The sequence below is a fragment of the Siphateles boraxobius genome, unplaced genomic scaffold (genome assembly GCF_051911475.1).
Source record: "Siphateles boraxobius isolate OS27281-9 unplaced genomic scaffold, OSU_SipBor_1 20, whole genome shotgun sequence".
In the NCBI taxonomy this organism is placed as follows: Eukaryota; Metazoa; Chordata; class Actinopteri; order Cypriniformes; family Leuciscidae; genus Siphateles; species Siphateles boraxobius.
Genome location: NW_027508811.1, coordinates 4,196,453 through 4,268,541, shown reverse-complemented (window position 1 = coordinate 4,268,541; position 72,089 = coordinate 4,196,453). Strand labels below are relative to the sequence as shown.

The window sequence follows — 72,089 nt, the reverse complement described above, 5'->3', positions numbered from 1 at the left end:
TCTTGGAAAGAGATCATGGCATGTATGAACTGAGACCTCAAATTCACAATTTGCGTAGAGAGAGTTGAGTGTATGTTATCACAGAGAGTGGTTGGGGTACTGGACTTCCAAACCTCTGAAAGTTGAGAAGCAAAATAAAAAGAAAAGAGAACAACATATCAATCATACATAATTTTTAGCAGTACCTAGAGCAGGGGTCATCAACTATATTTGTCAGAGGGCCAGAATTTTACCAGACAGTCTCCTTGGGGGGCCGGACCCTTAAATAAAAATTAAATAAAAAATCAAATTTTGGTATAACATTATGATTGATGTTTATTGTTAATACTTTTTCCATTTCATTACAAAACTGAAGGCCTTTATGAGTCAGGTTCCTATCACCTATACCACAGACAACCACCAGGGGTGATAGATATTTTGCCTCAACTCAATTAAGTTAATTTTACTTATAGAGCACTTGAAAAACAAACACAGGGGAAGTGACTGGAAAGGGTCTCTTAACAGAGGTAAAATGGCACTCTCAAAGGCTATGAAACGCAAAGTTGATATTGAAAACAGGTCCTTCAATGATGACTGGACTGAAAAGTACGCATTTATCATGCCAACCTTACGGAATGCCTCACCAGTATGCCTAATTTGCAACGAAACTGTTGCCGCTGCAAAAGAATAAAATCTGCGCCGTCACCACCACACTAAACATTCAAATTTTAAGATTTCATATCCTGAGCAGTCAGAGGCGCGTCAGAGAAAAATCGACGCACTGAAATCTGCCTACTCCCACGCAAGTGGCATTATTACTCGAACTTTAACTGATCAAGAGAGAGTAACGTATGCATCCCTGCAGGCTGCTTGGGTGCTTTGCAGACATAACCGGCCTTTCACTGAAAGTGAGGTTTTAAAGGAGTGCCTGATCACCGTTCTGGAGGAACTTTCCCCCGACAAATCAATGGACAGAGTTATTGAATCTGTCAAACATGTACCTCTATCTGCCTCAACTAATGCACGTCGTGTACACGTTTTGGTGGAGCAAGTTCAGCGAGCTGTCATTGACGGGGTCAAGGAAGCCAAATATATTTCGCTGGCTATTGATGAGTCCACTGACAACACGGATATCTCACAGTTGTGCGTTTTTGTCAGATACTATGATGGCAAAGATTTCCGAGAAGAGCTGCTGGCATTGCTTCCACTCGAGGACAACACCACTGCTGACATCATCTTTGGAAAACTGGAGGATTTTTTAAAAAGCCATGGATTGTCCCTGGATAAAATAAACCGAACAGTGACAGATGGTGCACCTGCCATGATTGGAAAAAATAAGGGTCTGGTGAGCAGAATTAAGACTGTCGCTCCTAAAACTAACGCACTCCATTGTATCAACCATCAAAGTGTGCTGTGCGCAAAGCTAAGTGGGGAGCTCAAAGAGGTGATGGAAAAAACAATGAAAATTATTAAACACATCAGAGGTACTTCAAGCACGCAGCACCGCCTGTTCCGCAAATTTGTGCTGGAATCCCAGGCTTCTCATGATGACCTGTTACTCCACAATGACGTGCGCTGGCTGAGTAAGGGCAAAGCACTGGAGCGCTTCGTTGAACTCCGTGCCCAATTAGTGGATTTTTTAAAACAAAGTAAGTCCAAAGCGGCAGCTGACCATCTCCGCATCTTGCAAGACATGGGATACATGTGCAACGTTGCATTTTTAACAGACATTTTCTCCCATTTAAATACACTTAATCTACAGCTGCAAGGAAAAGAAAAATCAGTGGTGGATTTGGTGGAAAAACTTGAAGCCTTTGGGAACAAACTTGATCTGTTCCACGCAGATTTGTTGTCAGGGAGGCTGCTGCACTTCAACACACTGAAGACGGTGGGAGAAGGCAATGTAACAGACAAGATGAAGATATTTATCACACAATTAAAAGACAACTTCTCTGCTAGATTTGATGACTTTTTTATTTGCAGGGATGTCATTGGATTTGTGCGTGACCCATTCACCATCACCCCAAGCGGAGAATTCTCCACAAACGCGGTGAAAATGCTGCAGTTGGACGAGGCAGCCATTCAGAGCGAGCTGGGCGCGTTTGGATATCTTGTCCCGAGGTCTATGGTACATTGAAGACGCTGGCTATGTATGTGCTCACCATGTTCAGTTCAACCTACACCTGTGAGGCTGCGTTCTCCAAGATGAACTCGATTAAAATGCACAAGAGGAACCGTCTGTCAACCCAGTCTTTGGAGGACTGTTTGCGCATAAGTCTGACAGCGGCCAAGCCTGATGTGAAAAAGTTAGTGTCAGAGGGGAAATGTAACTTCAGCCGTTGATTAATTAGTGTTATAGTAGTCCATTTCAGCCTTGTGATTTGATTTCGCTATAGCCCACTTAACGTTTTATTTGCTGTGCGAACAATATTTGTGACCTGTTTTGTTCTGGTTCCAGGCTATTTATTTACCATGCTATTTTAAATTGTGCCAGATCGTTTTTTCCTTCTTTTTTAGTCCTGAGGAGTTTGCTAGTTCCAAGCATGTTGTTGAGACTTTGAAATAAAAAACAAATGTTAAGTAAGGGCAAGAGGAAAAGTTATGTTTTAAAAAAAACTGTGTGAAACAATAAATACAAAACAGTGTAACGAGTCTGTCCTCATTTTGGGGTGTAGCCTAAATAGAGTCATAAATGGTGGTGATTACTGAAAAGAGACTCAGTTGTTGCTGCTTTTAGTTGCTTTAATAGTGTAGAATAGGCCTACATATTTTCTCTTTGATCCTCACAATTTTGGAATCCATTCGCGGGCCGGATCGAACGGCTTGGTGGGCCGCATTCGGCCCGCGGGCCGCCAGTTGATGATCACTGACCTAGAGCAAGGCGCCGAGCAGGTGGAGTCTTTATACCTAAAGAAAAAGATGCTACAAGCATCAGTCAGTTTCGTCTTATTTCACTATTAAACGTCGAAGGTAAGATTTCTTCAGCATTATTGCTCAGAGATTGTCAACCTATCTATTAAAGAATGGCTTCATTGATACTTCAGTTCAAAAAGCAGGCATTCCAGGGTTCTCAGGATGCTTAGAACACATCAATGTTATCTGGCAACGAATTCAATCAGCTAAAAAGGAAAGGAAGGAGCTCCATGTGACATTTCTGGATTTGGCTAATGCATATGGTCAGTGCCACATGAGCTTCTTTGGGCAGCATTTGATTTTTTCAGGGTACCGATGTCGATAACAAATTTAGTGAAAGCCTATTTTGGAGATTTGCAATTTAGTTTCTCAACTCCAGAATTCAGCACTACATGGCAATTAGGGGTGTGCAAAGCAGCCGGTATTTGTATCTGTATTTGTATTTGTTGAGGGGGAAAAAGTATTTGTATTTGTATTCGAGTAAAATCCAAAATAGGCGTAAAAATCTAGCTTTTTTGCGTTACACTTCTAATTTACGTTATAGTGTAAGTATTCTTTAATTATATAAATCCAGCAATGAACATGTACCAAGGAACGTCATTGAAAAGAAAATAACATAACAGCCATTACCTCATCCATGGTTAAACCAACAACTAATAAAATACCATTGTGAACATTATGAATCCCACCACCACCCGTCCTTGTTGGAGGACGCTGAACAGACAGGGATAATGTATAGCGAGGCGGTTGATTATGAGCCTGACGCGAAGCGGAGGGGTCTTGAATCAGCTTGAAGGGTTTGTATTCGCTATAACAACCACCTCGCTATACATTATCCCTCTTACTACATGGCTACCTACCAAATAAATCAATAATTTGTCTCAAAATATTGATTTAAAAAGGAGTTTATTGATTTAAAAACTATTGTATTGCTTCCGCTAAAAAAAATAGTCCGTTCCGTCTCTACGTTTAGAATCCATGGCAACGCTCTGTTTTTCGTGGCAACGGTGTGTTATACTTAGCAGCGGTCTGTTATTAAGAAATAACCATGGAAATAACAGACCGCATTCTACATTAGAATTCAACCAAGCCATGTAATAAAAACAAATAATTACGGAGCTAACAGAGCTACGTAAACAGAGCGAACATGAGAGCAACCGGCTGCAGACGTCAATAATGCAGCGTAATGAAATAATCTCCCGATCAAACTCCACTTCCCGAAAGTTATAAACTGCCTCCGGAACCCAGTTAAGGAACAAAAATCTATTCAACAAAAATAGTAATGCAGTTAAGTGTTTTTTCGCTCAGCCGAGCCCTCTCTGTTGCTGTGTGGAGCAGCCTGTGTCAGTCACCTCTTCCTGAACGTCACTCACTCACTCGCGAACTGCGGTCTTGTGAGGAAACGCAGCTTTTTGATATAAAGTTTTTCTTGTTCCCGAATACAAATATTTTCTAAAGTATTTGTTCGAAATAAGTATTCGTAAAAACACGTTATTTGTGCCTTTCCGAATACCGTATTCGGGTTCGGCTCCACCCCTAATGGCAATGCTTAGAGGTTGGAATAATGGCAGGATGCACAATTTCTCCACTGGCTTTTACCATGGCAATGGAAGTAATCATTAGGGCATCAAAATGGGTAGTAGGAGGAGAGCACTTGGCTTCTGGGATGCGACTACCACCAATCAGAGCATACATGGATGACATGACAACCATGACTACAACAGTAGCCTGCACTAATTGGTTATTGGGTAAGTTAACCGATAACATTGAATGGGCACGAATGCAATTTAAGCCCTCTAATCCAGGAGCATCTCGATAATTAAAGGCAAGGTGGAAGATCAAAAATTCTTCATTAATGGTGAGGCAATACCAACAGTTTCTGAGAAGCCAGTGAAGAGTCTTGGCAGATGGTACGATGGGGATCTAAAGGACACAGTTCAAGTGGGAGAAGTTAGACGACAAGCAGTGGAAGGGTTGAAGAGCATAAACAGCTGTGCTCTACCAGGGAAACTAGAACTCTGGTGCTTTCAGTTTGGTCTACTGCCGAGGTTGCTGTGGCCACTGACTGTGTACGAGGTTTCTTTGACAACAGTGGATAAGCTGGAAGCGTTAATAAGTTCATATATCAGGAAATGGTTGGGAGTTCCACGCTGCCTCAGCAGAGTGGGACTTTATAGTAAAGGAATATTGCAGCTGCCAGTCTCTGCTTTAACAGAGGAGTTTAAGTGCGCCAAGGTCAGACTGGAAATGACCTTAGTAGAGTCACGCAACAAATGTGTAAGGGAGGCAGCACCTGTGTTAAAAACTGGTATAAAGTGGTCAGCAAAGAAATCTGTGGAAGAGGCAAAGGCTGCCCTTCAAATTGGTGATATCGTGGGGCAGGTACAGCATAGAAGAGGGGGTTTTGCCTCAGTTTAGCTCCTCCTAAATGGCACAAGGCAGCCCCAGCTCAAAGGAGGAAGCTCATAGTCAACAAGGTGCAAATGCAGGAGCAGAGGATGAGGTGTATAAAGGCCATTTCCCAGGCCAAGCAGGGAGAGTGGATGAGATGGGAGAGTGTGGAACAATGCAAGATGGGCTGGCAAGACCTTTGGTCAATGGAAGAGAGTAGGATCAGTTTTCTTATCAGGTCACTATATGATGTTCTCCCATCACCACAGAAACTAAACCTCTGGATAGGAGAGGATCTCTCTTGTCCTTTGTGTTCATCACTTGCCACATTAACCCTCTGGGGTCTAAGGGTTTTTTAGGGTCCTTGAGATGTTCTGACATGCCCTGACATTTGTGCTTTTTTCAGTTGCTTATAAACATATTAATGGCAGAGGTGTAATTACACTCTATTTAGCACAAACAGGGCTACCATAATATGTGAGCAACATGTATGTACCTGTTTGTATTTTTGAGGTAATATTGTTTATGCATGCTTATTGAAAAAAATAAAAAATAAAGTTTCTGAAATAAGGCCACAAAACACATACTAAATATGTGTCCACAAGACATTTGACTAATGGATGTCGTTGCCCAGAGTTTTTTCTTCAAAATGATGTGAAAATCATCCTGCCTAATCATTCACATAAATTTCTTAAGTGTGTATGACCAAAAATGACAGAGTATTTTATGTCTATTTTCCTGCTATGTGAAAAAAATCGAGCAAAACGCGCCGGCGCGTTTGTCGACCCCAGAGGGTTAAGGCACATTTTGACAGGATGTAAGGTGGCTCTTAGCTAAGGTCGGTTTACTTGGCGTCATGACCAAGTACTCCGATGTTTGGTTTTAGCATTGGAAGACAAGCGTAACATGACCAATAAATTGCCACCTGTTCTAGCAAAACATTACACACAGAAGTTTTCCTCCGCCCAGGCGAGCAACCACCAAGAAAAGGTGTTAAAACCAATTCTCGCTCAGGACAACTGGAAGCTGCTAGGGACTGGAAAATGCTGGCTGATCTTGATCAACGGCTTATTTTTTCACCTGAGATTGCCACCAATAACCTCCGACCAGATATTGTTTTTTGGTCTGGATCAGCACGCACTGTACAACTGATAGAGGATGCTGTAGATGAGGCATATGAGAGGAAGAAACTGCAGTATGCTCAGCTGGCCACTGAAGTAGAACAGCGAGGATGGAGAATCCGTGTTTATCCAGTGGAAGTGGGTTGTCGAGGATTTGTGGCAAACTCCACAACCCGGTTCCTCAAAGACGTCGGATTCAGTGGCCAAGAGTTGCGTCGCACAGTAAATAACTTATCTGAAGCAGCAGAGAGGAGCAGCAACTGGCTGTGGTTGAGACGGAAAGAGTCTGGCTGGCTGTGTACAGGCCGCCATGCTACGGTTTCGAAAAATTCTTGAAAATTTGATGAGTCTGTTGGTTTATTTGTATAGTTTGCATAGTAATTACAGTTATTACGTTCCTGTGTATTTTGCGTGAATGAGGATTGGTGTTTGGACAGATATTGTGTTTTGCGGTAGTATGCCATACGGAACCGTTGCCACTGACCGCTTTAACGTCCGCAGTGGGGCTCGACAGCCTTAGTCAAACGGGTTGGCGCGTATGGTCGGGTTGTGGAGAGGTTGTGAGATATTGTGGTTAGGTCAAAGAAGCAGCCTCAGCAGCAGGAGGGACGTTAAGGTCAGTAAGCTGGGCTGAGTTGAGTGGGGGACGGAGGAGGGTGACTCTGGGACGCCAGAGTCACTGTCGAGCCCTCTTGAGGTGTCGTGGGCTAGTCGACGAAACACTGAGGATGGAAGGTGCCCACTTGAAGACCCTAGAGATGTCCCCTACTCTGCTCAATCCAGACGGTTGTCATGAGGGGACCGCACTGTGGTTGCAGCCATTGTGTGTGCAAATACACTATTAACACCAGACAGAAGGAGATTCACATCACCATTTGGAAAGAAGCGTAAATGGATGGAGAAGCACAGGTTACTGTAAAGCTACGTCTAAGTTGGTGCTTATCTTGGCGAAAGCCGAGTACAAATCAGCATGAAGTTTTAACATCTACTCTCGTGTAATGGAAATCAGTCTGTGACTTGGGTCTTTGTATACTTGTTCAAAGCCACTGAATTAGATAAGACCACAACAGTAGCCTACAAGCCAACTGGTTTCCAAATCCATCTTTCTCTCAAACAGTTCTAAAACAAAGAATTTTAAGGGACAATGCTGTAACGATGTGGTGGTAGTTGAAGGCACAAGATGAAGATCTGGCTTAAACACAAACTTAACTTGATGAATTCAGGCAGAACATACACAACCACATCTAACATTAATGAGAACCGACAAGGGACTGAACAGAACAGGGAGTATAAATACACACTGGCTGCGTCCGAAACCGCATACTTCCCTACTATATAGTAGGGAAAAAGCAGTAGGCGAGCGAATAAGTATGTCCGAATCCTTAGTATCCATAAAAGAGTAGGCGAGAATTTCCAGAGTGACGTACTAATTATCGCGAGATTCGGGCTCACGTATACTTATAGTGCGTCCGAATATTCCTACTTTCCTACTATATAGTAGGCGAAAACAGTATTTGAAAGGAGTAGTATGTCCGAAACCTCAGTACTCATAAAAGAGTAGGCGAGAAGTTCCCAGATGGCTTACTGCTTCAGCCCATAATTCTGAAGCAACCATCGACGTATACGTTTCTATCCCAGGAGGCCACGGGAGAGGATACGTCATTATCCAACATTACGATCAGCGACGCGGATGTTTTCAAATGTGAGTAAACACGGTTCCTTGTGTTAAAATGTGTTGAAATACAGTAGACTAGAGTAAACTGTCGAATTGTTGAAGGTGTAAAGATGTAAGACAGTATAGTATAGTTGTGATTTTGCTGTAAAAACACGTTATTATTTATTGCCATCAAGAGAGCTCCAGAAAGCACACATCTCCAAAGTAGATGTACATAAACCATATACCTCTTAAAGATGCTTATTTTAAATGTCTATTTACATCTGACAAGAAAATCTTCTATAAGTATTGCAGATGAGCACACCACAACATAAAATAGACATCTGATGTATGTGTGCTATTTTAGAATTTACTGTTGTGGGAACACTGTTTAAATGTGCTGTAAGTAAGGTAAATACACAAATCTATAAAGTAACTAAACATGTTATCTATTTTATTTGTCCATTAGTACTGTTGATAAATTGAGGAACATTTGGGGGAGTGGAGAGTGGCTCATGAAGCTGAATGCTGCATCAAAGGCTTTGAATGAGTATACTACAGAAATGAACAACTAAATCTATTTAAATCTTAACTTGTAGTTTATTTTAATTATTGTAATTTAAAACACAGTTATTACAGCTCTTTTCTCATTCGGATCTGAAATGTCTGCAGACTGGTGTGAGCACTGAGGATGGAGAGCCCGGAGCTGTATCCTGGAAATGGTGCCATGGATGAGACGCTCCATCACTCCACCGGCCCTTATCGCCTCAGAACAACCTCCGGCACGGAGGCACGGTCACCTGGTGGTCAGCTGATTCATCAGAATAAAGCCACAGAATGAGAACCGCTGTGTGGAGATGGCAGTAGGATGTGGGGTTCAGCGCCTGTAAATACATGCTTGTAGTTTGAATAAAGCTTTGTTTCATGTGTTGTTGACTTGTATATGCATTTGTTTATTCTGATGGTTACTTTTATTCATTATTTTACTTATCCATGTTTCTTATTGTTGTTGTCAGTAAATAAAATACAATTATTTAATATATTTATGCTTTAATTCATTGCTTTACTATAACGTTATTTACTGCATTTATCTAGTGTGTATCCTTGCATATGTCATATGACAAAACAAATTACATTTTGCTTGTTTTACTAAAATATACAATTTTCAGTAAAAAAAGATTTGGTCAGCATTTATCATTATTATTGTGTAAGTTTTGGGGTGGGCTAGCGATGCAATTCATTCTGGGGTAATCTTGTTTTTTAAGGAGTGATACTTACATTTTTCTAGGATAAATATCAACAGTCTTCTCCAAAGGTGAGATCTTCGAGCAGTCATGCTGTGAGCAATGTGCAGACATTACAAACGCTGAGGAAAACTGTTCTAGGTATGGCTGTCGAGTTACTGATGTTATGAGGTGTTAGTGCACCTGTCGCTCATATCATTTTTTATTGCAGAATTTATAGTTACATACAAGATCAGGATGAATAATCATAATGACAGAAAACATAAATATGGGTTTGCATCCATCATAATATGATATTATATACACAGGAAAAAAAGAACAATGACAAGTTTAAATATCTTTGAATAATAGCGGTACAAACAAACTGATGTTGTTGTTGTTGTTATTTATAATCCAGAGGGATGAAACATTCAACAAGAAAAAGAGAGGAAAACATAAAGGACTGCCCTTAGGGGACCAAAAGGGCTTTTTGCTTGTGGGTGAACATTTTGGATTTAAAATAAAGAAATTAAAAACATATTCAAGAGATGACGATTTAGGTTTTTTGTAATGAAAAATTATATATTTAAGGTGTTATATATAAGTATTAATATATATATATATATATATATATATATATATATATATATATATATATATATATATATATATATAGCATATTTAAACTGTGGGTCACATTAGAAGCGTTAAAAATAAGAACTTAAATCAACCTAAATTTATTGGTTATACTACAATCACAAAATAATCAGGTTTAATCAATATCAAGATATTACAGAGATTAATTAAACGTGTCGTTCATATCTTTTAAGTTGTTGCACTTGTGATAACGCGTCGTTGGTCACATGATAACGTCAACATGGCAGATGTCCGGTTCGCATTCATACTCAACGAGATATGGCTATAAAGTACCTACTCTTTTAGCGGCCGTTAAGTAAGTACTTATTGAAATTAAGTACCTACTCATTGAGTATGCGGTTTCGGAAGCAGCCAGGGTGAAATCTGGAAACTAACTAGACACAGATGAAGGAAGATTAACTAATCAGGGATTAACAAGAACAGGTGCAGACAAGACAGAACATAATTGTGACAAGTACTCAGTACTTTGCTACACTACAAGCTGTTCAAACATATACTATTTAAAATGATTAAACTCATATTATAATCATTCAATTTCATCACAACAATACAACAAATAAAAAACTAAAATGCACTATAATTCTGTCAGGACCACTATCATCAAATACGATTGACAATTAGCATACAGTTAGCATACAATGTATTGCAGATATCATTAATTCAAGATTATAAAGTCCAACAAAATTAGAGAATTTATTCTGATTCAAAGGGCAATCAGAATGCCAAATCCTGACTGACAAGAGGAGGAGCTGGGGGTGGATGAGGGGAATTGGCTCCTGAGAAACACGATAGCTGCTGATATGTATACAGTGATTGGTGTCGTATTCCTATAGGTAGACGGTTTTCAGTTTTTTAACTGAGTACAAAAACGCAATGATCTAAATTTAAGGCTATACGAAAACATTTAAAATGTCATGTAGAGACTTGAATAAGTGAATTTTGTTTTTAAATTGGGCTTTACAATTCTACATATCATAGAGTATAATTTAGAATGAATCTACATTTCCATATAATTAGATATCAAGTGTAGCGTTAGTTAAGCTCAAGCTCGCATCAACTGACTCTCAGATGATCCATGTCTACCTATAGGAATATGATGCCTATCACAGGATCCCTATATATTAGGGGTGTAACAGTACATATATTCATCCCGAACTGTCACGGTACGGACATCACGGTTCGGTGCATACAGTCAGACGATGAATACAGTCAGTCACAGGCGATCCACACTCCAATCCAGAAGGGGGAGCGTGCGGTAATGTAACGCTGTTTGCTAACCGCCACAACAGGATAAAGAGCAGAAGAAGAAGAGACGATCTGTGCACCAACCCATAACAAGTGTTCAGATTGCAAGAATCTGCTAGTAGCCTATAAGCTGAATGTTTGCCTCTGCCAGCGAGGGGCCGTGCACCAATGCCCAGGAGGAGGCAATACTACGAGTGGAATGATCCCTCACCCTCAGGTGGCATCTAGTATCCAGTGGGCCAACATCTGCTTCGAGACAGCCTTTCCTTTCTGCTGGCCTCCATAACAGACTAGAGCTGATTTGTGGTCTAGAAACTCTGTGTGCGGTCTACATAGAGGCGTAGAGGCGCACCGGGCACAGAGACGCTAGGGCTAGGTCTGCCTTCTCCGGGGGCAGTGCTTGCAAGTTCACCAACCTGGTCCTTGAAAATAGTGGTGGGAACTTTGAGCACATATCCAGGCCGGAGTCTCAGGATCAACGTGAGAATAGCCCAGCCCGGATTTCACGCACACTTCGTTGACCAAAAAATACACTTTAGGAAATCAGATCACCAATTTTTGTTGAAATGTAGGTGTCCCCAACCAAGCAAGGCGACAGTGGCAAGGAAAAAAACTCCATCTAATGGACAGAAAAAACCTTGGTAGAACCCAGGCTCAGTCAGGGAGCCAGTTCTCCTGTGGCCAACGAACAACATGGTGTTCGTCATGAATCAGGCTGACTCTGATCGGGCATTTACGGGGGTCTTCTCAGTGATAAGAACCTTTAAGGAACAGGCTCCACTTCAAAGCATAAGCGCGCCCCGAGAGGGGGCTCTTGCTGAAGTGATTGTGTCAACTACCATTGGAGGTAGGGCACTGAGGTCCTCGGCGTCCCATCCAGAGACCACACGTGGAGGTTCCAGATCTGGACGTTGGTGCCATGGGGTGCCCCATGTACCGAGAAGCATACATTCCGGGAATATAAATATATATATATATATAACCAGGTCCGGGTGGGCCAGTACTGCGCAACCAGCAAGACCTGCTCCTCATCCTCCCTGACCTTGCACAGGGTTTGTGCGAGTAAGCTCACTGGGGGAACACATACTTGTGTAGGCCCCGGGGCCAGCTATGTTTCAGTGCATCAGTGCCAAGGGTCCTCTCTGTCAGAGAATTGAACAACTGGCATTGGGACGTGTTCGGAGTGGCAAACAAGTCTACCTGAGCGACTCCGAAGCACCTCCAAATCAGCTGGACCGACTGGGGGTTGAGTCTCCACTCTCCTGGGAGAGGGAGCTATCATGAGAGCACGTCGGCTGCATGATCGAGCTGGTGGGGGAGGCATCTGTTGAGACAACAACATGCCTAGACTTCCATTCCATAGAAATGCAAGGTCTAACCACAGGCTGAAAGCTTGGCGGCAGCTCAGAATGATGTTCACTCGGAGCGTGCCATGCCCATCTCAGGATGGGATGCTGTACTGTAGTGTACTGAAGTACACAGGGGAAGAATGCCTTCACAGTGTGCAGAGAATTGCTCTTTCTGTGTAGAGTTTCTCACAAAGGTGATCACTGCTGAAGCAACATCACACCAACACAGGAAACTCTTCCGGGTTCTGGAGACCACACTCGTAGATGAAAGCAGAGCTGAAACACAGAAGAAACGCTCGGGGCGAGGGTCTCTGGGCTCACTTCGTATTGACGTTACTGACGTAAATCATAGTGACTTACTAAATGGGAACCGTGATTCCCTTAAGAGGAAACGAGACGCTGCATCGATTTAAGCTATGGGAACGCGCTGTGTTATTGCGTCGTGAAGTATGTGTGAAACCAGTCCAATGGTATAGCGGGACATCAGAGGCAGGTGATGTCACAGACGAGGAAACTATAAAGCCTGCCCAAACAATGCAATGCTAGCTTCTAATAGGCTGAAGTAAGTCGCTGACATGCACGTAGGAGGTACGGCAGGGCGACACAGCAGCTCTTTCCCTTAACCAAGGTGTTCCCTTTCAAGGGAAGTTGCGCTGTGTCGATTGACACAATGAGAACATTTATACCAACGCCACCATAAAGAAAAGTGTCTGTCCAGTATGAAAATATGAAGAGCAGCACTAGGACAAGAGCACATGGAAACCTGGTGTAGAGTCCAGGTTCAAAGATTAAAACCTCATTAAAGTGTGCGGAAAGGACCAGCCTCCCGCATCACAAATGTCTTGGAGTGAAACTCCTGACACCTGAGCCTTAGAGGCCTCATCCTCTGCTTTGATGCTAAAAACCCTTTGTTAGGGGGTCTGTGGCAAGGGGGGCGTGCTCTAGCGAAGTCTGTGACGAGAGAGACAGGTACGGTGTGGGGGGTCAAATGCAAATGACAAACACCTGTGTCTTGTTTCAGTGATTAGCGTGGAGAGACCGCATAAAAGCAATGGGGGAACCTCATTGAGGAGGAGAGACATGCGGAGATCTGTGGGTGAGTGCGCTGAAACCTGAAAGAAAAGAGTTTGGTCGAATGCCAAGTGCGGGAAGCGCGAGGATGTGCTCGCCCGTCATATTGGACTTTGGACTTTGTTGCTGCATCGCCGTGTGCGCGACTTTTTGTTCTTTTTGTTAATTAAAAACAATTAAGTCCTCTTTCTTCCTGGAACTTGAATTCTATTACAGGGTCCAAAACAAATTAACAGTTTTTCAGATTTATACGACAGGGCAGCTCTGTGGACATAAGCATCTAGTGCCCTATCTGGACACAGCAGATATTTATTTTCCTGGTCCGAATCAAGGAAAGGAGGAGGACATAAGGCCTGCAGCACTATAGATCTAGTTACATTGGTGGGGACCTTGGGATCATAGTCTGGCCTAGGGTGAAGGAATGCTTTGACCATGCCAGGTGCAAATTCCAGGCACGAAGGTGAAACCAACAAATCTCGGAATCTTTTAAGAGAAGTAATAGCGAGAAGGAACAAAGCTTTTAAGGTCAAAAACTTGACCGGGACCTCCTCAATAGGCTCAAAGGGAGCCAGGGATGGGCCTTGAAGCACAATGGCCAAATCCCAGGTCGGCACCCAGGTGCGGGTTGCTGGCCTCAGCCTCAGCCTCAACGTACCACAGAGGAAACACATTACCAAAGGGTCTCTCCCTAAAGACATTCCACCCAAAGGAATGTGGTAAGCAGCTATGGCTGCCACATAAACCTTTAAAATGGGCAGAGATAGACCTACAGTGAACCACTCTTGCAGGATCTCCAGCACTGTACCAACAGGGTCCAGCTGATGATCACTGCACCAATAAGTGTCCACTTCAGGGCATACAGTTTCCTCATGGAAGGAGCTCTGGAGTGAGATATGGTCTCAACAACCCCAGTTGAGAGACCAGAGTCTATGAGCTGGGCCCCCTCAGAGGCCAAGCCCACAGATTCCACAATTCTGGACGGGGGTGAAGAATTGAGCCCCCTGCCTGGGAAAGAAGGTCCCTCCTGACAGGTAACTCCCAAAGAGGACCGTCAAAAAGAGAAACCATATCTGAAAACCATACTCGGCCTGGCCACCGCGGTGCTATCAAAAGCAGGCAAACTTGGTCCTGGCGAACTTGGTCCTTGGAGCGATGTACCATGGTATCCAGTCTAAGAGTAGCTGGATGTGGGAGGGAGAACCAGAGTGTACAGTGAGACATCTCTCGAGACTCAAACAGATCCACTTGTGCATGGCAGAACTCTCCATTTCTGCTCCTTTTCTGTGATTTCTGTGTTTTTTCTGTGTTTGTAAGGCTGCTTCACAGAGTGCTATTTTGCTTTGTTGCCATGTCCACGTTTTATAACCTGCTTTGGGCTGGTTTGGCCTAAGCAGCAACCTTCATGTCTCTCTCTTGAAACCAACACAGAAGTGACTTAAACTGCAATTCATCGACTAGCCGCTACAGACAGGCTGCAAAAGAGAGTCAATCCCATAGACCCCCCATGTTAAATTGCCCAACTTTACAGGAGACAAAATGTGTTTACAGGCTGGTGCAAAAAGTGGGTTTGGTCTATATAGCTAATTTCAAGGGGGTGAATTTTTTTATAACTCATCCGTTTAAATTATATTAAGCCTTACAGTTCTGCATAATTAAGGCCGTGGCCACCTGAGTGACAGGAGGATTCCCACTACTAGCCGTTTGTCTGCTGTCTGTTAGCCGTCACTTCACCTGAGCTGATCCCGCCTTTTTGCCCATTTTCATTTATTCGGGAGTGACGAGTGGTGACAATGCTACCAAGATGGCGATGGCCGGCTCCACCCACTTTGGGCTTCAAAAATTATCTTCAGAAACCTACGGGTGACGTAACAGACACTACGTCCATATTTTTTTACAGTCTATGGTTTGGCCTTGGCTCAGAAGGCCTAGAAATTGGACGACACTTAATGCAGGTGTAAACGGGGTCTAAAACGTTTTGAGCTTGTCCACTTTCGACCACTTACAGAGGTAGTAGAAAAAGCATTCGACCGGATTGCTGAGCTCTCTTTGTTTTTTGTCTCTGGGCACATTCATATGTAAATTGCTCAAGCTAATGTTGTACATTAGATCAAAAGATCTGAAAAAAAAAATACATTTACAAGGCATAGACCCTTCCTTCGAAGAAATCCAGACAGATGTGGTTGAAAATTGAAAAAGAGACAGATTAAAACACCAGGTGTAAATGGGTATGAGTCTATGTGATCCGATCGACCAAAATGCATATTAAGGTGTATTAAAGGGGCAGGTGCGGGCGCAGTATTTCAGTCTTATTTTCAATTGAAAGCATTTGGATTTATTTCAGTTTACTATGGGCTTGTTTCTGTTCGCTTGTTTATATTATTTTCTTGCAAGATCTGGCAACACGAGTAAGTAAACACTCATACCTCTTTCCATGTGATTTTTTGCACCACAAAAAGAGAGACATGTCCCTGATTTACATTAAAATATGTCATTAACAACTAGTTGAACAGGATTAAGTACTAAAGGTAAGCTGACAAACGAATGTAGCTGCTGTGTGTACATGTCCATAGTGTATTTGCCTCAATGAAAAGTTCTTTAAAGCGCTTTTATTGTTTGTCAACCTGTTTCCTGTGAGCATGGGCAACCTGAGCTCTGTGCTACAGATGGAGTCCAGGGAAACACCCACAGTATGTGAAGTGTGGAATGACAGCATTATGGCTGTTCTGTTAGTTATGTTCAGCTCTGCACTTGAATGCACGCATTGAGGAGTGTTTTTGGGTCAGAGCCAGGTGGATTTGCGTTCCTCTCTCTAGGGTGAGAGGACATATCCATGCTGGTCCCACAGAACCAGGTGCTCAGAGAGAATCTCATGGAAATCCTTTAATCCTTTAATACATTAGACAATTGTTGGCATATGGTAAGAGTATAGAGCTATAAAATTAAAGTCACGCTGTTCGCAAGTGATTTTACTTACGTAATCTGATGTATTTTTGAGTGAAACAGGATATTCAACGAAAAAAAAAAGTAGGCTGGGACTTTGGTCCATTGGCAATTGATTGGACTGTTAAACATGGTCGTTATATGCTGGAATAGAGGTAGGCGGTTTGAGGGATTGTGTTGAAAAAGTAAGAGACATTCATGCAATTATTTCTGTAATACAAAGAAAAATATATCAATTAGTGAGTGGTTGACCCAGATGTGTTTTTCAATGGCCAATTATTATTATTATTATTTTATTTTTTTAACTGCAATGGTTTTTTTTTTTCGGTAACACTTTATTTTGATGTTTCCTTTTGAACATTCTGTTGACAATAAGTAATAATACAAAATAAAACAACTTTTTTTGGTTGTATCTTCTATTTCCAGTTATGTAGATGGTGTCACTCACATGTTCATCGTAATTGTTCCAAATATTTAATGTGTTACAGCTTTGTGTCTGGCTAAAACTAGACCATCTGTTTGAATCATTGCCATCCTCGGTATGCTCCTTTTGATTTTCTTTGACATCGGATTCATGGTTCCGACAGTAGGCATAGATTACAGTGCCAGTGTTGGGCAAGCTACTCCAAAAGTGTAGCTAACTACACTAACAAATACATTACAGGAAGAAAAAAAGCAAGAAAGTATATAGTTACAATGTGAGACTGGTAAACTGGTAAGCTACATCATATTTTTGTAAAGAATCTTCACCTGAAGTGCTCAATCACAAGTGGTACATGCAGATGGTCATTTTCATAACAATCGCTGGCTAGAAAAAAGATATCCAAGGTTGGTTTGTAGGTACCAATCCATGCATCAACTTTTTATTCACTTTTTTTTTATTGTCATTTTAAATGTTGTTGTTTTTTCTTGCAGGGATCAACCTTATTCAGAAGTTTTACTTTTATTCAGCAATGACGTATTAAATTGATGCAAAATAAAAAAAATAAAAATGTGTATTATCTACTTTAAATAAACACAGTTATTTTTAACTCTCTATTTATCAATTAATCCTGAAAAAAGATGCACTGTATCACGATTTCCACAAATATATTCAGTTGCACAACTGTTTTCAACATTGATAACAATAAGAAATGTTTTTAAAGCAGCAAATTAGAATGATATTTGAAGGATCATGTGACACTGAAGACTGTAGTAGTGATATTGAAAATTCAGCTTAAAATTAAATTTTAAATTAAATTTTAAAAATGTGCAAACATAGAAACATTTTAATTTTTAATAATATTTCACATATTACTGTTTTACCTTGGTTTTGATCAAATAAATACAGCCTTAGTGAGACCTCAAATGTTTGAACAGTAGTGTATGTAGATTAAATAATTTGAAGGGACATTTGAAAGAAAGTTATTTTCAAAATGACTAATATATTTTTTACTCCTACATCTTTGGGGTCTTTGGGATCCCAAACATAATCAACTTCAAAAGAGCATGAGGGTTAAAAAATAGTGATGATAGCATTTTGACACTAAGAAACACAGTTAATCTAATCGCATTGGTATTTTGTAGTGATGCTACAGCGCAACATTGTTTCCAACATAGTGATTTAGTCCAATAGTCCATCATATACATGCTGTTCGACAGTTGTGAGTGACAGATTGATTGACAGGTCATCAGTGGCTGAGCTCCCCAGCAGCTTTTCACAAGACACTTATGCATATGAATGAGAGACCTCTGGAGGAAAGAGGGTGGGCTCGACTACAGCAATGAGGGAGGTAAAGGTTAGTGAGGGGGTGGCACAACCCTAATGACCCCAATTCTACCACCCTGATAGAAACCCGTATTTCTCCTGCTAAAGGGGCTTTGTGCTTTCCCTCCACTTGCCTCATGGGAACTTACTTTGAATGTGTGCTGTAAGGAGTGGGTCGCAAGAGCCAGACATGGCAGTTGGCCATTCCCAATGAACAATGCCAAAGAATAGCTTTATTTGTCGAGGTTTCTTCAAGCCGTATATAGAAGAGCTTTTGGAATGGCTGAATAGCTTCAGACCGCTGGCCCACTTTCACCCTCCACTGTCTCAGCTCTATTGATTAACCCACCCGCTCGACTGAGAAACGGGGGCAGATACTGGAGTTTACAGATTATGTCAATTAGCAAGAGATGGAGGTCCTCGTTTAACTCTTGCCTGTGCGGCCCTCCCAGGCTAGTGCTCTCAGGGCCCAGAGGTCAAAGTTTGTGACCCCTCTGCCAAAACACTGAGGTTTGTTGCTCCATATGACCTTTCCAACAACATTGACCCCTCAGGGGCCCCTGCGTTGGTTCCTCTCACAAAGCGGTGACAGAGGAGTCAATTCGCAGGGGAAATGGATTTATTTATCATATTCTGTTGTTTTTGCCATAGTGGCATAAATCTCTCCGGTGGACGTGTTTGTTCTGCGAGGCAGTTGGTGGGACTGCAGCGGCATGATGGACTTTACAGATGCTGTGCTCTTAAATTATGAGCTCCCGTGCTCGCAATTAATTTTTCGCTGCTGATGAGAGTCGGCCGATGGTCTGCCTCAAATTATTTTTCAAGTCAGAAGCCATGAGCGCTTACACAGCGGAGGGTCTCGCTGTATCCTGTGGAACAGAGCTCCCACTACCACCCATCTCTCAAAGCAGAGCTGTCTCACCGCACATCCCGTTTGTCCAGGAATGCAGACATGCTCATGTCTCTATAGTGTAGTAATGAAAGGTCCTGCCTTCTCAGTATGTATCAAGTATTCATAAATATATATAAAATGAAGCAACATAGTTTTTCATGTGATTTTTATTTTCCCAATAAGTTTCCTAAAACAGGAATAATTTGTTTGCAAAATCAAAAATTTTCACTGAAGTCTCCATGTGGCATTTTCCATATATTATTTTTTTTTGTATCTGCATGTATTCATCAGAAAACTGAGAAACATAACATAACATCACCCACACTGTGTAGTGCTTTAACCGTTAACCGTTTCCAGAGCGTCGGCGCACTGAAGCGTTTTTTTTTTTATTTAGTTCAAATTTACTATCAGATTTAATGTTATACCTTGACAAACTATACATCATTAAAAAGATATAATACTCAAGATTCAGTATTTGACCACTATTGTATTCTGAGAAACTTATAGTGACAGTTATGTCTTAATTTGTGTCAGGAGTTATCAAATGAAAAAATGAGTCGATACCTTTAATATGAATTATGAGCGTCAGCTGGTCCATTCATAAAAAACACTCCGTGCTGTCGTCATGACAGCGATTCACGAAACATCGTCCCTCAGGGCTTTAGCTCAAAAATGTGCAGACTTGGAGAAATATTGATATATTCTCATAGATTCACATCATATTTCTATAGACAGGAATAATATTTATTGAATTTATACCCAAATGCGTCGATGTAATCATTATGATCGCTTCTTACTGAGATGTGCTGTGTTTTCAATTCATACCAATAGCCTGAGGGCGCTATATGCACAATAACAGTCCATATATGGATCACGAAGAAGACCCATAGTCATGTGACATTCCAGGACGTCACTGATACAGAAAGTAGCTGACAGAGATCGCTGTAACATGCAGATAAAGATGTTTTGAAGACAATAAACATGATTGCAATGATATGAGTTACCTGTGTTCTTCAAGCCATGCCAGGTATTTCATAATAATAGATTATATTTATAATGTAATGCTAATCGATATAGATTTCATCATCGTGCAGAACACTATAAATAATACATTTTCTGTCGGATTTTTTTTTATCTGAAGCCAAATTAGATCACAGAAGATTATTTAAAACACTCGACTTGCGTTATAAAGTAAGTTTGGAGCACAAACATGGTTTTAATCTCATAAATGGTCGTGTATTGATGGTGTGCTAAGCTAACATGCTAGCTAGCCCAGGTGCACCTGCCACCAGCAGTTATTGTTTTATGATTTTTTTCTAAATAGGAATGCTAACTGAAATGTCTCAGTGCATTTGATACCAGTTTCAAATATTTAGTGAGAACTTTGATAAAAGAAATTAGGATTTGAAACCCTATGAATAGCCTGTGAATAGCCAGTCGTTAGTAGCTATAATGCAGACAAAAGAAATGCATATTTAGAGCCATAACCAGTCTGGAGAGGTGTAAATGTGTGCAGGGAGAGACTCACACTGAATGGGGCTCGTTTACACCACAAAATAATAGAGACAATAGACTGAATAGATGACTCAGAAGATGACTAAACATCAGTTTGCATTTTAGAGTCTAATCAAAATAAAGTAATTTGACATGATCTTGAAAAACATTTATCTAAATACAGAGTTTTAGACTTATCATTTTCAGATTTTAAATATAAAATGGTCACACATATGGCTTTAGCTGCAGTGCATTTCTAGATTGCTCCAGGGCCAACTTCAATTTTATTTTTATGAAGATGTTTCATAAAAATAAATTTCTAATAACTTTACAAAACTTTGAAGCTATTTAAAAATTTTTTTTCATTATGACAATAATTATTTCTACATTTACAATAAACTACTAGGTGTCAGCTTTCAAATGAGATCATACTTGTGCTTTTAGTGCAAAGGGTTCATGAACTGTATCTGTTTAAGTTTGGGTATGTCATTTCTGGGGATTTTTCAAAAGTGGCCTTGAAGGTTAACAGGTTAATCACACATATATATATATATATATATATATATATATATATATATATATATATATATAATATATATATATATATATATATATAAACACAGTGAAATCACCATACTTAATGTTTAATTTCAAATGGTCTATGTCATGATTTTATCAGGTGACCTCCAGTTAACTTCTTAGAAATAAAAATGTATTTTTAATTACATTTTGTGTAAATATGTATTACTGTAATGTGTAATAATGTAATAAGCAATATTGAAATTAAAAAAAATGTTAATATTAATTCTGGTTAATTCCTCACACTGTTACGTCAATTGCATTACATGCCATACAGTGTAAAAACCAGTACACTGCATTCATGCTGCTGGAAAAAGTTAGTAATATTGATTATTTATTTTTTTGGTCCCCAATACTGACCAAATATTGCTTTGAGGGATGCTTCTATCTTTATGCAATAGATTAACTTTCTTTAAACCTTCTCTGAAGACATTTTAACTTAGCCAGATGGTAAATTATGACTTTTTTTAGAGATAGACACACATGTTGTGTTGAAACAAAAGGTTTCATGGAAAGAACAGTCTGATCTCAGTGTTTCTTGAGCTTTTTTCAGCTTAAACCAGCTGCCAGAATTCATTCAAAAGCATCCTGTCTGCAATTCCTTGTCTTACATGTAATCATCAGGCCTCATTCATGAAACACGAGCAGAACAAATTTCTGTGCAAATCATCTAAAAACATTCTTACATAAATTGTTGCATTCAATTCAATAAAAAAAAAAATGTAAGAATGTATTTATGAACAATTTGCAAGGTAATTAGTTCTGCTTGTGTTTCATGAATGAGGCTCAGTGTGTGCTGCGTATTAAAGCATATTTAATTCATTACTAAAAGATGTCAATGCTTTGGATCCTGATGCTGACCTGTTTTTGTTTGTTTGTTTTTTCCAGAAGCAAGTCAGACGAATGGATGAATCTCATGGAACAACCGTCTGTATTGAGGGATACTTTATTTTGTCATCTGGCTCATAAATGTTTCATTCTAGTGTTATTTATTTTATTTTTTTTTGTCATTTTCTTAATAAGCACATGTGAGCTAAACAGGGGTGCGTTTCCCAAAGCCAGCCATGATCACAATTTCCGTCGTTATTAATAGAGTTCAGTGGAAATTACGATCATAGTTGGCCAGCGATGCGTTTGCGCATCAGCTCAACATAGACATAAACAGAAAAAGGTGCCTCTATCTAAATTTTGCAACTCCAAAAATGCACCTTTACATTCAATTCACTGCGTTTACCAAGAATGAACAATAAAATACAGTAAAACAATGTTTATCCCTGTTCAGTCTTTGACTCATTTGCTAGCGATCACATCATTGTCTCCTTGGCACGGCGGATTGTTTGCGGTTACATCAGCTTCCAATGAGCTGCTGTTCAACATTCAAACAAATACCGGGGTATTGCTGGTAGCAGTATGCAGCACGCTTGAAACCCTCCAGCTTACCCAGCTCCACCTGTATAGATCTGCTACGGAGGTGAAGTCATGTACTGTATGTTACATGTGCAGCAGCAGCAGCAGCAGCATGCTCTTATATGCTCACAGCAATGTCTGTGAATGTATTGGCAGTAGCAAGTCTTGGTACTTGCTCTGCTGCAGCAGTGCAGATCTATTCCCCCAATACCAAATACATAAACATTGCCATATCCTTTACCATACCAATCTCTATTACCATACCAATCTCCCGAGAGCTGTCATGCCAGAAATGTGGTACTATGTTATGACCTCAAAACAATTTTACCATAGCTCATGATCTGTAAACTAATACATTGTGATGTTTACATCACATATCCAGCTCCATTTGTATGGCTTTTCTAACGTAGTGAAATGAGTAAACTCAGTTGGTACAACGTTGCACTCGCAATGTAAAGCACTAAGTACGATTCCTGTGAAACATGAGTAACGATAAAAGATCTCAATGGCATGGTTACTTCAGCAAATGTATTGATATCTCATGTTTGCTTTTGTTCACACTATCGTTTAGGTTTAGGTTAGGGTTTGGTGAAGGTGGTACGTTAGTTTAAAACATTATAGAAAATTAACCTTTGAGCATCCCTCACTGGACGTTTCATTTTCAAACTGCCACAATGTTTCATATAAAGCTGAACATGCTTTTAGCACCACTAAAAGTGTTGCAAAATGTTCAAGAAGCAATGTAATGCAATTTTTCAGTGTTTCCAGTGTTTCCAGAAAGTGTTTCCATTGAGCCTGGGTTGCATTTAGTGCTTGGTTTCAAAATGATTGTGGAGGGTTAGTGATTAAAATGTAGGTTTTTGCACTGTGAAGTACAGAAAAAGTGGCACAACAGGTCCGGTGAACTTGTCCCTCCATGTATACATAGACACTGGAGGGTCTGCTGGTCTCTCAGCCAGTTTTTAATCAACCTACTACAACGTGCCTGCAAGCACAGTAGCAGCAATTGAACAACACAAAGAGACCATTCTCCATCCCTGCTGATGGATCCGAGGTTACTGGGGTGAGATAAAACCAGAGAGAGTGAGGGGTTGAGGGCCGCTCTTGGCTGGACCCTGCATTCCCCGTGATATTAACCTTTCAGGGAAATCAGTATGACACAGAAGCTGACAGAGGGTCTAAATTATCTTTTGATTGCTGGTGTGGTGGGCTGTTTATATCACCGGTCATCTGGCACAAAGCGGAGCCCTGTTCCCCCTGTCTGCGGCCGTCAGGCCTTTTTTAATCACGGTAAGTGACCTTTGCGGTGATGCTGACAGAACGATGAGAAGGAGGGGCCAGGACTGTCTGTCTGATAAGCTTCAATGAGAAGACTCTTTCTCTTCTGGTGTCCTCTCTTTCTCCAGCACTGTTATCTCCTGTTCATGTCTCACTGAATCTTTCCTCTCCAGAGTAATTGAGCATGTGTCCGTTACTTTCAAATGTGTACATAGTTTGTATAATCTGATTCAATGTTGTATGCAGCTGTTTTTAAATTTGTTTGTCAAAAAAAAAAAAACATGTTAAATGTTAACATTCATTTAAATTGATTTTATTTTTTCATTAGAATTAAAGTGGATGGGGACTGTGACTAGATTAGGGATAGGCAACGTCTTTCCCAAAGAGCCACTGTCCCTCAGATTTTAACTCTAACCCTATTCAAACACACCTGCACAAGCTAATCAATGTCTTCAGATTACGAAGGCTACAGGCAGGTACGTTTTTTTAAGGGTAGGAGGACAGTGGCTCTCCAGGACCGACGTTGTCTACCCCTTGACTAGATCAAGCTTCAAAATGACAAGAAAACAAATTATGTTCTATATTCCAAGTCTTATAACGGCATCCTATAACTGTCACGATACACACACAAAGGTTAGGATCCAAGTGCATTTATTAGGGTAATCCAAAAATCGTTCCTCGGCCAGGTAAAGGTTCAAAATCCGTAAAGCAGCCCATAAACAAGAAACAAAACAAGACAGACTTCAAAAGTGTAGCGACAATAAACAAGGATTTGACAACTAACACAGAAACAGACAGGGTATAAATACACACAGAAACTAACAAAGTGAGTGGGAACAGCTGAGTGCAATGATCAGTGATGAGTTCAGGCAAAGGGTTATGGGAAATGCAGTTCATGATAAGGGTGACGATCAGGGAAAGCAACCTCTAGTGAAAACCCAGGGAACACAAACCAGACACTGTGACAATAACTTTATGTAAGCAACTAAATTTAAGATCTTTCACTAGAAAATCTTGATAATCACCAAGCTGGATTTTCGGCATTGCAATCAAAATGGAAACAGATGAACATGAGTTTATGCGGCTGGGATTTAAGCAGATTAAATAGTCCTGCATACATCACCAGAGAGAGATCTATCTTTTTCACCAGAAGCTCCAGCTATGACATTTTATTAAATAATACAAGGTCAAAACAATAAAAAAATAAAATAAAAAATACAAGCAGTTATGAATTCTTCACAATAAGACATATTGCATGCATTTAAAAAAAAAATATAGAATGGGATTGAATCTTCAGTTCATGCTAATTTAAATTATTTTAAAATGTTTTAGAAGACATATATCAGGTGTAGCCAAACCATATACAAGCATGGTGTGTAAATGTACATATTTCTATATCATCCTTGAGTGTTAAACCAGAAATACAAGTACATGTATAAATGGGAACCTAATTAAAGATGGTAAGAGTCTGCAAAGAGCAGTGTGTGAGTTGCGTGTTGGTGAACATCCTGTAATTGGACAGCAGACATCTATCTGTAACACCTATGGTGATCAGCTGATGTTTGAGATGGCACTGTGACACTGTAGAACCTGTGAGAGAGTCCAGATCATACTGTGATGTTTGGATCTGTCTGATGTAAGCTGTGTGGAGAGTGTTTGAATGTGGGAGTGGGGATGGCATGAGCTGGCAGATCCCTGTAGACAATAGGCCAGTAATGAGGGGTTGCTTATCCATGATCCACAATGCCAGCATCTACAGGAAGAGAGGCATTTGCTCCTTGATCTCAGATAAATTCCACTGCTTTTTTCACATTTACAGAGATTTGTACTGAATTGGTAATTTGCTCTTTTGGTATGGAAGTAAAATAACGCCAAATGTTTTTGAAACAAAAGCATGTTGAATTGTACTACTTGAAAAAAAATATGCATTGCATTAACCCTGCTTGTATTTTAATGTATTGTATTTTTAGGGCTTGCATTGTTATGGGCTGACATTTAGCATGGTTGAATATTTAAGCAGCAAATTTTTCAATTCAAAACATTTCAAACACATTTTCATTAGTAAAATTTCAATAACCCATTTTCACCTTTCATATTTCACTTTCAAAATATTCAAACTGATTAAAAATACAACCTATAATATTCAACAGGCGGTTTTCAGTCCATTTTATTTCGCTTTGCAAATTCGCTTCCATAAATTCAATGGTTCAAATTCGACAGTAAATTCAATGTTGACATCCAGGAACTGCAGGAAAAGCAGTAGATTACTGAGCACAATCTCCATTTGCTGTTAGTCGACCTCACCAGCAGGGGGTGCAAGTGCGTGTTGTTGACGAAGAAAGAGCAACAGTTAGAGCAAGCCATTCATTCATAAAAAACTCATTTACAACAATTGAGCATGCATTACCTTTTTGTGATGATTATCTGGGTCAGTAGGCTTAAAGGTATAGTTCACCCAAAAATGAAAATTCTGTCAGTATTTACTCACCCTCATGTTGTTCCAACCCCGTAAGACCTTTGTTCATCTTCGGAACACAAATTAAGATATTTTTGATGAAATCTGAGAGCTGGATCACTCCTCCATACTAGGCCATAGGCTTCTTGAGGGATTGAAATTTGCCGGCCTCGAAAAGTTATTAAAGACATCATTAAAATAGTCCAAGTGACTACAGTGTCTCAATATTAAGTTTATCAAGCGACGATAATACTTTTTGTGTGCAAAAACAAACATAAATAACGACTTTATTTCAACTATTCATTTCCTTCTCTTTGGGCCTCTAGTCAGTTAAACTAGTGTAATTGCGTAGAGCTACGTCACACGTAGGCTCACTATTGGCCGACTCTGGTCATGTGGGTGATGCGTATGACGTACAACAACAGATCATACGCTGTTAAACTAGTAACCTGACTCGAGGCCCAGAGAGAAGGAAATGAACAGTTGAAATAAAGTCGTTATTTTTGGGGGTTTTTGCGCACAAAAAGTGTTCTCTTCATTTGATAAACTTGAGATTGAGCCACTGTAGTCACTTGGATAATTTTAACAATGTCTTTAATAACTTTTCGAGGCTGGCAAGTTCAATCCCTCAAGAAGCCTATGGACTAGTATGGAGGAATGATCCACCTCTCAGATTTCATCAAAAATATCTTAATTCGTTTTCCGAAGATGAACGATGGTCTTACGGGGTTGGCACAACATGAGGGTGAGTAAATAATGACAGAATTTTCATTTTTGGGTGAACTATCCCTTTAATAAGTGTAAAAGAAGGCACAAAAGTTGTTTAGGGTCATAGCACTTTCATATTGTTGTCCTATATTGTTAGTTTAAGTTTGGATAGAAGCGTCTGCTAAATGGCTAAATGTAAAATTGGCTTGACATTCGCACATTTTGGGACCATCTCTAAAGTAACATTGGTAGTCCTATAGGCCTAAACGTTTCTAACTTCAATAGCAAACTTCAATTTATTTGAATAAATTGCGCATTATGCCTGACACCTACATGAACACTTTACAGTTGGTTTTATGACTGTAAGTCGTTCTCTTCAAATGCTATTGAAGTAAGAAACATGTATACCAATGTCGAATGTAACTTTAAAGACGGTCCCTAAATGTGCGAATGTCCAATGTCAAGCCAACTTATGCCAGTATCACTGAGAAACGCTCAGCTTTAAACTTTGCGAGTTAAGTTCATATTCTGAGTCCTTCTGCTTGCCTGCGAGTTTGGTCTTTTATATCACTGTATTAGTCCCTTGTAAGCTACGTTAAGCGTTTTATATGTCCAGCAGGGGAATCCTGAAGTATTGAGGGAAACCCTAGTACTGCATGCAGCACAATCGCCGCAATATAAGGTTAACATTATAATCTCGTTCACGGTAGAGAAAGATGCATGTAGGCTACACAGGAAAAGTAATCGTGAAGACGCTGAATTTCACATAAAACAGACGTCATAATAATCATAGATACACTTACATTGTTGTAAATGGGTTTTTATGAATGAATGGCTTGCTCTAACTGTTGCTCTGGTCTTCCTCAACAACACGCACCTGCACCCCCTGCTGGTGAGGTCGACTAACAGCAGATGGATATTATGCTCGGTAATCTACTGCTTTTCCTGCAGTTCCTGGATTTACTGTCGAATTTGAACCACTTAATTTGTGGAAGCGAATTTTTAAAGCGAAATAAAATGGACCGAAACCACCTATTGAATATTATAGGTTGTATTTTTAATCAGTTTGAATATTTTGGAAGTGAAATATGAAAGGTGAATAAGGATTATTGAAATTTTACTAATGAAAATGTGTTTGAAATGTTTTGAATTGAAATATTCACAGCTTAAATATTCAACCATGCTAAATTTCAGCCCATAAAAATGCAAGCCCTAAAAATACAATGCATTAAAATACAAGCAGGGTTAATGCAATGCATATTTTTTTTCTAGTACAATTCCACATGCTTTTTGTTTCAAAAACATTTGGCATTATTTTACTTCCATATTTTGGTCTTTTCTTATTCTTGTTTAAACAGGTTGGTACATAGATTTGTTATTAAGGTTAACTGTTGGCAATTGGAAACACATGTACAGCAGAGTCAGTCTTGATATGATTTTGGTGATTTACATATCGGATAAATATTCCCTGTTTTAGATTTAGCACATATCATCTCCATTTGTGGTGTGCAAATGAATAGTGCCTTGCCTTATAGGATTAACTTAGCTTGATTGATTGATTGATTGATTGATTGATTGATTGATTGGTTGATTGGTTGATTGATTGATTGATTGACTGATTGGTCGGTTCGTTGGTTGATTGATCGCCAAATAAGGCATGGGGGCTTCTTTTTTAATCTGCAGTTCGAATTGTGTTGTTCAAATTGTTGGCGATCAAATACTGTCTGATCGTTATCTCTACTCTCTATAAGGGAATTGGTACATTATCAGCATTAGCAGTTCAAACTAATATCACATAATTTATGTCTCTACGATGATTCGTTGATATACCAAGGGCGAGCTAGCCTTCTCTGCTATGTATTTTGTTTATCAACACTCTAACCGCTGAAAGGGAAATTAGTGATTTTGATAGTAATTGGCTTTCTTCTTTTTTTAACCAATGGAGGCAAAAGTCTTCGGCTATGGATTTTGCCTCTCCCTGCCCTTCTGTATCCCCTTAAATTAGAACAGTGTTCTGAAAGCAGAAACATCAGCAGATTTGGGGAAGAGGTAGTTCTGACCTCAGTAATATTTTATGGTGTTAAAGTAGTGAACTTACAAACAAGAAATACAAATTATGAGACTGAATGAAAACTGGGGATATTATTAACATTAAACCATCCTTCTCCCATTTTTACCTAAACATTTTGGATACACCTCACCTCCCCTGACAACCCGCCACAGGACAGAACCAAAATGTAATATGTTTTCTGAAAAAAATATACTATTGCGTTCCACAGAAGAAAGAAAATCCTAGAGGTTTAAAATGACAAGAAGGCTTTTTTGGCTGAACTATTGTTAATTCCTGAAGATAAATAACAAACTGATGTAATCCTTGTGATGTCATCAACAATATTACAATATCATTAAAAGGTGATGGCTGATTAAACAGAACTAGCACAGTTAGATTTGAACTTTTATTACAGTGAGATGTAAAGCCGGAAGGCTCTTTCCATACCATGTCTGCATATTTGTAGCAATATATAATAATTTTAGTAAAAAATAATGTTGCATACTGTATAGAAAGCATGAAAAACACCTCACCAACCCAAATTACTGAATGAGTCCAGAGTCAGAGTCAAATGATGTGCTCTCTTAGAGCAGAAAAATGGTCCTGGCTGTGGTTGACGTATCTGGGCTGCCATCCTGACCAACACTTTTCAATCCACCAGTTTTCTTACCTCCCAAACCCTCACTGGAGTCATGTGGCATTCTGGTGCTAATGATCACGATTATATCTTCGTAGTATATAATAAAAACTTTTTATTCCTTATCTACAAAATGAAAGGTACAAATAAAAACCAGTTGGCAATATGCTTGTTCTGTTTCGATTGCTTGTGGAATCTCGACCATTGAAGTCAAATATGAGTGCACTTTTTAAAGCTCCTGTTCACAATTCTCTTTTTCTCACATTGATTGAAAGGGTTGTCAGTGTCTTTCTGAAAAGTCTCATAGCTTGTGCTCTGAATGAGGGAACCGGGAAAATTTCACTAAAAAATGCATGAGCATCATAAGTGTGCTGATTTCTTCATAAACAATACATTTTATGTAGATAGAGTTGCCAAGAAAATGTAGCTGTACTTGATGAATTAAGTCCTAAGCAGTTCCCATAAGCCATTTCTTGAGTAATAAAATACATCTGTACTAATGGTTGGACTTAGGCATGGATACGGTCTCTGAAAGAGTTATTGGAAGACACAGACAGAAGAGTCATTGATCACTGGAAGACAGTGTGATAGGTAGGACACTGATGAGATTTCATGTATTTAATGGCAAACTTGAGTTCCTTGCTCTTTTTGTCCCACTTGTGGATGGACATGAGCAGTAACTGTTGGTCCACTTTGCGGCCCATGATGAGGAAGTTGCTCCCGAGATTGTCCAGTTGTGAGCAGGGACAGTTTGCTCCATTCTTGATGTATAGCGTGAGCTTTTTTAGGTCTTTCTTCCTCAGTATTCCCATCTTCAGAACCTTCTTCTTCTTTTGTGCTGCGATAAGCTTGCGGTCGCTTTTTTCCTTTTTCACCTCTTTAATCTTCATCTTGATTGCTGTAGATATAATATAGAAAGAAAGAAACTTAGAGTAGGAATTCCAAAACTATTTTTTTCCAGCCACAATTTGACGTAAAATACTTGCTTGAAATACCCCTTGACATTTTTAGTTAATGTTTCAGTAGTTCATATAACTCAACACATCCACTTGTTTATATATATATATATATATATACATTTTTTTTTTCAATTTTACATTATCATTTTTTATTAATTATTAGCTTTTCATCAACTCACAAACCCCCTGTAATACCTTTGCGAACTCCCAGAGGTTTGCAAAACCTGAAACTGTTCACCCAAAATGTCATTAATATTTATTAGTGTAAGATACTTTTTATTTTATTTTTTTGCAGAACAACTAACAGTATATGGGTTTGGAAAGTCATGATGGTGAGTAAATAATGACAGAATTTTCATTTACGGGCAAACTATTTCTTTAAAGACACCTAGGAAAGACCAGAAAGACCCTTTGGAAAAAAGGTCTGGGTACTATGTGTTGTCATTTAACTTTATCCATTGGAAAAAATTGGAAATCTTCTCATGGGACCCTTGGTCACACTCCGGTTCTCCCATATATTTTTGCTGTCTCAAGCAACAAGACCTTTTACAACGAGCACACAGGAAGAACAAATGCTATCCAGAGCGCTGGAATAGTTTACACCTCCCCTGAGGAGCATCATTTAAACATGGACGGCACTAATTGGTCTCACACGGGAGAGGACGGAGAGTGGAACGGAAAGTTTTAAAGACAGATGTGAAAAGTGAACACACCTTCAGTAGCCTCTAAACCACTAAACCATCCTCTTTTGAACGGTTTTTGAAATTTTCATATTACATATTTTTTAAAATAATTTTCACCCAAAACATTGTTCTGGAAGTCTGTTGTGTTTTTGTTGTTTTTTTGTTTTGTTTTTTGTGGAGAATCTTAACAAGTTTCAACAAGTTTATCCTGAGACCTCATTTCAGATGAATGCATGAACCAAAAAACTACATGAAAGCATAAAAGGGGTCAAAATGACCCATACTGGAATTATTGTTTTTCTTAAAAAAATAAGTGTCCTATTAATAAAATAACTAAAATAATTGATGTTGAGCAAATGTCTTAATATATCAAACGTATTTCCACTTTTATTATTTTTAAAATGCAGTTGTATGTTTTCTAAAAATACTTTAAACTGATTTAGAGCTACTGTAAAGATCTTTGCAGACCAAGACGGAACATTTCTCATAATTTTTTCCACCTCTAAGCATAACTTTGGGCAGAGATTGCACCTCTTCCTTTGTTTAGGCATCCAGCTGTCATTTCCTGTTCTCTGCTGTTTCTGAATTTGCATTGTGTTCATTTCTACATTTGAGAATTTCATGACTGTTAAAAAAGTATGCATATGTATAGTATGAATAAAGTATTATTAAGCATGTAGGTGTGTACTATGAATGCTATCTGAGTTCTGTCATTTCCCTATTATTCACGACTCCTCTCTTATGGTCTATCTATAGTAAAGTGTCCATTGGATGTGAACTTCAGAATCATAGCAGAAGTACAGTAAGTCATTTGCCTATTGTGTTATGGATACTGTGGATTCAGACATGTTACTCATTTCAAATACTGCTTTTCACCTACTATACCAGAGATATGTGTATTCAGGTTGGTGTCTAAAGCAAATTCTTGGCTCACAGCAAAAAACAAAACAAAAAAAAAAAAACATTTCACAACAGATTTTTAAGTAATCCACGAAGTTTAAAGAAAATAAATATTGACAAAAATACTGCTGAGTCTAAATTCCCCTTTATGCACTCTCTGGCATATAGTGATACAAGATGTATTATTCTTGTTATTTGTTTTCATCCTATCGCCACAAAATATGAAATTAATTTTTTTTTTTTTTTAAGAATTCATGGAATATCAACTAAATAAATGTTTTTATTGATAAAATATTTTTCTAAAAAATAACAGAATGCCGGGTCAATTTGACCTGGATACTCTTCGCCACTCTTTTATGGTTGTGGCTTTTCTCATCTGGTTATATATATATATATATATATATATATATATATATATATATATATATATATATATATATATATATATATATATATAGCCATTACATTATTGTGTTTTTTTGTTTTTTGTTTTTTTTTGGTGGTGCATTGCTAAATTTCACCACTGACACAATTTTCTTCCTGAATCTGCACTGCTCTTGTACTGAAATTTCAGCTTCCATCTCCACAATTTATGTCTGGATCAGGTCTGGTTTTTGCTTTAGAAACCATAAAGAAGCAAGCCTGCTTAATAAAAAAACTAAAAAAACTGACTGTCAAAGTTATCCACATTCCCAGGTTCTCTTGTTTCTAAGTTACATTTGAAAACTTGAAAGTAGCGAGTAAAATCTGTAATTGATGCTATGAAACAGAACTTACCCAAATGTGCTGAGAGCACATTAATCAATGACAACATTTTTTCCTGCATCTTCAGTGTGAGCTAAGCTCCTTGTCTACTATCATAAAAATGCATGCATCTCTGGAAGGGCAGGAATGTATGTTTAAATGGTTTCACTGATGAACGTTTCAGTTCACTTGCATGAGGATATTTGGTGTTGGCATAAATATTAATTGAGATCCTATAAGATTTCTTACTGGAAGAATCAAATATCAGAAAAAAATCCAATTAAAATGAGTGAGTATGATGAATGTGTAATCACACAGTCACTGAAAAATGAATAGGTCTATACTCAATCTGAGAGAATGAGGGAAGGAAAGATCAGAAGAAAATGTGAGTATGCCACAATTATAAGAAGTTTTTAATTTATTGAATGTGGTAGCTAGGCCAATGCAATATGGTTGCAGACAGCTGTTGTGGGTAGATGCTTGGGTGTTTAGGATGGTTGATAGGGCATTGCTTGGTGGTTGCTTAGTTGTCCAAGTCAAAAGTCCCAAGTCTATAAATAATTTCTAAATTATGGTGTGGGCACCTCGTTTAAATCCATGTGAAGTCGTGCTGCTTAAAAGATAGTACTGTTACTGCGTCAGCACACCATTTTGAAGGCTCCCAGAGCCATCGTGTTTATTTATGCTTTTTGGGGAAAGCAGCTTTCGAATGACATTGTCTCTCTGTACATATCAAATAGATGTAATATATATTTTAAGATATTTTGCAAAACATCTTGGTTACTAATGTAACCGATTTAAGATATTTTGCAAAACTTCTCGGTCACTAATGTAACCTTCGTTCCCTGAAGGAGGGAAGGGGAGACGTAACGTCGACGTGATGACGTAATTGGGATAACTTCAGGGAGCCCTATCAACTTCGAGTGTCTACAGAACGAGCCAATGAATGTTGCCGTGCGTGAATCGCATCACATGCCCCGCCCTGCAGCGTGGGTTTAAACAGGAAGCGGGCACACGCACTCATTGTTTTTAGCTGAGGAGCCGAGATCGTGACGGCCGTACAGGAATGGTCAGCAACTGTGGTGACGGGACATTACGTTTCCCGCTCCCTCCTTCAGGGAATGAAGGTTAAATAAGTAACCAAGACGTTCCCTATCAGTCACTCATGTTCGATCAGGTCGTGCTTTCCCAGCAACTTACCTTCAACTGCATCGTGATGTGTGGCGATAGCAGCAACATACACTTTAAAGGTGGAGGGAGACAACCTTCACTCCAACTCATCTTGCAGGAAGGAAAGCAAGGGTCTGGAAGCGGGTGCCATAGGGTGTACCGTCTCTGAGAGAGCAGATCCTCTATAAGAGGAATGAGCCAGTGAGGGGCTGTTGCGAGGAGCACCAGTTCCGCGAACCAGGTCAGGTTTGGCAAATATGGCGCAACAACCAAGACCTGCTCCTCGTCCTCCTTGACCTTGCACAAGGTCTGTGCAAGAAGGCTCACTGGGGGAAACGCATATTTGCGTAATCCTGGGGGCCAGCTGTGTGTCAGAGCATCCATGCCAATGGTCCCCTCGGTCAGGGGATAGAACAACTGGCAGGGAGACGTGACCACCTGGGGATGGAGTCGCCATTTTCCCGGTAGCACCTGCTGCCGTGAGAGCTCGTCGGCTGCACGGTTGAGCAGGCCCGGAATATAAATGGCATGAAGCGACCTCAGATGCTTCTGACTCCAAAAGAGGGGGTTTGGTGGGCGAGTTGTGACATGCGGAGCGTGGACCACCCTGACGGTTGATGTACGCAACGGTCACAGTGCTGTCCTTACACTCCAGTACATGCTTGCCTAGTAGCGGCGTTTTGAAGTGGCCGAGCAGCAAGATGTACTGCTAACAACTTGAGGTAGTTGATGTGCATATGCCGTTGAGGCCCCGTCCACAGACCTGAAGCTGCATGCCCTTTGTACGTGGCCCCCATTCGGTGGCTGAGGTATCCGTGGTGACCACAGAATGCCTGAACACTTGTTCTAGGGGAACACCTGCCCGCAAGAACGAAGTGTCCGACCACAAGCTGAGACTTTGGCGACAGTGCGGGGTAATTTCTGGGCACTCGATTGTGGAGCCAGTGTTGGAGCGGCCTCATATGAAGCAATCCAAGCGGCGTTGCCACGGCTACAGCTGCCATTTGCCCCAGGTGCCTCCGAAAAAGTTTCAGTGGTGCCGCTGTTCTGCGTCTGAGCGTGCTCACGCAGTTCAACACTGACTCGACGCATGCCTGGACTGTCATGTTGATCGAGTCCAGCACCATACCTAGAAAAGAGATCCTCTACCCGGGGGTGAGTTTGTTCTTTTCCCAGTTGACCCAAAGCCCTAGGTGGCTGATGTGACTGAGTACAATGTCCCTGTGTTCGCACAACTGCTTTCTCGACTGGGCCAGAATGAGCCAGTCATCTTGGTAGTTGACAATGGGAACACCACGCTGGCACATGGGAGCAATGGCCACCTCCGCAACTTTCGTGAAGACACGGGGTGACAGGGCCAGCCCGAAGGGTAAGACTTTGTACTGATATGCCCGTCCCTCGAACGCAAAGCGAAGAAACGCGTCTTTCAGGTCGATCGCTGCAAACCAATCCTGGGGACGGATGGATTTGAAAATGCTTTCTGCGTAAGCATCTTGAACGGCAGGCTGTGAAGGGACCGGTTCAGGACACGCAGGTCCAAGATTGGCCGTAACCCACCGCCTTTCTTGGTTACAATGATGTACGGGCTGTAGAAGCTGGTCTTCATATCGGCTGGAGGGACCGTCTCGATTGCGTCTTTCGCCAGTAGGGGTGCGATCTCTGAAGACTGTGGGCTTGAGAACTATGAGAACTGAATCGCATAGCCGAGTCTGATAGTACGGATGAGCCAGTGAGATGGGCTGGGAAGCGTAAGCCGAGCTCCCAGACACCGAGCAAGCAGGACCAACTGCACCACAGACGTACCCGCGGTGGGCATAGAAGCCCAGAGTGGGGTCTGAGTGTGTGGTGCAATACGTACCTGCTTCCGTCGAGGGGCAGAGTGAGTGAGCGGAGGTGTTAGAGCGTCCGGATCACAGCCACTGCTGCTCACTGGTGATGAAAGAGGGGCTTGAGTGTGACAAGGCATAGCGTCATCGACCGGCAAGCGCGCCCTCTTGGGACCCAGAGGTTTCAGAAATTGCTCTTTTATTGAAATTGTGAAACAAAAAGAAAACAAAACAAAAGATTCTCCGCCCGGCCCTCCAACGGGGGAAGAAGCGATGCATTCACCATCTCCTAAAGAGAAACGTGATCCGCCTCTTAGCAGGAGCGTAGGACACCGCAGGAGGCCGACCTCGGCGACGAGCGCACGGAGGGTCTGCTGCCGGGTGGGAGCAGCAGCGGTCCGCCGAGACAGGACGTGTCGTATCGCCTCCGTCTGCTTCTATGCGTCCGAGAACTGCTGGGCAAAGCTCTCGATCACGTCACCGAACAACCCAACCTGGGACAGAGGGACATCCAGGAACCGATACTTTTCGGTGTCCCTCATATCGGCCAGGTTGAGACAAAAATGGCACTCCAGGAGCAGCAAGCTGGACATCACCTAACCAACAGAACGTGTGGTTTCCTTTGTTGCCCGGAGGTCGAGGTCAGTTGCCTGGAAGGAGCTCTGGGTCAGAACCACCCTCGTTCATGTCCATGAGCACCTGGGCCTGGTGGACCTGCATGAGCGCCATGGCATGGAGGGACGGAAGCAGCCTGTCCACAGGCTCTGTAAGCCTTCGCCGTAAGACTGGACGAAAATTTACATGCCTTGGACGGGAGGCATGGATTGCCCCGCCAGGACGAAGCGGACGCTGGACACAGTTGCATCGCAACGGTACGCTCCACCCGCGGGACATCCACATACCCCTTAGCCGCTCCGCCATCGAGGGTGATGAGGAGGGAGGAGCCACTAGGACAGCTTCTGGCACTATACGGCGCCGTCCACAAACTGGTGAGCTCATCATGCACTTCCGGGAAGAATGGTACCGGGACACCGCGTGAGTACCAGCACAGCCCACCCCGAGACGTGATGGAGAGTTCCACGCAAGCCTACCTTCTCGGCGGCCCAGGAAAGCATAGCCTTCTATTCTGGATCGGACTCGGGCAACGCTACACACCCCGAAGGGGGCAAAGCAGTTGAATCCTCATCTCCAGAGGACTGAAGCTCTCCCTCCGATGCTGCAATCAACATCTGGTCATCAGGAGGAGCTCCAAAAGGCACGACTGGTCGTCCATGTGAAGGACCAGCACACTCTTTTGGAGGCTTCGTCGGCGGCAGCGTTAGTGAGATGTGAGGGACCCATGGAGATTGCCTCAGTGTGGAACCCCTCAAGGTAACCCTCAGATCACCCTGGCTAAGCACCGAAGTAGGCCTATTCTGAGGTCCAGAATAAGCACTAGATCGAGAGCGCAGTCTCGTGTGTACACTCCGGCCTGCGAAGGACGATGGGGCTATGTGGCGAGCAGGACGAGGCTGAGGGACGTGAGAGAACGGCGTGAGTGATAATGAATGTCACCTGTGAGACGCACCGGTCTCGCATCTCTCACGGAGGAGCGGAAGCAAAAAAGGAGGAGTGACGATGGTGAAGATCGAGAGAGGAACAGGCCTGATGTTATGTTGTGTTTTGTTTCTCTTTTGTGCAGCCAGCAGTCGTCCGCGGGGGGCTGCTGGTGGATTGTAGTTCGGGTCAGTGTAGGTATGGATGGAAGAGGACAGTGGTCGGCGTGACTGGGTCTCGTACGGCTTTATTTATACACAGAACGTACAAAAACAACAATTGCGCCACATGTGCCTTCACCGTAGTAAGTACTACAGCAACGTTCAGAAACTCTCATTCAAAAAACTCTTTCCGCTATAAAAGCACTCAGTCCATTTGTCAGTCTCTCAGCTCTCTCATATCAGTTGTCCGTACGAGTCCCCAGTCCTTCTCTCTCTCCCGTTCTCTCATATCAGCCAGCTTATATCCGGTCTCCCCACGCCAATCACTGCAATCAGACACAGGTGTTCGTCATTTTGCACTTGACCTACTTACTTACCGCTCGGCTCCCTCCTCGCTCTCTCACTGCAGACTTCGCTGAACCACGCCCCCCGCCACACACCCCCACCGCCCGACTAAGCCCGGGGAGCCATCCGGCCTGCAGCCTCCTCCCCCCATACCCCCCACCCCTCCTGGAGAGGAAGTCAGCCACAGCCATCTGTGTACCCAGCTTGTGGATCACCAGAAATTTAAAAGGTTGCAATGCATCTGGCCAACGGGCAATCTGCGCGCTGGTATCTTTCATGCGGTGGAGCCATTGCAAGGGAGCATGATCCGAACAGAGGGTGAACTCCCGTCCCAAGAGATAATAGCGGAGGATGAGAACGGCCCATCTGATGGCAAGACACTCTTTCTCAATTGTGCTGTACTTAGTCTCTCTCTTCGAGAGCTTACGACTAATGTACAACACCGGCCGCTCCTCACCCTCCATCTCCTGGGAGAGGACTGCGCCCAGCCCCCTGTCCGACGCGTCAGCCTGCAGGATAAAGGGAAGAGAAAAGTTAGGAGCCTGTAAGAGCGGTCCGCCACATAGAGCAGCCTTTATCTGGGTAAAGGCCTGCTGGCACCACTCCGTCCACTGGACGGTATCTGGTGCTTCCTTTTTAGTTAGGTCAGTCAGCGGGCTAGCGAGGTCCGAATAATTAGGCACAAACCTTCTGTAATATCCCGCTAGCCCAAGGAACTGCCTAACCTCCTTTTTGGTCTTAGGCCTCGGACAGGTCGCAACTGCTGCCGTCTTATCAATTTGGGGACGCACCTGTCCATGACCCAAGTGGAAACCCAGATACCTAACTTCCACCCGCCCAACTGCACACTTCTTTTCCACCCGCTTCCTGCAGCGTCCTGAGGACAGCTCGCAAATGCTGTATATGCCGCTGCCAGTCGTTACTATAGATGATAATATCATCCAAGTAAGCAGCGGCATATGCAGTATGTGGCCGGAAAATTCTGTCCATTAGGCGCTGGAAGGTCGCTGGAGCCCCGAACAAGCCGAAAGGAAGAGTAACAAATTGGTGTAATCCAAATGGCGTTGTGAAAGCTTTTTTTTTTCTTTGGATATTGGAGTTAAGGGGATCTGCCAATATCCTTTTGTCAAATCCAGTGTCGAATAAAATCGAGCGGTACCGAGCCGATCAAGTAATTCGTCAACCCAAGGCAACCCAAACCTTGCGATAATCCACACAGAAGGCACTAAAACTATCGGGCTTGCCCAGTCCCTGTTGGATTCTGGACTGAGGTCCTCCTCCCCACTCACCACCGTTGCCAACATCACTGATTCTGCCTCATTCCACTTTTTAAGTAGATTGAGGTGGTAAATTTGATGTGCCCCTTCCCTATCTGATCGGATGACCTCATAGTCGAGTAATTTAGAACTGGAAGTGGGGAGCAATACAAGTACTTCATCTCCCGGTGCAAATTCTCTTAGTCTAGCCCCCCTGTTGTGGAGCCGACTTTGTTTGTCCTGAGCCTGTATCAAATTCTCCATAGAAAGCCGCCCCAAGGTCTGGAGTTTTGTTCTCAGGTCCATTACATATTGAATTTCGTTCTTACTACTCAAAGGTCCGTCCTCCCAAGTTGCTCTAAGCATGTCCAATACCCCGCGGGGCTGACGCCCATAGAGAAGCTCGAAGGGGGAAAACCACGTGGAGGCTTGGGGGACCTCGCGTACAGCAAACAAGAGGGGTTCTAGCCACTTATCCCAATTTTTGGCGTCTTCCCGCACGAACTTACGAACCATGGATTTCAACGTGCGATTAAATCGTTCCACCAGTCCGTTTGTTTGTGGGTGATAGACGCTGGTGCGAATCGATTTAATGCCCAACAATTCGTAAAGTTCGCGAATGGTACGTGACATAAACGCCGTGCCTTGGTCGGTGAGGATCTCTTTCGGGATTCCCACCCGGCAGATTAATTGAAACAGTGCGCTCGCCACGCTCTCTACGGAAATATTGCGAAGCGGCACTGCTTTTGGGTATCGCGTTGCATAATCCACTAGGACTAATGCAAAACGATGCCCCCGTGCAGATCGCTCTAATGGCCCGATTAGGTCCATACCAATTCTCTCCAAGGGGACCTATATTAAAGGAAGAGGGCACAAAGGTGCTTTTGGGTTGGCCGGTGGGTTCACCAGCTGACATTCGCGACAAGACGCGCACCACTTGGGCAAGTTCTCGTGAATGCCCGGCCAAAAAAAACAGGTCATTAGACGATTTAGTGTAGCTGTCTGACCTAAATGCCCAGCCATCGGATTACAGTGAGCCGCCTGGAAAAGCATTTCCCGGCGGCTTTTCGGAATCAATAACCGTGTTGTATCTTGTTTTGACTGCGTGTCCTGGGTCACCCGATACAACTTATCATTTATAATTGCGAAATAAGGATATGAGAGTGGTCGGTCGGGGTGAAGAGGCTGCCCATCGATCGTGCGGACCTGGTCAAACGCATTTTTGAGCGTCTCATCCCGGGACTGTTCCAGAGGAAAATCATTGTGCTCTGAGAGATCCCTTCTTTCAACAGCGCTCCGTTCCTCTGGCACCGGCACCAGAGGTCCTGGTACAGCCTCTCCCACCTGAGCGACCGCCCCCTTCCCCCGCTTCCTTTTCGTCCCATAGGTACCCACACACAAATGTCCCAATAGTGCTTTAAACCCCGGCCAATTGGTCCCCAAAATCAGCGGATGCCGGAGGTGCGGGCTAACGGCCACCTCCACACTATGCTTTTGGCCCCGAAATTGAATAGTGACCGTCATTAAGGGGTAATCCACCACCTCCCCGGGCAAACACTGTACCTTAAGCACGCGGCTTTTATCCAATGCCCCTGGTTGAATCAGATTTTGGTGAATGGAGGTTTGGTTACAACCTGAATCCACCAAAGCCTGATAGGTACCCCCCTTAATACTCACTGGTATTTGGTACAACCCAGCTTGATCGGGGGCAGCCTGCGGTGTGTCAGGGACCCTGACCAGTGTCCCCACCTCCATCACCGGACAACGGTCGACAAAATGCTCAGGGTCCCCGCAACGCCAGCAGGCCAGCACAGCCCTTCCCGCCGCCCCAGGGGTCAAGGCTTTGGCGTGGAGAGAGCGTTGGTAAAAAAAACAGGAAGGCTGCCGGTGGTGGAGATGGTCCCCCTGGGTGGTGCTCTGGGGGCTGGAACAGGCTTGGCCGCGGGGCCGGGAGAGAAGCTGCTGGCAAGGGTTCGCCGACCCCTGGGCACGCCACCATTTGGTCCTCCGCCAGTTGGATGGCCTGGTCCAGTGACAGTCGGGCGATCGCAACGAACTGCTCCAGTACCACCTGATCGATGATACCCTCGACGTCGCGGTCGTCGGCCATCAGCCATTTGCGGCACGCATCCTGGAGCTGCTGCGTGAAGGAGAAGGTTCGGCCAGTTTCCCCGTGCTCCAGCGATTGGAAACGCTGTCTTCGATCAGGGTCCGGCCGACCCGCTGTAGAATGAGGCGCCTCAGGTCTTTATAGACCAGGAAATTCTGGACTGGCAGTTGGTGTGCGGCGACCTGAGCCTCTCCGGAGAGCAAAGGTATCAACCACATTGGCCAGTCCACAGGCGGCCAGCCCCATGCCTCGGCCGACCTCTCAAATAGGTCCAGGAAAGCTTCTGGGTCGTCTGATGGACCCATTTTGTTGAGAGGCATGGGCGGGGCCAATTCCACGGCTGGCGATGATGGTGGGGCCCGAAACTTCCGGTCCAACCAGCCCCGGAACAGCTCGCGGTCCTCCTGCTGGGTCCGGAGGAGCACCTCGAAGCGGCGCTCTTGCTCCTCCTTCACGGCTAGCAGGGCTTGATGTTGCTCTTGATGTAATCCCACGACCGCGTGGACGATATCCGCAAACGGCACACCGGATGGGGACTGCATGGCAGCGGCTTTCTCTTCCATCCCGGGATTCGTCACCAGTATAATTCGGTTCAGTGTAGGTGTGGATGGAAGAGGACAGAGGTCGGCGTGACTGGGTCTCGTACGGCTTTATTTATACACAGAACGTACAAAAACAACAATAGCGCCACATGCGCCTTCACCATAGTAAGTACTACAGCAACGTTCAGAAACTCTCATTCAAAAAACTCTTTCCGCTATAAAAGCACTCAGTCCATTTGTCAGTCTCAGCTCTCTCATATCAGTTGTCCGTACTAGTCCCCAGTCCTTCTCTCTATCCCGTTCTCTCGTATCAGCCAGCTTATATCCGGTCTCCCCGCGCCAATCATTGCAATCAGACACAGGTGTTCGTCATTTTGCACTTGACCTACTTACTTACCGCTCGGCTCCCTCCTCGCTCTCTCACTGGAGACTTCGCTGAACCACGCCCCCCTCGCTACACGGATACTTTTGTTTTTCTATTTCTTTTATTTTATCATTAAAAGTATTTGATTGATTGGCGGTTCCCGCCTCCTTCTTCCCATAACAACGAACCCCGTTACACTAACATACCTAACTGTAGTTCAGCTACACATTAGGTCAGCTACACATACATACATTTTTCTCACTGATTCAGATGATCGCTCATGACCCATAATGCTTGTGAGGAGTGAGCTCGCCTGGGCAATATCGTGGTGACAAGCCAAAACCACAAGAGCTGTTTTAAATTGCTGGCAGTAGGTCTGACAGCAGATCAAGTAAGGCAATGAGGATAAGTGTCGCCCTGAGTATTTGCAGCCTTCTTTCAATGATTCTGAAACCAAAACGTATATGTCCATAAGGCTTTGGGAGATTTATCAATAGAGCATGTTGTGTTGAAAATATTCTGAATAGCAAGTAGCATCAAAAACAACAATGCACATTATGATTTTACAATAATTTCTATTCTATTTTATAATTGAACTGCATCAACGTTTTAGCCTAGCCAGCGAAAACTATTAATATGGCAAACCAACATACACACTGAAGTAATTCTGGAATATACACTGTTTATATAATTAGCCAGTCCATGGTAATGCTGTGATTATTGTTGGATTATGTCAAACTCAAAACTTCAAACTGCAAAGCTACGATGAATCTTTAAAGAAAAGAGTCTCTATTGCTGAACTTTACCCTAATCAGCCTTCCTTATATAATTGTGATTAAAGATCATTCAGGCTACTCAAAATCACAATTAGAAGGAGGAAAAAAGTGAGTCAAAACCCATGAGGTCGAATAAGTTTTTTTTTGTCTTTGTCTTTAATCCTGTAAAATGAAAAGAGTTATTGCCAACACTGATGCTGAAAATTGGAAAGAAGATTTAAAAAAATAAATATAATACTAATACTAATAAAATGGTGTATTGTGTATTTGGACTTTTTCTTTTTTTACCTTAATTTTCTTCCAATGATGATTGCCTGGACTGGACAAAAAATTACTTTGAACTGACCTTCAAGAGACAGTTCACCCCAAAATGTAAAATTCTGTAAAAATTTTGTTCTTAACCTGACCTGTATGACTTACTTTCTGTTTTCAGAACCCAGATTATGATGTCCGGAGAAAGTTGGGTTCCAAAAAACAAACATTGGATTTGGACCACAATGGACATATTTAAAAAAAATCTATTTTTCTTGTTTTCCAAAGAAGAAATTAAAATCATTCAATATTTCCATCCACCTGTTTTTATAAGCATAATCGGGATATTGCATAAAAAATGCTTGAAAAGGCCAAGACGCACATTATTTCCATAAATGTGCATTGAAAAAACATATGCGCTCCCACTGAGGCAGATACATTTACTTTCAATCCGATAACAAGACATGCGCATAAACTACGATGGCAACACATTTACTGAATAAATCCCTCAATGCGCAACAAAAAACTAAGTCATTTAAAATTTCAAAACCAAACTTAAAAACAATAGACTTCCTTAGTGCTACATAAAATATTAAAATTAACTGTATTCAGAGCCAGTGAATAGACTCTAATGGAGAGGTTTCACGGCAGCGGTCTGCACATGCACAAACCTTAAATCATTTGATTTGTGTGCTGCTGTCCAGTATGTGTTGAATACACTGATTACTGTTAGATTGTGGAAACTGGCCGTAACATCCAACTAAGATTAATAGAGCACACTATTAAACTTACTATCACAATAAACTGTACAGCACAAACAACAAGTCATGTGATCAGGTACCAGTGAAATGGAGATCAGGAGAAGAAATTAATCAAGCGGTAATATCCTGTCATGCATTGTGCTTTCAGTGTGTGCAGTATCTCAAAAGCAAGATCTAGGAGGATTTAAAAAACAAACAAAAAAACCATTATAACTTTCTTTGTGATGTCTGCACTTCATTTTCTGACTTTAATGTGTAAAATCTAGAACATACACTCAGGCTACTACTAACAATATTTTCTAGTGTCATCTGTCAAAGTTATCAAGGAAAATGCATGCAAATCCAAGAGAAACAGGCCTCACAGCCAAAGATAAGTCAGGCGTATATGTGACTCTTATGTGCTATAATCCTCGGGCCTCTATAGGGAAGGCAATTCAAATGACTTTTAACCTTGAAACTCTTTTATTTAATGCCAGAGTCTCATTCTAGAGATTCACATTTGACAGATCAATGGACCTCTAGTCAGAATACATCACTTTTATAAGAACCATAAAAACTCCAAAACTAATAGAACAGGAATCCTCCAGCACCATTTAAACTGGATGTCAATTCCATATGAACTCATGTATGTGACCCATGCATTGAAAACAGGTCACTTTGCTGCATGTTTGTGGTATTTTGCAAATTATTTATTTGGAATTTTATATTTCAGACTGAATTCAACTTCTCTAATTTGAAAATATTTTTTAATACATTTGTCAAATTTGCAGTTTAACTTTCCTTCTGTAATTTAAATGATAAATGATGGGATGTTTAACAAAAGTAAAGTCAACTCTGTATGATGGAAGCATGAAATGTTGAATTTTTATTTTATTTATATTGTCTTTTGATGCAGTTTAAATGTTTGTGAGCACTGTGGTGGATATACTGCTGCCTGTTGGGAACTAATACATTATGAAATTAATTACAAATATTAACATTGAATTATTGAAAAATTGACATTCTTTGTTTCATTTAATACGTTTCCTGAGCCAGTTTATTTCATGTCTACGGTATTTAGTATCGATACTGAGTTACCTGCGGCTGGTTTTGTACAACCTTAGTCTAACTATATCTGGGCATCACCCACTAAAAACATAAAAACACGAAACGATACGGCTTACTTGACTGTAACCCTGTTCCCTGAAAAAGCGGAACGAGATGAGCAGTCCCAGGACATCTTCAGCACGGCAATGCAGCGCAGGCCTTCTTGCATTCTTGTGAGCACACCTACAGAACCGTAAAGGGTCCAGACACTTTTAAGCACGGCGGCGTGGGTATTCTCGTTCCCAATGCACTAAAAGCAGCGCAGCATCGATTGTAGATTTTTCAGGGAACAGGGTTGCAGTCAAGTAGCCCGGATCGTTCCCTTTCAAAAGCTACAATCGATGCTGCGCTGCATTTGGTGCATTGGAAACGAGAATACCCACGGCGTCATGCTTGAAAGTGTCTAGACCCTCTACGGTTCTGTAGGTGTGCTCACAAGAACGCAAGAAGGCCTCAGACATTAGCTTGGGATGTCGACTCAAGGACGTGAGAGTGGCATGAACATCCGAACTATAAAATCTTATGAATTTGTGCGGAGAAGACCAGCCTGCTGCATCACGAACAAATAAACAAATTGTAAGGGGGCACCCCTTGCCAGAGCATTTGAAGAGGCAAACCCTTAGACCCGTTGGTGAATCTTGATCGCGCGCCTCATAGGCAAGAGCAATAGCATCTCTGACCCAATGTGACATGGTTTGCTTGGTGGCCGCCGCCCCCTTGTTACGGCCCCCATAACAGACGAACAGTTGCTCTGACTTACATCACTGGGTAGTGCAGTGGACGTAGGTCTGAAGAGCACGGAAAGGACACAATCTGTGAGATCTCTCCTGCTCCGGCTTTGTGAATGGCGGAGGGCAGAAGGCCTCAAGGGTGACCGGATGTACGGTCGAGAAAGGAACCTTAGGCAGGTAGTCAGGATGAGGATGTCTAAGCAGGATGATGACAGAGCCTGCATATCCCTGATTCTTTTTAAAGAAGTTATAGCCATTAGAAAAACCATCTTTCGGGTCAGAAGTTTGTCAGACGCTGACTCTAGAGGTTCAAAGGGGGTCTCAACCAGTGCCCAGTTGCATAAAGCACCTTAAGTGTAATTTTCCCTTAAGTTCGGCCTTATGTTTCCCTTAAACCTAAGGGTGTTGCAGAAAAAAAAACCTTAAGTGTTACTTAAGGGTTTCTTTAAGTGAAACGTCATAAACACTTAGAATTTCCCTTAAATGCTGTTTTTTTCACTTAAGTAATCCCTTAAAAAGCGTTAAGTGTTGCATAAAACCCCTTAAAGGTCATTTCCCTAAGTATAACTTAAGGTTTGGAAATCGTAACCTTAAGAGTAACGCGGACAAAAATAAGACGACATGGCTGAATGTATGTGATTTTCGTCTGTCAGCAGAGTGGTTCACCGGGTTGCGGGGGCTCTTTCCCGTCATTTAAACGCAACGGTCAAGCTGTTGGTCAGTTTTGTAATCGTTAGGTCTTAACACTGTACAGCAATAAAGCGAACTCTTCACCACGGTGTGGTGCATACAGTCTTAAAAGCATAGTCTTGCTTAATCTTACCTGTTTTGTTGGCTTCTTTCTTATAAGCGCTCAGCTCTTTTTTTGCGACCAGAGAGATGTTTTCATATTTTTTAAGGACTTCCTGAACCGTCCTCTTCGCGTCAAGATTCATTGCATTGATTTTTTCCGTTATTATTTCTTCCCACTGTTTCTGTTTTTTTTTTGTTTTTTTTTGCTGCAGTTACATTGGGATTTAGTTTGCTTTCCAAAATTGTTTTTCTTTTATCCTTTATCCTTTCCGATATCCTAGCCTACTTTATTTGATGAAACTGCGAAAATGCTAGTGTTAGTGTTTTGCGTATCTATGGCAACAACAGACGTTTATAACGTCAATCCAGGATGGCTGTCATGAAACACTTAAATGTTTCCCTTACCTAAGATAACCGTTTAAGAGATTATATGCAACACCCTTAAGTTATTCTCTTAGGTAAGGGGAAATCGCCCCTTAATTATCATACGTAAAGGAAAAACTTAAGGTGCTTTATGCAACCGGGCACAGACCCTCGAGGACTATAGCTAAGTCCCATGAAGGGATCTTGGTTCTAACAGGTGGCCTCAGTCGTCTGGCCCCACTAATGAAACGAGTGAGCAGAGGATGTCTCCCGAGTGGCGCCCTGTCCACCAAGGCGTGGAAAGCCGAAAGAGCGGCCACATAAACCCTGAGACTGGAGGGGCATGTGCCTGTCTACAACTTTTCCTGCAGGAAGTCCAGAAGTGAAGCAATCTGGCAGTTGACTGGATCTGCATTATGTGCTCTGCACCACCTTTACATTTACATTTACATTTTACATTTATTCATTTAGCTGACGCTTTTATCCAAAGCGACTTACAATTGCTATATTTCGGAGGTCGCACGCCTCTGGAGCAACTAGGGGTTAAGTGTCTTGCTCAGGGACACATTGGTGTCTCACAGTGGATTCACAGTGGATCTCTCACACCAAAGGCATGTGTCTTATCCACTGCGCCATCACCACCACCTTTCAAAGACACCCCATTTACTGGCATATTTTTTTCTAGTGGAGGAAGCCCTAGCACTTAAAATGGTCTCAATAACATTAGGTGAAAGCCCAGTGTCCCTCAGTTGGTACCAATTAGGGGCCAAACATGAAGGTTCCACAGGTCGGGCCTGGGATGAAATATCGTGCCCTCCGTCTGAGACAGAAGGTCCCTCCTCTCCGGAATCGCCCATGGCAAGCCGTTAATGAGAGATATTATCTCCGAGAACCATACTCTGTTCGGCCAATGCGGCACTATCAGTAAGAGACAAGACCCTTGTTGGCGAACTCTGGCTAGAACTCCCGGGAGCAGAGGAACTTGAGGAAACGCATACAGGCGCATTTTGGGCCATGGGTGTGCCATCGCGTCCAGACCCAGGGGGGGAGAGAAGAGAGAAGTAGAGGGGACATTGCGCTGTCTGATGTGATGGTGAAGAGGTTCACCTCCGCTTCATAAAATCTTGTCCAGATCTGTTTGACTACCTCTGGGGGGAGTTTCCATTACCCCATTGGTAGTTTCTGTCTGGACAGTGAATCCGCTCCCACATTCAGATGCCCTGGAATGTACACTGCTCTGAGTGACAGGAAATTGTCCTGGGCCCAGAGAAAAATCTGTGATTTATGTAAGAGATTGCCTCTGTGTTGTCCACCCGCACAGGGACATGACAGCCTCTCAAATGAGGGAGAAAGTATTTCAGGGCCAGAAATACAGCCATCAGCTCGAGGCAGTTGATTTGCCAATCCAGCTGATGACCCTCCCATTCCCCTTGAGCTGGAAGACCACTTAAGACCGCTCACCAGCCCATTAGGGAGGTGTCTGTCGTTAACAGTCTGCAACGACAAGGCGCCCCTAGAGTGGGACCCAAGGCGAGGAACCGGGGTCTGACAGAGATAGTGTACGAAGCCCGCGGCGCGTCACTTTTATTTGCCTTTGAGGATTGGCCCTTGGATGAAATCCCTTGGCTTTTAACCACAACTGAAACAGCCCCAGAGGAATCACCGTGGATGCTGAAGCCATGAAACCTAAAATTTTTTGGTACTGACGAACAGTGCGATCTTGGCTTAGCCTGACTTTGCTCATGGTATGCCGAATGGTCTCAATTCGAGCAGGAGACAGTTGTGCCTGCATTGTGATTGAATCCCAAATGATCCCGAGATAAGTCGTTCTCTGGGCAGGAGAGCTAACACGATGTCTCTGTGTTGAAGCGCCATCTCTTGCGATTGTGCTAGTATTGACCAATCGTCGATGTCATACATAATGCGAACGCCCTGGAGTCATAATGGAGCAAGTGCTGCATCCATGCATTTTATGTATGTGCGGGGCTAGATCGAATGGAAGAACCCGAAATTGGTAGGCTTCGCCACCGAAAGCGAACCTCAGGAAACTTCCTGTGTTGTGGCAATATTTGTATGTAAAAATATGCGTCCTTCAGATCGATCGTGACAAATCAATCGTGATGTTGTATTTGCAACACGAACATCTTGAACTTGAGCGCTTTGACCTCATGGTTTAAGCCTCGAAGATATAAGATAGGATGCAACCCCCCATCCAAGAATCAGGAAGTATCTGCTGTAATAGCCCAACTCTTTCTCTGGAAGAGGAACATCTTTCTATGGCCTCTTTGTTCAGCAGAGATTGCAGCTCTTCTGACAGTACATGAGCCAGCTCTGGTCTCACAGAAGTGGAGACCATGCCATTGAAACGCGGAGGACAGCAAATAAATTTGATTCTGTATCCTTTTTGTACTGTGCTTAATACCCACACAAAAATGCCTGGCAGAAGTTTCCACGCTGCCAGACATTCTGAGAGTGGTATTAATTGTAAAACTTAATTTTGAGGGGATGTTAGATGTGGGTTAGGGTTATCTAACATTTTGCTGGAAACCGCTGCCCCCCGAATCACCAGAGGTGGCGGGGATGTTACAGTGGTTTCATAAGGGTGTCAGGTAGGAGCTGATTTATGTATTTTACATGCCCCGTCCTGAAGGCGCATACCCCCACAGACCTGGGACAAAAAAAAAAAAAAAAACTCAGGATTTTTGTCTCAGGTCTATTATGAGAATGCTGAGCGCGACGAGCCGATCCCCAGAGCGCAACTCGCCACACTCTGCTTTTGAGCCCCCCTTTTGTTCTTAAGGGGAGAGATAGCCTTCGCACCCACGATAGTCGAATGTGTCAACGTGGAGGGCACTATATTTACAATATTTATTTATAAACTTTGAGTGTTTTATGGGACTCCTTTTGCTGTGATCAGTGTAATCTGGCCACTGCATGAGCGATAGCCCCGAGCAGCTCTCCTTTTATCACCACGGGAGGAACGCTCGGAGGCGGCGAACTCACGAGATTCAGTGTCCACTGCCCGAGCCGAAGAAGCGCAGAGGCACGCTTCGGCAGTCAGGCAAAAGGACAACGCGATCTAGAGTGAGAGCGAGTGATAGGGTCTCTCGCTCCTCAGAGAGATCGACACTCGAGCCCCACAATCGCATTGTGGGTGCTACCCCTTTGAAATAAGCAAAGCGAATGCAAAGGACTCAGATAGAGAGGTAAGAGAGGTCTGACGCACACATACACAGAATGGCCTCTGAAGACAAAAGACCTGACGATGCAACTGTGGCTCATCTATTTATAGCCTCATGTCGTGGTGGCGCGCCGATGAGGTCACCAGCCAAGGCTATTAATACCTCCGGGTCAATGCTATTGACGTGTTACACACAATATTCACAGCTGGTCACGATTAAAGACGTTCCCAATGCTCTAAGCAGCACAGGATCGGTTGTAGCTTTTGAGATGGAACATGCTATGTAATATATATATAGATCCCCATATCTTCTCACACAAACACATCAATATATTAATGCATTGAGTTTCTATACATATTTGCACAGTATATTTAATGTGATGCATAGCAGAGCAACCTAATATTGTGTCTGTTTTTTCTCATGATGTCACATTTATGTTCACCCTAAATATTACAGTGGCCACTTTCCCATACAAGCAAACCACAGGCTTTCTCATCAAGGCTTTCTCATCGATTTTTTCATTACAATTTTTTACCATTATGAAGAGATCGCAACTCTAGAGTTATTAAGTTGTCAAATGTGATATCTCAATAAAAGTTAATATCTTACCAAAATCACTGGCGCAGTAGTGCTCCATTATGGTGTCTGCTTTCAATTCGTTGTCACAGGGTGGACACACTTTTGAAACTACAGGGTAAGGAAGGAAAGATGGTTAAAAATTAGTGTCTCATAAAGAACAATTAAACATAAAATGTAGCCATTAACAATAATTACTCCATTTTTGGTATTTAAAGTACACTAATACAGTTTTAGGTAATCTAGAAATACTGTATGCTTCAGACGGTAACTTAAAAAATAAATGGTTTTATTCTAGTCAAAAATATAATGTAAATATAACTTAAAAAGATATAAGGTAAATTATATAATATAATTTACCTGTATTATGATTAAATTAAACTGACAATATGTATTTTTTTCAGCCATTGGTCAAACAAACAGATAGTCCTGCCCCCAAATTTGGTCATTGGTTGAGTCAGTGCTGCTGTGTCATATTGGTTGAGATTTTATTGGTGTTCATTGATGAGATAAATTGTTATCTGAGGTCAGTAGCAATGATATAGTAAGTTCAGTAAAAAATTCAGTGCAGTCACAGAAGACTCAAACAAACAAATAAAGGGTGGGAATGTTTCACATTTACTAAAATTATTGATTTGGTAAAATGATACTCTCATGTAATTGTTTATGCTAACAGCTCTAATATGGTGTTAGATTTAATGCAGTGAGAAGAACTCTGTTTCATTGCAATGCTGGACTCATGTAGGGGCAGCAAGCCAGTGCTAATGGACCTTAATCCACAGTGTTTGAAGCCATGAGAGGGAGAGGTTTGGCAGCTGCTAGTTTTATTTCCTCACAGAGGAAAGGGAAGTTATAAAACACGATTAAAACGTTCAGTGGTTCATCACTGTGAAATCACATATCTTCAGATAGTATGTGTACAGTATGTCCTGCATATACCTGGACTATAGTCTAAGGGAAAAATATGTTGGCCTCTCCACAACAGGATGTGTGTGAATGTCAACCAAAATATTTTACACCCGTTGCAAACGTACAGAGACAAATGCAGGAGTAAGGTTTTAATAGGACACTGTGAAAACATTCTTCTCAGCAGTTTGACAGTGAAAATATTCTCTGGAACATGCAAACAGCTGTACATGACCTTCTTGGACCTGATAGTTATTTGCTGATCTTATTTTGAACTGTATAGATACAGATGTTTATCGTGCCACCTACTGGGGTATTGGGTTTCTGTTCAGTGGGCTTAAATTACTGTATAACACATCCTGTACACATGCTCATATGGGAAAATCAATGTAGTTTTAAACTTAGTTAAAGGGCATCTATTTCTTTCTATTTTTACAAGATGTAATATAAATCTCAGGTGTCCCCAGAATGTATCTGTAAAGTTTTAGCTCAAAATACCCCATAGATCATTTATTATAGCATGTTGAAAATAGTAGTTTTTGAGGTAAGGCAAAGAGATGCTGTTTCCGTGCATGTATCTGTAAATGCAAATGAGTTGCTGCCCCCCCCATCCAGAAGAGGGCAGAGACTTTACAGTTTGTGTATCGCATACTCTGCCAAAAACTAACAAAATATCCATATTATTTTGATTATCATCTCTATCGTGGCCATGCACGTGACATTCCATTTCTTCGACATTATGTCAGATGCCGTGTCCTGTGAGTATTAAACTAATTTCTATTTCACGCCTTATTGCGCTTAAACTGTAAAATACACACAAGGTTATGTCAAAAACACACAAAGTTCACATAAACACAGTCAGTTATGTCTGTGTACGTAAACAGCAGGGAAAGAAAGCACATGTGTATATTAGACCTGAGTATTAAAGTGACAGCAGTGTAATATTCAGTACCAACTGCTGTATATGCTTTTAACATGAACCAAATAATAAAAGAAAAACAGAAAATCACTCACTGCTCTTGACTTAAGAACTCTAGTAGCTTTAAATAGAGCACATTGTTTACTTGAAGCTTCTGTTAAATGCTCTGGCAAGGAGATAAACATGGCAGACTGTGTACAGCTCACTCATGAGCTAGGCTAATAGGGCAGATTCTGTCCAATGGACCTTATATATATATATATATATATATATATATATATATATATATATATTATTTTTTAAATGCATTTGTAACACTATACTTTTTATCTTGCATCAAATTACATCAAATTGCGTCATTGGCAGTGACGGTAAAATTTACATCTTTCTCTCTTCTGACTGTTATTATTGGTTTCCATTACAGATTTGCGCAAAACTTTTGCAATATTTTCTAAATGTCAATAAAAAACTATTGTGGAATGATGGCGTTTCAATTAACCATTGTTATCTGACTAAAACATGTTTTCTTCCTCTCTCGATAAGTCATTCCGAAAATCATGCCAGCGGATGTTGGTAGGTTTACGTATATCGCATTCACCCCACTAGCTATTTTTTTTAATCGGAGGAGACGGAGGCGTGTTATCCACGGATTAATGGCTAGGAAAGTCCCTTATACTTGGGAGCAGCCACGTCCTGTATGAGGTGTTTATCCCTCCTATCTGCTTCGAGGTCTTGATAAATTGGGGTATTTCTTTGTTGTTTCTTTAGAGTTTAATTATGAGCCTTCTCGTCTTCTATCCAAACATACAGCGCCATCTTTAAAGAATGATAGACTTTTACATATGCCAGGTGACCTGTAAATGCAAAAAAAAAAAAACTGTTTCCAATGCAATTTTGCTAAATATTCTTTTTTCAAATTGCCTGAAAAACCACCTTGGGCGAGCTTAAAAAATGTTGCAATATATGGGAGGAAAATTGACGTGTCTCCATTGGGCATATAAGGGTAATGGAAACCCAGCTAATCTCGCTTTTTTTCCCCCTGTTTTGAAAGTTTTGAAAACACTATTGTGGAGCTTTTCTTTTGCTATAGCAAATGGGAACACAAAAAAATATATTTAATGTAGTTCACCTGTCACGGTAGATGTATTCGCTGGTTCCTTCTAGTCTTGTGTTTATGTTGTTGTATGAGTGCACGTGTGCAAGGGGCGTGTCTGTATGTCATTACCTGATCCACTCCAGCTGTTCATCATTACAATCACCAGCTGCAGTTCATCTCACCACGCTTCTTAAACTCACCGCTGTTCTCTCACCTTTGTCAGATCGTTGTTTGATGTTCCCCTGTCTTCTGGTTCGTGTTCCTGCCTGGTGTTTCCTGTTCGTCGTCTTCCGTGTGGATTTGGATCGTCTCACCGTTTGTCTGCACGTCACCGGTATTGACCATCGAAGTCCCTGCGTCACCTATCTCCACCTGGCTCACTGCACCCTGGACTTGTGTGTTTTGTGCTAAATAAATATTGTATTATACTCGCGATTGCTTCCTGTGTTTCTGCCTAACATGACAGAACGATCTGACCATGGTATGGAAGCAGCGAGCGCCTCGTCATCCTCACTCGAAGAGTTCATCCATCACAGCATCCGTAGAATGGACTCGCAAGAGAAGGAGATTGGAGATACGGGCCGTGCAGTTCAAGCCCTGGTGACGCAGGTGTCCGAGCTCACCCAGCAGATCCAGCGCCTACGACCTCCCACTGCGCCACCCACACCGGCCGTTCCTCCCGCATCATCAGGAAGCCCCTCCCAGTCAGAACCCCGGCTACCCACCCCAGAGGCATACTCAGGTGAACCGTCATTTTGTAGAGCCTTTTTGACTCGATGTTCTATGCACTTTGCCCTGCAACCTCATACTTTTCAGACCGAGCAAGCCAAAGTGGCGTTTGTGCTCACGCTATTGACTGGGAGAGCGGCACTCTGGGGAACGGCGGTGTGGGAAAACCAAAATCCATGCTGTGCCTCGTTCCAGACCCTCGCCGCCGAGATGAGACTGGTTTTTGACCGTGCGGTCACTGGAAGAGAGGCGGCCAGAACATTGGTCGAGCTACGGCAGGGAAGAAGATCAGTGTCCGAGTTTTCCATCGAGTTCCGGACCTTGGCGGCAGAGTGTGGATGGAACGAGGAGGCGCAGTGGGACATGTTCCTGCATGGGCTGGCTGACCACGTCCAGAAGGAGATCTACGCCCTGGATCTTCCCACTACCCTCAACGGACTCATTGATCTGGCCCTGCGGGTGGACGCTCGGCTGTCCAGAGTCGAGCGTCGAGCCACGCCCACCCGCACACTTGAGGCAGCCAACGGGCTACGATCCAGCGGCAGGGACGTGGTCAGCCCCGTCTACGATCACGAGCCCATGCAGGTGGGTCGAGCTCGGCTTTCCCGGGAGGAGAGGGAGAGGCGGAGGTCCCAGGGCCTTTGCCTGTACTGCGGAGGAGCCGGACACTACGCCTACAACTGTCCGGTAAAAGGCCCAGCCCGATAGTAAACATGAGGCTACTATCGGGTGGGATCTCCGCCAGGAAGACCTCATCCACGACAAGATCTACCTCCACCCTCCTCTCGGTAAGACTAAGATGGTCAGTCCACCAGCACGATTGTCAAGCACTGTTGGATTCGGGGGCCGAAGGTAATTTCATGGACCATAATTTTGCACGCAGATTTCAGATTCCCATCAAACCCCTCCCACAGCAGATTGCAGTTCATGCACTCAACGGACAAGAACTTCCCACCATCTCATTATCCACTGAAGAAATCACTCTCATCACCTCTGGCAATCACTCGGAAACTATTTCATTTTTTATTCTGGATTCACCCCTGGCACCCGTTGTTCTAGGACACCCATGGCTCATTCAACACAACCCCCGAGTGGACTGGATACATAGATCTGTGCTGGAGTGGAGTCAGGAATGTCATAGGTCTTGTCTCGTCTCTGCTTGTTCGTCTGTACCTGTTTCTGTGTTTCAGGAGGAAGCAGGGGATTTGTCTAACGTGCCCGCGGAGTATCTGGACCTGAAGGAAGTGTTCAGTAAGTCTCGTGCTGCTTCTCTCCCTCCGCATCGTCCCTACGACTGTGCAATAGATTTACTCCCAGGTAAGTCTCCGCCTAAGGGCAAGTTATATTCGCTTTCGATTCCTGAAAGAGAGGCTATGGAGAAATATATTTCTGATTCTCTAGCAACCAAGTTCATTCGCCCTTCCTCTTCTCCAGCGGGGGCGGGGTTTTTTTTTGTGGGGAAAAAGGATGGTTCTCTGCGACCTTGCATTGATTACCGAGGGCTGAATAACATCACGGTAAAGAATACTTATCCTTTGCCGTTGATGTCTTCAGCCTTCGAGAGGTTGCAGGGAGCATCCATCTTCACCAAATTGGACTTACGTAACGCTTATCATTTGGTCCGCATCAGGGAGGGTGATGAGTGGAAGACTGCGTTTAACACCCCTAGGGGGCACTTTGAATATTTGGTCATGCCGTTTGGGCTGTCCAACTCCCCAGCAGTTTTCCAGGCACTGGTCAATGACGTGTTGCGAGATATGATCGATCAATTCATATATGTCTACCTGGATGACATATTGATTTTTTCTGCATCTCTCCAGGAGCATGTGCAGCACGTCCGACGAGTGCTTCAGAGGTTGCTAGAGAATGGGCTTTTTGTCAAGGCGGAGAAATGCGATTTTCATGCACAGTCTGTTCCTTTTTTAGGATACATCGTGTCGTCTGAGGGGATGCGGATGGACCCTGAGAAGATTAAGGCTGTGGTGGATTGGCCAAGTCCAGATTCCCGCAAGGCCCTGCAGAGGTTTCTGGGGTTCGCCAATTTCTACCGGCGATTCATTCGCAACTTCAGCCAGCTGGTCGCGCCTCTGACTGCCTTGACCTCCCCCAGAACTGCGTTCAGGTGGTCCGACACAGCCGAGACTGTGTTCAAGAAACTCAAAGGCCGCTTTGTTTCAGCCCCCATTCTAATTACCCCTGATTCATCACGTCAGTTCGTGGTGGAGGTCGACGCATCAGAGGTGGGAGTAGGGGCGGTGTTATCTCAGCGTTCACCTGTAGACGACAAGATGCATCCTTGCGCGTTTTTGTCCCATCGTTTATCTCCAGCCGAACGTAATTACGACATTGGTAATAGAGAGTTGTTGGCAGTCAAGTTGGCGTTGGAGGAGTGGCGACACTGGTTAGAAGGGTCGGGGGTACCTTTTATCGTCTGGACTGATCATAAGAACCTCGAATATATCAGAACTGCTAAAAGATTGAACTCCAGGCAGGCTCGGTGGGCACTTTTTTTCGGTCGTTTTGATTTTTCTCTCCAATATCGTCCGGGTTCTAAGAACATCAAACCCGACTCACTTTCTCGTATATTTGATTTTTCCGGTCGCCCGTCCACTCCCGAGTGTATTTTACCCGAAACCGTATTTGTTTCAACACTCACATGGGAGGTCGAAGCGAAGGTCAAAGAGGCCTTGGAAGGGGTAACGCCTCCGCCCGGGTGTCCACCGAACCGATTATTTGTGCCGGAGGGCTTACGGTCTGACGTTATCCAGTGGGGTCACAGCTCCAACGTAGCTTGTCATCCAGGAATTAATCGCACTGGATTTCTAGTCAAGCAACGATTCTGGTGGCCACTTATGGCTCGTGACATTCGCGATTTTGTTTTGGCTTGCTCTGTTTGTGCCACGGGTAAGTCTTCCAATCGACCTCCAGATGGGCTACTTCAACCGCTGCCGGTGCCTTCGAGACCTTGGTCCCATATCGCTCTAGATTTTATTACCGCCCTCCCACCCTCCCAGGGTAACACAGTAGTTTTAACTGTGGTGGACCGATTCTCGAAGGCAGCACATTTCATTCCCTTACCCAAATTACCTTCAGCTAAGGAGACAGCGGCTACGGTCGTAGATCATGTCTTTCGGTTACATGGCCTCCCGATAGACGTGGTCTCCGACCGGGGACCCCAGTTCGTGTCCAAATTTTGGCGAGAATTTTGTAGATTACTGGGGGCGACGGTTAGTCTGTCATCTGGGTTTCATCCCCAGAGCAATGGTCAAACAGAGAGAGCCAACCAAGATTTGGAGAGAATGTTGCGATGTTTGGTTTCCAGAAATCCTTCGTCTTGGAGTCAACAACTGTCTATGGTGGAGTACGCACACAACACGTTGCCAGTGTCAGCGACGGGCCTATCTCCGTTTGAGTGTAGTGTAGGTTACCAGCCACCAATTTTTCCCAGTCTGGAATCCGAGGTTGCGGTTCCCTCCGCTCACGCCTTTGTCCAGAGGTGTCACCGCACCTGGACTAGAGCCCGGGAGACTCTACTCCAGGTGGGGGCGCGCACCAAGGCCAAGGCCGATCGCCACCGGTCAAAGCCTCCCGTATACGTCGTTGGTCAAAAAGTGTGGCTCTCAACTAAGAACATTCCTCTTCGCACCGTTTCTAATAAACTTGCTCCCAAATTTATTGGCCCGTTTCCTGTCACCAAGATTATTAGTCCGGTGGCAGTCCGCCTCAAACTACCTCCTGCGTACAGGAGGGTTCATTCCGTGTTCCATGTATCTAAAATCAAGCCCGTTTTTCATTCTCACATTAATCCGCCTGTCCCGGTTCCTCCCCCACCGCGGCTCGTAGATGGGGAGACCACATATTCGGTCAACCGTATTCTGGACTCTAGGCGGAGGGGACGCGGATTTCAGTACTTGGTGGACTGGGAAGGTTACGGTCCGGAGGAGAGAAGTTGGGTTCCTGCTAGGGACATCCTGGATCACTCCCTTATCGATGATTACAATCGGCAGGTAAGGGAGTCTGAGAACGCCAGGAGGCGTTCTTAGGAGGAGGGGTACTGTCACGGTAGATGTATTCGCTGGTTCCTTCTAGTCTTGTGTTTATGTTGTTGTATGAGTGCACGTGTGCAAGGGGCGTGTCTGTATGTCATTACCTGATCCACTCCAGCTGTTCATCATTACAATCACCAGCTGCAGTTCATCTCACCACGCTTCTTAAACTCACCGCTGTTCTCTCACCTTTGTCAGATCGTTGTTTGATGTTCCCCTGTCTTCTGGTTCGTGTTCCTGCCTGGTGTTTCCTGTTCGTCGTCTTCCGTGTGGATTTGGATCGTCTCACCGTTTGTCTGCACGTCACCGGTATTGACCATCGAAGTCCCTGCGTCACCTATCTCCACCTGGCTCACTGCACCCTGGACTTGTGTGTTTTGTGCTAAATAAATATTGTATTATACTCGCGATTGCTTCCTGTGTTTCTGCCTAACATGACATCACCACTATAGAAGTTTACCCAACTATAACGACTTCAGCTTCTGAGAAACCCGGAAAAGTGAAAAGGGTCAATTGTATCCAGCTACAGCCCCGCAGCACCACATGTTTCTGGACACACAAGCCAGGCCACACGTCTCAGGCCGGAAGTGAAGGCGAACCATATGGTTTAGAGTGGGTCTTATTAGAGTCGCGCTACCTGGAGTTTCTTTGTGTAATTGTTTTCAGTTTGAAGTAATACAAGCTATTTTTGCATGGATTTGATAGGATTGAAATACAATATTTAATAAAAATATGTCTAATTACTAAAAATACATGATTTGATTATTTATTGAACATTCACTTCTAGGCTTAAGATTTTGATGAATGGATCTCAAGCTGACTAGTTGAAGACATTGCTGTAGCTACACCCATTAATAGACACGATACTTCCTTGAAAATAAAGTAATAAGTATGTCATGTCCGCATCATTTTTAAAATTTCAAACCCATCAATTCTTGCTATCTACAAAAATCCAAGCCAATGTTTATTCTCGTTTTATTACGAGCTCTGTCGTGTTCTCTTTTTGCTGGCAGAGTGTCATCTGTTCTGCGTTTTAAACAGGTGATTCCCTGGAGATTGGATATTTACAGCTCCATGTCAGCCTTTCTCGTTTGTTGTAACAACTGACCTTTGCCACTCCCACACCATACATGAGTCAAAGTAGCCGGAGCAACTTTCCTCTATTTACGGATATGACGAGACACACATGGTTGAGTGACGCAATTGTGTAATTTCCCTCGAAAACCATCCCGACAGGTCTAAAACATAAACACTTACAATAGGCTGACCGTAGTGAATCAGGGTAAGACAAACACATTTTGGAAGAAGGATTACTCTTGTATTGAAAGAACTAAAAGTATTTTATTCAGCAATTATGTATTAAATTGGTCAAAAATTATAGTAAAGACATTTACATTATTAAAATCTATTTCAAATACAGTATATGCTATTATTTTCAACTTTATATTCATCAAAGAATGCTGAAAAATGTATCACGAAATTAGCATATTAGATAGATTTCTGAAAGATCATGTGACACTGATGACTTGAGTAATTTGGAGTTATAATAATATTTCACAATATTACTGTATTACTGTTATAAAAAATGCAGCCTTGGTGAGCACGAACGACTTCTTTCAAAATTATTAAAAAATCTTAGACCCCAAAAGACCCCAAACGTTTGAACAGTAGAATAAGTAATCATTTTTGTAAAGGTTTTTTAATTATTATTATTAATTTTTTTAAGAAAATTGTACCCCATGTCTTCTTTGATGTCTGATAATGGTTCTTTTGACATTCGGGTATAAGTGTCAATTGTATTGTCCAGTTCCACACTTCTGGCCTTCTATCACATCATCAATCTGCTTAACTGAGGAAGAATGCTAGATGTGGCATGTGAAAATTTGGAAAAGTCATTCATTTGTACAGCTAAAAATATAGAAAGCTCTGTTCGATCTCTGTGGGGTGGGTCTGACGGAACAACCCATGACCAGATTGGCTAAAGCTTGAAGTTCTCCACTAAAATCAACCACACAATGATGTTTGTTATATCTGATCTCTGAGGTGACAAATATGATTTTGTCATTTATTCAGCACAGGTTCTCCCTTGAGCTCACAATACAAAAGCATCTGTTAACAAGAGCTTACATGGCTCGTCTCCAGACTCCCCCTTCCAGGTTAGAAACCAAGGGTCAGAGTTTATCACCCCAGCCTCAAGCACAGACATAGCGGTAGATAATGAGGGGAGGGGTCAAAGTTCACCGGGCTTCAGTGCACAGGTCGTGGGGAGTTGAACCCCTCTGTACATTTTAACCGTCATTTGGTCCCTGAGCAGAAATTCCCATACATTCAGCATTCAGCGGGACGGAGACGTGACATGGACGGTGACTTGCACACACTGAGCGTGCTGTGGAGGAAACTTTTGTTTCGTACTCGCAGGCCGTCGTGAGCTGCATTCTTGAAGCTGAAATGTCTTATTTGCACAGCAGAGCGATTTATTCTGTTTTGCAGGGTGGCTCGCTGGCAGGATGCCTGGTAGAAACTGAGCCAAAGCATGTGTCAGGAGACTGAGCGAGGGTAATTCTGCAAACCGAGTTTCTGCAAGAAGTGCCAATTCAGAGATTGAGTGATATCAGAGCAATACTTTTTTTGTAATCTATTCCCTTAAATTTCCTGTTGAATACTCTCTTGTGTTCGTTGAAACGTGTAAGGACTCAACAGAACTGCTTCTGAAAGAAATATTTTTAATAAGCAAGAGTGCTTTAGTACTAAAGGAGTTTCTGCATTGTAAATCTTTTTGTCAGGTAACCTAAAAATGTGGTTCATTTGGTAACATCAGTTGTTTTTTATTCAAGTGTACCGACCAAAAAACGATGACCTAAAAGTTATGCAACCTACTGATATTATGTTTTGGGTAAAACTTGAATAAAGCCAGTTAAGTTATTGGTTGTAGGGGTCAAATTGTCTGTCTGTCTCAGTTTTTTGATTTAGACATATTTTTTTTATAGTGGCCACACAAGGAAGTTGTTTTTTTGAAGTATATTTTGAAACTGGAAAGCCTGAACTGTGTTTTCACAACAAGAGTATTTTTTGTAAATGATTGCCTAAAATTATTATTTATACTACCTTTTAAATTTTTCACACCACACTACGCTGTTTATGAAATTGTTTTACAGGTTAAATTTCACACAAAACCTATACCGGGTGACTGTCAGGTTTCGTTGTGACTACACACTCCATATAGTGTGATAACATGCCCCACTATGCTGTCACAAAAATAACTGAATTTTTTGTCTTTTCCTGTGCAATAATGATGAAAATGTCCAATAGTTTTTTTTAATTTTTTTAATTTTTATGTATGTCTACCTATACAGAAATTAATGTTTAAAAATATACCCAAATTGAGAGTGTTTCATGAATTGAGACAATTATCACCAGTCAATCCCATTATTCATTAAAAGTACTTGAATGAAATCTCATATTTAGTAAGACCATATTTAAGAAAACCATAAGTGATGCAATCTGTCCCTAAGACCTTCCCACAGTTTGTCATCATGGATATAAATGTAGTTTTTTAAGTCCTTGCTGTTTCCTCAGAGAGACCACAGGTATTTCTGTGTCCGAGTGATTTCTGCATCGCTGACTTTCTGTATCACAGTTTATGGGGAAAATGCTCAGTTTAAACTATGCACAGGTCATAATTTTATGACTCATTTGGACCCATGAAGTTATGAGCAGCAACACCTTGGACATAAAACATTAATCAGGATGAAAAACTGCTGTGATTTATGTCTGTTTAAATGTGCAGTGAGCGGAGACAGAGACAGGTTTACTTGTCTCCCCAAGCCGCCCCTCAGGCAGCAGCGCCTCTGCATTCAACAGAACCCTGCAAACAATGGATTACACATTCACTCTAATCTGAGCTAGGAGATTTTGTTTTATCTTGTTCATTTCTATGTTTAGCCTAATTAAGTGTCTCTGTTCTGTTCTTCAAATAAAACTAATGATTTTCAAACAGGTTTCACAGACACTACCCCTCTCTGCTATTGGTCAGCTAACAAATAGCCCCATCCCAAACTGCTGAACCAATGCAGTTGGGTGAACGTGATTTCACCCTCAACATCCTTGTTGATCCTGGAATTATTCCAATCAACCAATCAGATCAGAGGGAGGTTAACAGTTAATGGGCCCTATTTTAACGATTTAAGTGCATGGTCTAAAGTGCAGGGCGCAATTGAACTTAGGGTGTAATAAGTGCGAGTGCACAATATTAATCTTTTACATTGTAATTCGTTTATTATTAATATTTGGCTAGTTTGTGGGCCGCTTGGCATTCCTGTGTGTGTAATAAGCAGAGTGTACACGCGCTGTGGAACCCGCCTATAGGCGCACATTACTAATGCTCTCTTTAACTTGTGTCGTGCTTGTCGCTGCTTTGCGCCGGGTGTATGATAGGGTTCAATGTAAATTTTTAGGCTAACAACAAGATTTAGAGGGTTCTACACCATACATATTCACATATCATTTCCCTCTGGTTTTAGGGATGTTATGGGTAGGGTTAGGTTTAGGGGTAGAGATAGGACTATGTTTTTGAACAGCAATGTTGTCACCGTTTCAACAAAAGATGTTGATCCAGGAACATGTCTTATTTGGCAAAATCATGATGACCACATAGTTGTCACTGCATATTAAACTGGGATGAGAGAAAATATTTTAAGAATTAAAGTGGTTTAAATTCATTTGAACTCTATAACCACAGATTTTAAATGGTAAATATGTCATAAATGTTTTCAGAGCCAATAAAAAAGGGTTCTTGTTTTGGCTATTTGTCTGTTAAGAACAAGTCTTCTATTTGTAGAATGAACAATATTGTTTAAAGAGGCTTTTTGTTGTACTGTCCAATGTGATTTACTGGAATGTATCTCCAGAAACAGCCCGTTAAACATGTCTGTGGCTTTGGCTGTGATCGGGCCCCGTCCCAGGATTTCACCTCAAACCACAGGGGAAAAAACAGCTCTTCATGTCCCTGTGTGCTGGAGCTGACGGCTGCAGGCTGGAGCGACTTTCCGTGTCAAACGAGGGTTTGTGCTGTCATGTTATCTCTAGAGTCCTATTTCACGTCGATGTGCAGGCTCACCAAAACACACAACACTGTAAACGCTTGCCCGTGAGCTACTTTCCCATCCAGCTGCAATGCAGAGAGTTTTTTACTTAGTTCTGCTAGTTTTCAAACTCTCAGTATAATGTAATTTCAGAGCAGCTATGGCTGTAATTGATATTGTCTCGAAGGTCCCACTCTTACTCTGCTTGCTTTTTGAGTTTGCTGCAATTTTAAGGAGCTTATTTTTCTAACAGAAGCCAAGCTACTTAATTCTGAAGTATGAAAACAGTTTTGTGGAGTCACATTTTTTCAAAAGCCTCTTTTTTTCCCTCTTTGAGAACATTGTAGTCCATCAAATCTTAGCAGTGAAAAGATAATTTGTGTGCATGTTTACTACTGTAAATGTAGACACACACACACACACACACACACACACACACACACACACACACACACACACACACACACACACACACACACACACACACACACACACACACACACACACACACACACACACACACACACACACACAAATATATATATATATATATATATATATACATATATATATATACATATACATATAAAGCTAATTATGACTATAGACTAACCCAAACATTTCATCTTACCCCTATTAGAAAATTTGACATTTTTCACACACACACACAAAAAAAAAAATTATGTTTGAATCAGTTTTACATTTTAGATGCCCCCAGATGTTCCCAAAAATAGGTTAAGTAAACATACGTTTTTTATTCTATTGGTAGATAGTCATTAGGTAATAGTCCTAGTGTTATGCTAGTTTTTATTTATATATTATATTTAAATAAAAGGAAAGCTGTATTGTGCAGTAAATGTGATTCATTTTGAACACAGTATGAGTATACAGTAATGCATTCATTAATTAATTAATGTTTTGTATAGGGACTCGTCATTTGTGCATCACTTGTTGCATTTTTGCATTGAACTTTACAAATGGTTGAGAAAATTAATGCATCTTACAAATTGAAATATAATAAGATTTGTTTGAGTTCTGTTTATTTTTTTTATTTATTTTTTTTGGCAACAAATGTTTTTATTTTTTTAATTTTTTTTGTATCTTTTGATAATCTATTGTCCTGTATATATGGTTTAAACCATCCTCAAACTGAGCATAAACTACACTCCTGGCTATTTCTCTTCACTTGTCCTTCCTCTTTCTATTACAATAGTCCTTCTCGTTGCAGTCGGACAAAGTAATGTACAACTTTTCAGACTAATTAGTGATCCAAAGGGTTTGGCTGCCTGGCTAATTGGAAACCTAAATGCACGATTAAACAAAGAGAGGCAGGGCGCAGCAGGAACGCTCCTCTCCACATTCCACATGAGATGTTTGCTTGAGATAGTGAAAGGTTTTTGTCTTTCCAAGAGCTTTTCCTAATTTTACTTTCTCTAAAGCTCTAGGCTAAACAAAGCAAGAGAAAATCCACCAATGGGCCTTATTGTATAGATCTAGACTAAGTGATTATAATTTTTTTACTTTTTAAGCAAAAAAGGGGAGGTTTCAAAATCAGCGAGTTCTGATGCTTATTATAGGTTACCAAAATGTTTAAGATAAAATAAAACACCTTAAAAAACATATTTCTGTTTTTTTTTTAAATACATTTTCCATGCATCTCTCGTGAATGTATGTATTTATTTATTTTGTTGTAAAATTTATTTTTTAGTTGTTGATTTTTTCCTGTTTATTTTTGCCAAATTTTTGTTTCGTTTAAAGTATTGTCACATCTGTGTTGCCTTCATTTCCTGTGTAAATTTTTGATTTTCACTGAATGAATCAATAGCAGTCATCTTTATATCTAAAACCACAGTGTTTTTGTAGGTCCTACCTGGAGTCTGAGTGGCGTGACCCGCCGAGAACTGCATGGGAATGCACAGATCGTTGTCGATGGGGAACTTCTCGCACTGTAGCATCTCTGGCCAGGGAAAGCCGTAGGTCTCCATTACTGGGGCACAGCTGTCCCGCACTGCCTCGCACAGAGACCTGCAGGGGTAGATGGGCCTGTCCAGGCATACTGGAGCAAAAAGGGAGCAGAGGAACACCTGCGTGTCAGCGTGGCATCGCTTTGCCAGTAATGGCACCCAGCTGCCCGCCTGCTGCTTGACCTCAGGCATGGTCTCGTGGTCCAGTAGGTTTGGCAGACGCATCTTTTTGTAGCCCACGTTGTAGCAGAGCCGCAGGTCGGCTGGGATATCCACACACTGTGGCTGCTTGGCATAAAAGCGTCCGTTGTGGAAATTGTCCGATTGCCAGCTGTAGTAGTCATACTCCTCTGCCGAAGCAGCTGAGGTGAGCAGAACCAACGCCAGGGTCACAGCCTGGGTCAGAGACACCTGCCTCTTCTGCTCTGCCATCCTCCTAAAGCTCTGCTGTAATTCAGAAGGGGAATGGGGGGAAGCCGATCAAAAAGAAGAATTTTAATCCTTTTTGTTGTGTTTGAGAAGAAAAAAAAGACTGGGTTTGTGCTGGGTTTTCCCCTCCTTCTCGTTTCTGGTTATCCTGCAGTTTATTAGAGACTCCTAGTAGCAGGCAATACTGCAAGATCTCAGAGCTTATCTCTTTTCTAGCTTGACTCAAGTGCACCTAGTATATAAAAAGACAGTGGACTCAGGGCCCTATGAGCTGACAACCCCTGAGTAAGCTTGCCCACCCACCTCCCACTGGTTTCCACTGTCCACCATATGCCCCACCCCCTCCCAGCAACAGCCAACTGCTGCTCAGTGGGCGGCACCCCTGTAGCCCACCCCCCTCGCAGACACTTCTACAGGCAGACCATGCGCTGTCCTGCAGCACAGTGCATGCGTGGAGTGTGCTGGGCTCATTCAATTTCTCTTTAGCTCTGAGGACACACAGATTTTCCACACATAGCATCAGCCCCGGCCTTTCACAGTCTACTTTAATAGGAAATAATCAGAAGGCAGAAAAAATGATTCATCTACAGGTGGTCAGGGCATTTTGGATGTGCTGTTTGAGATATGCTAATGTTGCCACTGGATGTGAATAGAAACTGGCTTTCTCTCTGTCTGCTTATATCATTTGCTGTCACACCGTGGGGCCCAAAATTCAACCCATAACAGCCACCCAGCAGCAGGGGGCCGCACTGCTATATTACAGCCGCCTAAATTGAGAAGCCTTCATGTCAGATCAAGATTTATACATATTAGTAAGGGGGCATTTTGTTTTCCTTTTCTTTTTGTATGAAAAATGTATTAAAATTATTTATATTATATAAATATTAATATCTATCTATCTATCTATCTATCTATCTATCTATCTATCTATCTATCTATCTATCTATCTATCTATCTATCTATCTATCTATCTATCTATCTATCTATCTATCTATCTATCTATCTTTGCCCTGAAAGTACATTTTGTAAGATATTTTGGTATTTAAAAGATTAAACTAAATATATTTTCAATTTAGCCAGGTTTTGATGAGCTATCTTTAGACATTACTGCAGTGGAGAGAAAAAAGGAAACAGGCCAAGAATAGTCCATCAGAGAGGCGGCATACAAATGACATAGCAAACGGTGGTTACAGTAAATCTAAAAAGCTAACAGAATGTGGTTAGCAGGCTCTTTGAATGTTTACTTCTTGGAGTTTTACAAGCTGGCAGAGGATTTCACACCATTGCATAAATGCTGCAAAAATTACAGAAATCCTTATTTTTGAAGAAAGTGTGTTGAAATTTTATTGTATGGGCCTCCATTGTTGGTTCTTTACAAATTCATAAATTTTTTCAGCCAGGACTGATCTCTGTGGGACTGACCAATAATCTCTCTCAGGACTGATCTCTTTGGGACTGACCAATAATCAATCAATAAATCAATCAATCTCTCTCTCTCTCTCTCGTGCGCATGCGTGGGCGTTTGCTGAGTGTGATTTGGAGCGTGACTGTGGAGTCCTTTCTTCATTTTCAAAGGTCTGTTTACTTAAGTGTTGTTTCTCTCACTGTTTTTACCGTGTATGGTCACAAAGCACTGGGAATATTGTGGTGAGAACAGGGAGGTTGGGTTAGCCAGCTTTTAAACTGGCTTCCTTGACGAATGCGGAGACGGGGAGTTACTGTATGAGCAACTCACCCGGCAGCATGGAGTAAAAGTGCCGGTTAGAGTTGAGTGCTCAGTCGAAGAATGTGTGTTAGTAGTAGGAGCGGTGGTTGATCACAGTAGTATTCGCTCGGCGTCGAGAATGAACTGTGCTGTGGTGTTATTTTTAGACAAAATTAGTAAGTGAACGCGACAGTTGAAAACGGGATAGTCCTCAATGATAGTTTGATCAGGTTTGCCCACTTGTTAATCCGCAAGAAAGGTTTTGCTTTCCAATGTGCCTCCATTTATTAGTGACGAAGCACTGCAACGTGAATTATCTCGATATGGACAGTTGGTTTCGGCGATTAAGAAAATTCCCTTAGGCTGCAAATCCCCGTTGTTGAAACTCGTTGTGTCAAAATGGATATTGAGCTTGATGAGATGGTGGGTGATTTACTGTGGCGAGCAGGACAAGGCCGAGGGACGTGAGAGAACGGTGCGAGGCCAGTGGCGTGATTGTTACTGTAATGAATGACACCTGTGAGACGCACCGGTCTTGTGCCTTTCTCGCGCTGTTCTCTCACATCCCTCGGCCTCGTCCTGCTCGCCACATTTACTTAAAGAGGATGAAGCAGTATTTAAAGTGCCATCAGTGAAAAGGAAGTCTAATCTGGGTGAGATTGTAACTGCATCAAAGAAAAAGGCACAAGATGAGACCATTTCCAAAAGTTCTGGGGAGGTGTTGAAGGCAAGTGATTTGTCTAGCTCAGAAAGTGAGCAAGAATTTTCTGAAGTTCAAGTTGAGGAAAGGGTGAGACAAGACTATAGTGGTTACAATTTGGAAAGGATGACAATTTTTCTCCAGAGTACAAAAGGAATGAGGAATGTTGAGGTTATAGACTATTTTCCTGATCTTTCCTTATTTACTGATTCAGTAAAAAGTTTAATGCAACAAAAAGGTGAACGATGTCTGTCAAATCCGGAGGTTTATCGTCCAAAAAAGATTGTACAAAAAGTGCGTCCTCAAGCATTGAATAATGATATGTCACAAGAATAACGGCGTGATATGGACCTGGCTTTTTGTGCTTTTTTCATCCCTATAATGAGCTATTTTAAAATCTCTTCCCTGAATGTAAATGGGGTGAGGGATGCAAGCAAAAGAGCGCAGATTTATGAGTAAATGAATCTAAAAAATATACATGTCATGTTTTTTGCAAGAGACTCACAGTACAAAGGAAAATGAAGTCGAATGGATGAAAGAGTGGGAAGGAAAGATTGTTCTGAGTCATAAGACTGCTCTTAGTGCTGGGGTGAGTTTTTTATTTTCAAAGAGTCGTCTACCAATATCGTATGACGTTACAGCAGTAATACAAGGCAGATTAATTAAGATAATAGCAAAGTTTGAAAATGTTACTGTGGAATTGATAAATGTCTATGCGCCTGTAAAATAAATTGAAAGAATGCTGTTTCTTGAAACTGAAAGTTTCTTGAAAATTAGGACTCATTAAGATGGTTTTACATATGAGAGTACCTTTCCGCCTATAAAGCTATCAGCATATGCAGATGATGTTTAAGTTTCAACAAGTGGACAGGATGATATTGACAAGCTGGTTGATATTGTTAACATTTATGCAAAAATCTCATCTGCTAAAGTAAACTGGGCCAGAAGTTCAGCACATAGGGTTGGAAAATGGAATGACGGAGACCTGGTATTACCAGGTGAAATGGTTTATTCACAAAGAGGTCTGAAATATCTTGGAATATTTTTGGGTGATAAAATAATAATGCAAAGAAACTGGGAAAATATTCTTGAAAATGTAGAAGGAAGATTTGAAAGGTGGAAATGGCTTTTACCTAAAATGTCCTTTAGGGGGAGAGCACTGATTAGTAATAATTTAGTTGCCTCCTCATTATGGCACAAATTAACAGTTTTAGAGCCTCCTGAAGGGGTTCTTGGAAAAATACAGGTCAAGATGATCAATTTCTTTTGGGATAGATTACCTTGGTTACCACTGAATGTTCTGTACCTTCCAAAGGAAGAAGGTGGTCAAGGGGTTGTTGACCTTATAAGCAGGAAAGTAGCCTTTAGGCTACAGTTTGTTCAAAAGTTTTTATACAGTCCTAGTATTTCATGGTTTGGACCAGCCTGTTGCCTTTTAAGTAAGGTTGGAGGATGGGGTTTTAGAAGAAATATTTTTTGGACAGATTGTAGGAGTTTTAACTTGAAGTCTATCTTTTCCTTTTATGAAAGTTTAAGAAAAGCATGGTGTATGGTACAAGTCAAAAGATCTTTGTCATATCAGTCTCTGTATTGGTTTTTGGAAGAGCCATTGATTAATGGTGCTCGACTTGATTTATTTGGAGATACAATTTTGTGGTTGATGCAAATTTTAACAAAAGCCAAAGTTGTTAAAATGAAAGACTTAATAGAAGTGGCTGGTATCGCGTTGGACAATGCTGATGCACTTGCACAGAGACTTGAAATTAAATCAACAAGGACAGTCTATTTTTTTTACTAAAGAAGTGCCGAGAAAATTTGAGTGCAGAAGACTGGAACTTTTTGTCAAGTCAATCTCTTCCTGATAAGACGGATCATTTTCCTTGTATGGTGATATCTAAAAGTGTAATAGAAAATGAATATATTTTAATTACCTATTGAAGTTACCGATTGGCTAAGAATTGATATGAAGTTTGTGTTTAGATGATAAATAAAGAGAAATTAAAACTTTTAGATACACCATGGAGAGATCATTTAAGTGTTGATTTTGATGTCAAACCTTTTTGGGGTTCTTGTTACAAACCACAATTGACTAAAAATGTGGGTGATCTTCAATGGCGAATTTTACATGGAATTGTTGCTATAAATGCTTTTATCTCATTGTTGAATCCGAATGTGCAAGATACTGTAATTGTCCTTTTTGTGGTGAAAGAGAAACCATATGTCATTGTTTTATGCACTGTGAGAGACTAAGACCTTTATTTGGTTTATTGGAGATTTTATTTGCTAATGCTAATGAAATGTTTACAATGATTGTGTTTATTTTTGGTTGTAAATATTGTAAAGGAAAAAAGAAGAAAGGACGGTTGTTAAATTTTACCTTAGGTCAAGCCAAAATGGCAGTTTATATTAGTAGGAAATATGAAATTGCTGGCAGTATAAACATGTTGAATTGTTGTTTAAGGGGCTCATAAAAGCAAGAATAAAACATGATTTTATTATTTATTCTCATATGAAAAAATTGGAAAACTTTGAAGAGGTGTGGAGTGTACAAAGAATGTTTTGCTGGATTGAAAATGACACATTGCACTTTGTTGAAGAATTTGAGAATCTCTCTCTCTCTCTCTCTCTCTCTCTCTCTCTCTCTCTCTCTCTCTCTCTCTCTCTCTCTCTCTCTCTCTCTCTCTCTCTCAATCTCGATCTTGAAATTTAAACTCATTCAGTCCTGTTTTGTGTTGCCCAGATTGTGTCAAAGACTGAAAGATGCACAATTTTACGCTCCTTACAAATCAATAATCACCACAGCGGAAATAAATGGGATTAAAGTGATCATGAGGAATGTTATTGGGGCAAATATTCAGATGATATTTTGTGTCCATGAGGCATTTCAGAGAATCAGCACATAAAACTAATACCTAGAGATCCCCAAAAAAGTTGACTTGGAAATTGCTTTAAGGAATGTCATATATTTTTTATTTTCAGACTTGCATATGCAAGGAATTTAGATTATTTTAAGTAGCACTTTAATCAATTGCCAGTTATTTTCTTTCTCCATGTTTGGGGTCAATGAGGTATTTTGTAAAACGTCAATGAAAGTTTTATGGTCTTGATTTGATTCCAATATAATAATAAATAATGAGGGGCAGTGGCATATAGATCCTTACTATCAGATGTAGTGGAAACTGCTTTGTGAGCAGGTTCTCATTAGATGGACATGCTTTTCATTTTAGTTCAGTAAAAGAAAAACTCCTTCAGGCTTCATCAGCATGCAGGGCTGTGTTAATTGGCTATTCAACTCTACACTTCAACTTTCTGCAGCTTTGTGATTGGCTCAGCATTTAGAGATTAAGTTCAAGCACCGCTGGAAGTGAACTTTAAGCCAAATGCTTAAAGAAAGGATTTGAAGTGACTATTAAAAGGGTTTCAGGGTTCTGGAGAGGTGGCCCACTGCCCAGATATGCTCAGTAAATTCCTGATAAGCCGGGCAAGGAAACCCTGAAGAATAAAGAGAATGCTTTGGTCAAATGAGGGCACGAGATGTTTATTTCCTCATAGTAAATGCTATTTTAAAAGAATATGTAAATGTTATTTTAAAATAATATGTAAATGTTA

At 41.9% G+C, this 72,089-nt stretch overlaps 1 protein-coding gene across 1 annotated transcript; it reads right to left on the bottom strand.

Moving 5' to 3' along the window:
* Positions 1-29,545: 29,545 nt before the first annotated feature.
* Positions 29,546-66,364, bottom strand: sfrp5 (secreted frizzled-related protein 5). Its single transcript, XM_077236416.1, has 3 exons — positions 65,553-66,364; positions 50,939-51,016; positions 29,546-30,688 (listed from the first exon to the last, which is right to left on the bottom strand). The coding sequence occupies exons 1-3, from the start codon at positions 66,076-66,078 to the stop codon at positions 30,360-30,362; spliced, it is 933 nt and encodes a 310-aa protein (XP_077092531.1). The 5' UTR covers positions 66,079-66,364; the 3' UTR covers positions 29,546-30,359.
* Between the last annotated feature and the right edge of the window lie 5,725 nt (positions 66,365-72,089).

Bases quoted from the DNA above. Each gene is read 5' to 3' on its own strand.
- sfrp5 (XM_077236416.1), bottom strand. From the start codon at position 66,078: ATGGCAGAGCAGAAGAGGCAGGTGTCTCTGACCCAGGCTGTGACCCTG. The intron at 51,017-65,552 runs GTAGGACCTACA...CTTACCCTGTAG, and splicing joins TCACGCCACTCAGACTCCAG to TTTCAAAAGTGTGTCCACCC. The intron at 30,689-50,938 runs GTAAGATATTAA...TTATATCTACAG, and splicing joins CTACTGCGCCAGTGATTTTG to CAATCAAGATGAAGATTAAA.